Source organism: Castanea sativa, chromosome 2 (genome assembly GCF_040712315.1).
Source record: "Castanea sativa cultivar Marrone di Chiusa Pesio chromosome 2, ASM4071231v1".
NCBI lineage: Eukaryota > Viridiplantae > Streptophyta > Magnoliopsida > Fagales > Fagaceae > Castanea > Castanea sativa.
In genome coordinates, this window is record NC_134014.1 from 22,169,983 (window position 1) to 22,242,071 (window position 72,089).

The 72,089-nt window shown below is 35.7% G+C and overlaps 4 protein-coding genes across 15 annotated transcripts; all 4 read right to left on the reverse strand.

Moving 5' to 3' along the window:
* Positions 1–7,890: 7,890 nt before the first annotated feature.
* On the reverse strand, positions 7,891–10,696 carry LOC142624105 (transcription factor MYB46-like). Its single transcript, XM_075797610.1, has 2 exons — positions 10,255–10,696; positions 7,891–8,798 (listed from the first exon to the last, which is right to left on the reverse strand). Exons 1-2 carry the CDS (start codon positions 10,539–10,541, stop codon positions 8,126–8,128), a joined length of 960 nt encoding a protein of 319 aa, XP_075653725.1. The 5' UTR covers positions 10,542–10,696; the 3' UTR covers positions 7,891–8,125.
* A 15,961-nt stretch (positions 10,697–26,657) lies between these two features.
* On the reverse strand, positions 26,658–27,257 carry LOC142625069 (uncharacterized). Its single transcript, XM_075798778.1, has one exon. The coding sequence runs from the start codon at positions 27,255–27,257 to the stop codon at positions 26,658–26,660; it is 600 nt and encodes a 199-aa protein (XP_075654893.1).
* Positions 27,258–41,684: 14,427 nt separating this feature from the next.
* LOC142624726 (nucleolar GTP-binding protein 1-like) lies at positions 41,685–46,506 on the reverse strand. 11 transcript variants are annotated; one of them, XM_075798459.1, is made up of 6 exons: positions 46,435–46,506; positions 43,889–45,938; positions 42,856–42,898; positions 42,707–42,775; positions 42,186–42,228; positions 41,685–42,049 (listed from the first exon to the last, which is right to left on the reverse strand). In XM_075798459.1, the coding sequence occupies exon 2, from the start codon at positions 45,912–45,914 to the stop codon at positions 43,899–43,901; it is 2,016 nt and encodes a 671-aa protein (XP_075654574.1). In that variant the 5' UTR covers positions 45,915–45,938; positions 46,435–46,506; the 3' UTR covers positions 41,685–42,049; positions 42,186–42,228; positions 42,707–42,775; positions 42,856–42,898; positions 43,889–43,898. The 11 variants fall into 11 exon arrangements, with proteins under 11 accessions (XP_075654574.1, XP_075654572.1, XP_075654569.1 ...); XM_075798457.1 differs by having other exon boundaries at positions 42,856–42,907; XM_075798454.1 differs by adding an exon at positions 43,028–43,216 and having other exon boundaries at positions 42,707–42,907.
* An 18,578-nt stretch (positions 46,507–65,084) lies between these two features.
* Positions 65,085–70,873, reverse strand: LOC142626019 (uncharacterized). 2 transcript variants are annotated; one of them, XM_075799786.1, is made up of 7 exons: positions 70,045–70,873; positions 68,752–68,924; positions 68,459–68,543; positions 68,143–68,373; positions 66,043–66,215; positions 65,626–65,728; positions 65,335–65,470 (listed from the first exon to the last, which is right to left on the reverse strand). In XM_075799786.1, the coding sequence occupies exons 1-6, from the start codon at positions 70,852–70,854 to the stop codon at positions 65,656–65,658; spliced, it is 1,545 nt and encodes a 514-aa protein (XP_075655901.1). In that variant the 5' UTR covers positions 70,855–70,873; the 3' UTR covers positions 65,335–65,470; positions 65,626–65,655. The 2 variants fall into 2 exon arrangements, with proteins under 2 accessions (XP_075655900.1, XP_075655901.1); XM_075799785.1 differs by lacking the exon at positions 65,626–65,728 and having other exon boundaries at positions 65,085–65,470.
* Between the last annotated feature and the right edge of the window lie 1,216 nt (positions 70,874–72,089).

Genomic DNA, 72,089 nt, shown 5'->3' on the forward strand with positions numbered 1-72,089 from the left:
GAATAAACAAGTTTATAAAAATAATTTAATTTAATTGGTCAAGCCACTAATATCAAGTAAAAAAAAACAATTAACAAAAATCACTATGATCGAATTAAAATAAATTGCTATAATATTGACTAGAGAGTCTACTAATAGTTGCTTAGTTGGAAAGCACAAACTCAACAAAACAATAAAATAAATTAAACCTAGTCTAGTTTTATTTAGTGATAGCTTTAATTTCAAACCACACGATTTATCAACTGCATTTGTACTTTACTTAAGTGAAACGTCAACACTACTTACTCTTCGATCCCAAAAACTTGAAAGTATCTCAAATTTAAAGTTGCAGAAGCTTAAAAAAAAAAAAAAAAAAAAAAAAAACTTAAAGTTGCAGTTGCACAGAGAGAGAGAGAGAGAGACGTATGGCTCATCAGTCACCACACAAACTCGACTGGTTAGGAGACTCAGGACTTATGGCGTCAAAGACTTAAAGGGATCACTGATTGGAATCCCTCTTGAATCATTGCAAATGCAGCATATGGAAATTTTTTTTAAAAAAAATTCAAATTTTATTTTGGGAGTAAATGGTTGTGACTTGTGTAGTTGATGTTGTGATTTATGTGTATTTATTTAGATTTTTGAATCATAATTTAATTCAGATGGGTATCCTAATTAAGAAGGGATTTGGGTTTTTGTTTTTTAGTTATTGTAAATTCGTTAATGGGCTAAAGAATGGGCCATGTTTTTTAGGATTGGAATGGGCATATACATTTTTTTGTCAAAAATCTTAGGGGTGCTGGTGATTAAATTATTTCAATTTTTAAGATGATTTTTTCTTGAAGTACTAGTATTAAGGGAAATTTAATAAGTAATTATTTTCTAAGTAAAAACTCAAATTTATTTAATTAATCAATTATTAATTAATAATTGATCTAATTATTTACAATTATTTCAAATTAGATTCTATCCTAGAATTATATTAAATGAGTAAGATTCTGATCAAATTAGGTTATATTTCAAATATTAATAGCTATGTCGTTTTTGAAAAAATAATTTCATTAATTGATTCAAAACATTAGTTTCATGGTTGTATTTGTCGATACTTTCAAGTTTCAAATTTAAAGGTAAAGACAATTTTGATACTGGTTAGTGGTTATCCAATTACAATAGTGGCCCCATAGGCCTTCATTTTAGCGTATCTCTGACATTGTAAATCATGGTAAAATATTGGTTTGTTTAATCATTAATCATCAGGGGCTTTCAAGCATTTATTTAAAACTTTCATGATTCAAAAAAAAAAAAAAAACTTCCATGATTCCTTTCCAATATATATCCAAACATAATAATATATATATATATATATATATTTTTTTTTTAAATTTTAGAAATAAACACAGACACACACAAGGGAGAGGAAAATGGGTTCTAACACAAAGACATACCATAACTCCACTCAAAAACCATGGTAACCCATTTAAATCAATTGACTCTCACATCCAAATACTTAAATTATTTATAATAAATTCAAAAATAAAAACATTTACCCCATTAACGCATGACAAATAAATAGTAATAAATTGCTATAAATGTGCACGCGCGTGCCCACACACATATATAAAACAATGTTACACCACTTTCAATATTTTTTTTATTGAATATAAATTTTGACTAATTTGTCATTACTCATTAAATTACATTTTTTTCTTATGCCATCCATACTTAAAAATTTGAAGATGATTAGAGATGAATAACCATCTCATCTATGAAATATTTAAATTTCAAGTTTTATATTTTAAAATTAATATTCATAGTAAATAAATTTGATATGTATGTTAAGAACATAGTGAATATGTAATCTAGCAATAAATTTGTCAAAATTTATATCCAATTAAAAAAAAAATTTAAGTTGTGTAATACTTAAAAGTTATCCTGTAAATAACTCTTTTTTGAGAATGCATCACATGTCACTAACTTTAACTATTAGAGCTTCCTGCTGATGTTAGTTTTATATTTCATGATTTTTTTTTTCTTTTTGTTTGACTCAATGATTAAATTCATTGAATGAAAGGCACTAAAACAGAGCACCCAAAATACATCCACACTGAAAGCAAAATATACACTAGGAAACATCAGGACTGCAAGCATCGACAAAATTCAGGAAAATATGATGGAGGTAGGATCTCCAAAAAGTAAGGGTGGCAATTCGTGTTTATGGGTCAGGTTTGTGTTGTGTCGAGCCATAAGTATTTGACTATATAAATTGACTCGAGCATGACTTGTTTAGTACACGTGTCAAGAATCCTCAACTCGAACATGACATGTTTATTAAACAGGTTGACTCGACACGACATGTTTAACTTGTTTAATTAACAAATCATGTAAATGTCAATATAAATGACCCGTTTAATAACCTGTTTGATTAATAGGTAATACCTGACCTAAATAAACCTGTTATCAAATCTCATATATCTAAAATTAAAATACAATTACAACCATATACCCGACCTAAATAAACCTGTTATCAAATCTCATATATCTAAAATTAAAATACAATTACAACCATAAAATAGTAATAAACATATAATTACAAAAAATAAATAAAAAGTAATGATAAAAAAATAATAATAACAAAAACTAATACCTTTATAAGCTAAATGGGTCAAATAGGTTAGATGGGTTCGCATTTTGAACACGAACATGACTCATTTATTAAACAAGTGTCGGGGGTAAAAAAGTTTATACTCCCAACAAATGAGATTTATGTTGGGTTAGTGGTCTAAACCGAAACTTGACGATGGGCTCGAAGTACGGCCCAAAGGCTATCGTTGAAGATCCAAAGAATTCACCCAATTTTACGCCTTGGGTTTAGGGTGAGACTAACAAGGATGACCCATAAACAATTCCTACAGCAGACACGTCAACATGATTAAAGAGCATTCTGCAGAAAAATAGCCCAGCAGTTTTCTGTAGTAAAATATTCCAGCGGTAAACTGTTCTAGTGTTAAGTTGTTCCAGCGGTAACATAAGACAGGATAGAATAAATCTCAGCTGTTATATATTTCACAGATTAAGGAAAGTATCTACATTTTTAAACTCATCATCCATTGACTTTGAAAAATAGTCTTCTAATACAATAATATGAGAGAAAAATTCTATTGTAATAATTACATAATAACCTTCAATAGTAAATGAGTAAATAAATATTATGGGGTCCATTATAACAAATAATGAGGAAACTTTGTGTGTGTGTGTGTGTGAGAGAGAGAGAGAGAGAGAGAGAGAGAGAGAGAGCTAGTGCAGTAAGATCATTATGGTGCCAAGGTATGCTCATGGATATAGTATGTATAGTAAGTAATGAGGGAGATTTCAGGTAGTATGAGTGGTGAGAGAGTGTGTGTGGTGAAGCTGCTGAGACTTTCTGCTAGGGACAGGTAAAAGCTTATAAGTAGAGATGTGAGGAGTATTTGTGAGCTATTGGCTGAAGAGCTTAGTTTCTAAGTTTGAAAATAAGAACTCAGAAGCTCAGAACCTCACTAAGAGCTTTTAGAGAATTGAGGAGAGAGTAGAGAAGTTTTCAGAGAGTTCTTCCCTATTTTGTGTCTCTTAGTGTGTTGTTGGAGTATTGATGGGGAGCTTCCATTTATAGTTGAGTTTTAGGGGCTGATTAGCAAATAATCTCTGCTAAATCAGCCTTAATCTTCAGAAAATCCTTAGAGAATTGTTCCTAGGATTTGGACCAACAGTGGTAAGCTTAGCTTTTAGAATGTTCTTGTTGTTTTGGGTAATAACATTTGGGGTTCTGACTTGGTATTAAATACTGATTTGTCCTCAGCTAATGGGATTAAGGCATATGTTAGGCTAATGATCTTGGTCTTCCTGCTACTAGAATCAGTGTTCCCTAAGGCAAATTGTATCACCCTAAGTTAGGTGTCAATCTTGGAGTCCTTTGCTGGGAACTCTGCTGGGATCCCTTTGGTGCCCTCCAAACCACATTTCCTTAAGTTTCTCAATTTGGGTTCATGTGCTTGGTCCATGAATTAGAAAGTACACGTTTTTGGCAAGATAATGAGCCATTTTCAAGTTGTTGCAGGAGCCATCATGGTTTGGTTATGGCCGCCCTTAGCCCTTGACCGAATAGGTTGAAGAAGAAAGGAAATAGCTAGCTGATTGCTTCCCAGTTTTATGTCATGTCTCCTCAGCTTTGTGTCACATGAGAAATGATGGGAATCAGCTTGTCAAGGAAGGGTTTAACCCCTGCTGGACACGTGTCCTCTTCTGATCTGATTGGACAAGTTGGAACTGATGGCAATGGGCTTCAGCTGTCAGGTTGTGCTGAAATTTGGCTGGTCAGCTCACGTGAGCTTCAGCTGCTAGGATTTATATGTGAGCTGGGCTGGGTCAGTTGGGCTTTGTAATTGAGCTTCTTTGGGCCTAGTTATCCCTACAAAATGACTAGTTTTTCCATGGGTGATATACATGGGCTTTCATAAACTTTATAAGAGAAGTGTTTTTGAGAATGAGTAATTGTATTTCCCATGAGTTAGAGATTTTGCATGTGAAAATATGTTTTTACCAAGGAATAATTTTGGGCTTTAGGCATAAGGTGATTGTTTTTGCCAAAATAGTATTTGGGCTTTGTAAATATATGCCAAGAGAATATCAAGCTTTTGTAAGTAGGTGCCAAAGTAATATTGAACTTTTAGAAATATTTACCAAAATAGTATTAGGCTTTTAGAAATAGTTGCCAAAATAGTATTGGGCTTTTAGAAATAATTGTCAAAATAATATTTGAGCTTTGTAAAATAGATGCCAAAATAGTTTTTGGACTTTGTGAATAGTTGCCAAAATAGTATTGGGCTTTTAGAAATAGTTGCCAAAATAATATTTGGGCTTTGTAAAATAAATGTCAAAATAGTTTTTGGGCTTTGTAAGTAGTTGCCAAAATAATATTGGGTTTTTAGAAATAGTTGCCAAAATAATATTGGGCTTTTAGAAATAGTTACCAAAATAATATTGGGCTTTTAGAAATAGTTGCCAAAATAATATTTGGGCTTTGTAAAATAGATGCTAAAATAGTTTTTGGGCTTTGTAAGATAGATTGAGATTTTGTAAAAATATTGCCGTGTAGCAACGGACTTAGTAAGAGTGCTGTGTAGCAACAAACTTTGTAAAATAGTTTGAGATTTTGTAAAAATATTGCCGTGTAGCAACGGACTTAATAAGAGTGCCGTGTAACAACGAGCTTTGTAAAGGATGCCGTGTAGCAACGAGCTTTGTAAGAGTGTCGTGTAGCAATGGGCTTTGTAAGAGTGCAGTGTAGCAACGGGCTTTGTAAGAGTACCGTGTAGCAACGGGCTTTGTAAAGGTGCCGTGTATCAACTGGCTTTAGAGGTGCCATATTGCAACGAGCTTTGTAAAGGTGCCGTGTAACAACGAGCTTTGTAAAGGTGCCGTGTAGCAACGGACTTTAGAGGTGCCGTGTAGCAACAGGCTTTGTAAAGGTGCCGTGTAGTAACGGGCTTTATAAAGGTGCCGTGTAGCAACGGGCTTTAGAGGTGTCGTGTAGGAATGAGTTTTGTAAATGTGCCGTGTAGCAACGGGCTCTATAAAGGTGTTGTGTAGCAACGGGCTTTGTAAATGTGTAATGTAGCAATGGGCTTTAGAGGTGCCGTGTAACAACGGGTTTCATAAAGGTGTCATGTAGCAACGGGCTTTATAGAGAGTTTTGTTGGGCTTTTTGAGTTTTGCCTACAAGTTAAATGATTTTGAGCTTTTTTATGAAGGAAGTATAATTTTGTGGCCCAATTTTGGTAGTAATATGATGAGTATTTTTGTGAAAATCCAAATTGGATAATATGTGGGATATAATGGGTAATATTTGTGAGAGGGCCCAAGGTAATTTATGGGGCTTATATAAGGAATATTTGTGGGAGCCCAAGTTGTGCAATAATATAGAGAGCATTTGGGTAATATGTGAGAAATATTTATGTGACCTCAAAATGGTTTATGGGCCTGTGTGGGTATTTTTTTTAGGGAGTGGGCTAATGAAATTAGGTCCCGAAAATTTGTACCTCAACAATAAGTTAGCCGTGTTGACCCAAATATGACCCGAACTCGTATAACCTCAACTCATGATCTATTCATAAACAGGTTAATCGTGTCGAGTTTGTGGGTTATGTCAGATTTTGCCACCTGCCAAAAAGTGACTATGATTATGATTCGCTCCACTCGGCCAAGCAGTGAGCTGCCTTGTTAGAAGATCTAAGAACCCAGTTGAAGAAGCAACCAAGATCACTACTGCTACTTGCCAGGCATGCTCTGAGCATTGTTGATTTTGGGCTAGAACTTGAGCCTTTTGTTTGGCATGCATGCTTTACTAAGGGACCAAGACTAGTGCGCCGGCTCAAGTTCTTGTTCAAAGACTTTTTCAACTAGAGTTGGGTCGGCTTTAGGCTTACTGCATTGGCCCTAGAAGATGTCCAAATAGAGCATTTAGGCCCAAAACTACTTAAAGGTTCCAAAAAAAAAAAAAAAACAAAGAGACAATGAAAAACAACGAATCAAAAATGTTGGATCATTTATTATTATTATTATTTGTAATTAGATAGCCACAATTATGGGTAAGGAGAATTTAAACTCTAGATATTTTTGTTGAAAATATCAAAAAAATTGTAATTGAGTTACAACAATAATAACTAAAAAAATTGAATCATCTACCATAAAATTACATGCTTTGGTCGAACCAAGTCCAGTAAAGCTTGAAAAAACAAGCAATTGAAATGTCCAATCCAATACAGTTAAAGAATTGTCAATGCCATTACATGAAAGATCCATGTAATTAATTAATGATCAGCCAGTACATCGTTTTCGAAGAAAACAACCTTCCAATTTCCAAAATTAAAATAATTGATGCTTGCATATGTTAGTTATGGTCCTCGTGGAATCAAATTCTAAAGGGAAATGATTTGAATGACCACTTTCTTCATCCGTCATTCAAAGTGAAAATGGCCACCTTGTCCTCTTGCATAACTATATTATTCGAGGTCATTTTCCAAGATTGCTTTCTATTCACTTCTTGAATAAGTGGTTCATTAACATGACAAATTTCTCTTTGCACTGATTATCTTCATATAAATAATGACAGGTAACCCTATATATTTTGCTTTCTTCGGGCATAGCAATGAAAGACGAAAGAGTTATAATTAGTCCCAAAACCCACCCAATTGGGCTAACTAATCAATAAAATAATGGGGAATAAGTTTTACAATGAGAGCAAGCTGACTATGTACTCTTTATTGTGGACTTGAATTCCAAGTGGACATCCCAACTAAGTGATTAAACCCCATCAGAAGAAAAATGATCCACTTAGAAGAAAAGTGATCCATTCAGATTGGAGTATAGCCGAAGTTGTGTGCATGTCCTTGTGTGTCTATTTGATAACAGTTTTTTCCTTTTTAATAAAATCTCAAAATTTTCTAACTACAATTATATAGAACCCATTTCAATAAATAAACTTTCAACAAAAAGTACATGAGAGAGAGAGAGAGAGAGAGAGAGAGAGAGAGAGAGAGAGAGAGAGAGAGGGAATTTTCATAAATTCATCAATACATATATGTAGTACAATCTACTTTTAGTCCCACTAACAACATTAACTTTCATCCTTACATCATTTTGTACATCTCATATTATACTACAACTTATATTTACCAACCTTGGCCCAAAAAGGGAGAAAGAAAAAAGAACTTACATATACCAACTAAAACTAGATGTCCCTCTCTACTTTAACATGCATGAAGATAACTATACCTATCCGGATGCTCAAACAATTGACCAACTTGCTCTCTCTCTAGCTGCACAATAAGGTAAATGTACATTCAAGAATATCATGATGTCACCAATATATACCACCTTCAAATGTGACCTTTATTTCAGTCTCTTCCCATACAGTAAAGCACAAGAAACTCAGTCTTGAGGCTAACCAAAAGCCAGAGGGTAGTTTGTTATAAACAATGAATTTTTACTTTTTATGATGCCTATTATGACTAGGATATTGGTAGCTCTATGGAAAAAAAAATTCTGAGAAAAGTATATTGAAAGAGAAAAAAAAAAAAAGGAAAATATTATAAGGTCACAGATCAATTACTCAATTTGAAAAATCAAGTAAAGGAAAAGAGGGAACGTCCATCAACTCCTCGAAGTCCCATTCCCCCATTCTAAGCTCTTCTCCTTCCCAATAATTTCCAACTCGAGCTAAGTTTTCTGCTCTATTATTGTTGTTACTGCAGTTGCTGATGTTGCTCAGGTTATTTGAGGTGTTATTATTCATTGTCCTCTTATTATACATATTTTCAGTTTTATCATTTTCTTCAATGCTAATACTCTCTAAAGGAGGAACAAATAGTTCATTTTCTAAGCCCATATCAGCACCCCCAAAGACTCCATTTCCACCATAAAAACTATCTCCATTGACACCAATTTGAGTCATGTATTGTGGTGCTGCATTGAAGTATCCACTTGCATTATTGGACATGTTTAGGCCATGATGGATCATAGGCAATGGATCAATCATGTGGTTTAAGGTCATAGCCTGCATGGAATTTGTTGTTGACGATGATGAATCCAAGTACAAGGGCATGATGCCTTGTTCTTGCATGGAAATCAGCCCTCCCATGACATCTTTAGGTGATGATGAATCGCTTGTATTTGGTGAGGGTGTAGATGAAAAGTTCTTAAGCCTTTTCTTTATTGTTGAATTCCAAAAATTCTTGATTTCATTGTCAGTTCGTCCAGGCAAGCGTGCTGCAATTTGAGACCACCTTGAAATGAGAAACATAACAAAAGTGTCAGTTTCAACTAAAGTGTATTATGTATTATTTATTTTCTGAATGCATGATTTGCATGCTAAAACTAAAACTCAAAAAAAGGTAAGGAGTGTCTTTAACTTAAAGTGCAGATATCGACACCACGTTACCAGTTTTCTTTTGGGTCAACTTTGTCTTTCAAAAGAAGTATTTGAAAACCAAAATTATATGTTAGACTCTAAATTATGTAATATTTTATGCTTTTTACGTGTTTTTTTTTTTTCCCATGAAAGCTTAATTCATTAAACAAAAATAGGGTATGGAGTGTCTTCAACTCAAAGAGCAATTGTCCACATCAGAAGACCAATGTCCCTTTCAGCTCTAATCCTCCAAAAAGAGTGTTTCAAATATATAATATAACTAACCCTCGTGTACATAAGTCCAGATATATACTACACAGATGAATAAATACAAACACATAATTGTTTATTATGTGTGTGTAAATCTATATTATATGTATAAATTTTAAGGTTCATCAGAAGCAGGTAAAATTACAGGTCATATTTGACGGCTAAGACTAACATATTATATTGGTCAGGAGATTTGGATGAGATACGTAAAACATGGGCTGATTATGTGCTTGTTTGACTATTTGCACACACTTTGTGCTTTTCTTTCCTATATATATATATAGAGAGAGAGATTTATTATTATTATTTACTTTTTGGGTTCCAGGAGTTTCCACAATAAGTAAATTAGAAAACATAATTACTATATTTATACCACGTATCCTTTTTAAAATTTTATTTACTTTTTTTTTTATTTTTTATAAAAACTTATTTACTTATGTACAAATATTTTATTTTTTTAAGATACAATTTTTAACTTTCAACGAAAATCTTATGCTCCTTTAGATTCACCTTTTCGTTGAAATTTATTTGTTAAAATTTTATTACAATATAATTGTACCTGAAAAGGTGAAGTTATAAAAATTGTATATAAAATAAAAAAATCTAAATTACTAAAAGAAAAAACCGTTAGCAAAAGTTCATAATGCCATAATCACATTATGAATTTCTATCCTCTTCTTTTTACGTCATTCACATAAAAGAAAATGCTTATAAAATTGATTTAAATCTTAAATAAACAAAGTATAGAAAAAAAAAATATATCTTTTTTTTTTTTTTCCTAAAGGAAAATATTTTATCAAACACAAGAAAAATTAAACCGAAATAAAGTTGGGTACATCAAAGGAAGGCATTAACAAACTCAAGGAAACACTAAACCATTTATTTCCATACAAAAACCCCAATTACAGTTACTAAAAAAACCAGTTAGTGCGCACACACACAGATATATATATATATATATATCTCAGAAGTTCTAAATAAAGACATCAAAATACATTATGACAGTACAGAAAACACTTAAGTATGATGCAAATGATGATGACAGAGATGAATGGATGAACCTGTTGCCAAGAAGGGAGTGCAAATGGATGATATGAGCTTCTTCTTGAGGCGAGAAGGCGCCGCGCTTAAGGTCAGGCCTCAAGTAATTAATCCAACGAAGGCGACAGCTCTTTCCACACCTCTGCAAGCCAGCATTTCTTGCTACATCACTCCAGCAGCCTTGTCCATTGTTCATCATATAGTTCATGAGCTTGTCATCCTCTTCTGGTGACCACAAACCCTTTCTAAGCTTATTGTTGTTAACATGGTTGTTTTTCCCAACTGATGAGAGCTCAGGCTTCCTCATTATTTTTGAGAGACTAGCTAGCTTTGGATCCAATATTTGCTAGCTAGCTTATTGGTATATGAGTATTTTGATTTCTCTCCCAAATGAGTTGATGTAGATTGGTGAACACTTTATAGATAAAGAGCTAGCTTGAGAGAGAGAGAGAGAGAGAGAGGAGGCTTCATGAAGTGGGAAAAATGATCATGATTATATTGATGGTTGTGGGGTTTGCTTAGAATATAGGGAATAGAGAGAGAAAGAGAGAGAAGGGTTGGTTGATGGGTCTGAGTAGAAAACGGTTTGGAGGGGGACCTGTGTGTGTGTGTGAGAGAGAGAGAGAGAGAGAGAGAGAGAGAGAGAGGTCGTCTTGTCTTTGACTCCATGACTCCATAACCTTTGTCTTTTTCTATTACATATATCGATCTCTTCACTCACAAGGTAATCATCAAATATAAATCATAAAGAGCATGAAGAAAAATATATCAAAGTTTGTTTTATAACCAAGCCAATGTATTTGCTTCCACTTCACATAATCTCTCTCTCTCTCTCTCTGGCTTTCTCTCCTCCACACGTGTATCTGAAGGTAAAAAATAAAATAGTAAAAATTAAGTGATGATGATGATGCACGTGGGGCATGCTCAGTCGGTCCAAATCAAACGGTTTAGAATTTAATTAGTCAAGATTAAATATTAGTAACACAACTTTTTTTTTTTTTACCACATTTCTTACATCTCTGCTAAATTGGCAAATTATAATCTCGTGTTAACTGAAGAAATTACGTCAATTTTTTTTTCTTTATATTATATTTTTGACCAGTTTTATAGGTTATGGACCTAGTGGAACTAGCTTTTTAAATTCCATTTATCATTTCAGCATTTATACTAATTTTTAATTAATTGAAATTCACAATTATTCATCCTTAAATGATACTATATGGTGCTCATAAAAATTTCTCAAATATAATTGAAAAAATTCAACTTTAATCTAAATCCATCACTTACGTACTACTTTTATTTATGATCAATCACAATATACTATGTCAATAATAGTAAAAAAATATGTATTGTTCTACTCATTGTTTGGCTAAGATGCTCCCTTTAAAGTTACATAGAGAAATTGAGGAAAAGTATTTTTAGTCGTCGCTCTCCATAATATAGGAAAAAATGCCTATAAAAATTTTTCACTTGAGAGGTGGCAAAAGAAGAGATTTGGAACTTTCTCAGACACCTTGTTATTTGCAAACATAGATTTTTCAGTGAAAGTTGCACACCATCATCATGTTCTTCAGTTGACTACACAAAAACTTTATACCTAGGTGACTTATAACTATGCAAAAATCTCTGTGCATTTTTCATTTTTTTCCCATCGACATGCTCTCTCTCTCTCTCTTTCTCATCCAAAAACAGTGGGGACATAATTAATCTTCTAGAATGTAAAAATACCTAATCCACGACTGTGAATTGCTTTCCATGTGCCAAACAGACCTTGTAGCAGGTTCAAGTGGTAATATGAGAGTATAAAAACTTCTCAAAATTACTGGCAAAAGAACAAACAAGAGCCACCACACCCGGGGGTCCATAATTGGTTGTCATTACATGGGAATCTTCTAAACTGAGAAACATACACAACTAACAAATCACATAAAATCTTTTCCAGAGAAATAGACCCTAAAACAAGTGAAGATTAATGGCCACACCAAACAGAAATATATATTGCCATGACACATTACATATATATATATATATACTCTACATTATATTCTTCCTATGTTTCTGTCTCACTGCAATTTCTTTAGCAGCTACTCTATTGATGCCAAAAAAAAAAAAAAAAAGTTGAAAGGAAGTCTAGAAGTTTGAGGGCAGTGTAAAAGTAAACGAGTAATTGATATGATAAACTGTAAGAGTCCCCATTGGGACCAAAAAATGTAAACAACTCATCTCAAGTGGGTAAAAGAGGGAGGACCAAAGAGAGTCAATAATAAAATCTCGTACTTATTGAATCATTGTATGTGGCAATGTAAGATTTGTTTGGGATTAAATGGAGAAAAAAATATCAGTGTTCACAATTATGTCGTTAGTTGCACGTCATTGTGCCGACTTCATAGTAGTCTCATGATTAATCACAGTGAAAGCAAGCTATGCTAAAGAAAACAAAGATACAATGAGTGAACAATGTCGGCAATTAAACAGAATACTTGAGCAGACTTAAAAATACATCATCATCATATATTATCAAAGTAGACTAGACCAAACTTGCTTAAACTTGCCTCCAAATGCCTTTTTATTCACAAAAGAATCAGAACCCCAAAAATACATATGAAGTTGATAAATAATAAAAATACTAATGGAGAGTAACAAGTACAGGGAAACATTATAAGCATTCAAAATCTTCCATTTTTTCCATGCTTTCTCTTTACAATTCTCGAGACAAATTAAGAAGCTTTGATCTTGTTCCTTTACATATTGATTGCCTTGGTGATAGGCAAACATGGCTTTAGGTTGATAAGAATGGACTTAATAAAAAGAATGACCTTCCATTTCAGACCTAGTCAAGGAATAAGCAATTATATCATCAAGCCAGTCTATCTTCTAATGCAGGGGAGGGGCATACGTACTAGAAAGATTCCATTAGAATACATCACTCAATTAAAAGCAGCCGCAATAGAAACATTGTTGAAAAGGCAGGGATTTTAGCTATGAATATGAAATTATTTCCCCCAATAAATTTTTATTTTGAGGTAGAGAGTATCACCTTTTCAATGTGAAAAGAACATAAGAGCGTAAGAAGCGGCAGATAAATATGTTTTTGCAGCATCAACAACAGTTACGAAAGAAGTAGCATGAAAAGAAAGCGACCTATTGATTGGTTCAGCTTCTCTTTTGTAGGGCCTAAGCATTTATGAGTCCCCAAGAAAACTCTCTCTCTCTCTCTTCCAATCCTATCTTTCATTTCATGTATAATTGGCTTGCCTCTCCAAACAGGAATACGCAGAAAACTTGTATCTTACCCCCAAATTAAGCAGCTTAATCATAACCAAAATTTCTTTTTACATTATCAAAATTTTCAGTTTTGATTGTATTCTATGTATTGCCTCTACTTAGATTAAAAATGTAGGATATTTTTTGGACTTGACAATGTTTTGAAGATTATTACATTCAAAACTATTTGATATATTTGCTTTTGCTGTAAATAGATGGATAGATGAATAAAGATAGAGGTACCTCAAATACCATGGAATTATCTGTAGTCAGGACCAACATGCATGATAGCACACATAAAGTGTGATCAATGAAAAAAAAAAAAATGAACATTTGACAGATTGGGAAGGATTTGGCATTAGTAAATTAACGTTGACAGACAGGTCAAGGTAAGGAAAATTTCTAAAACTAGCTAAGTTCCAGTGTCCAAATTTGAATCGCTTGGAAAGAAGTTGAAAAAGGAACTCCTTCTAAAGTCGCACATTAGTGTTTTAACTTTTAATCAGTGAAAACTGAATACACATGGACCATAAGATAGCAAAGGGAATTGACATATGAATGTTCTACCTGGCATTAAAATGGTCACGAAATGCTAGTTGTACAGAAGCAAATTGCAGCTCAAAGCATTTCAATTGACTTTGAGGTCAGTAAAATATTAGAAAGCAAAAGCTTAAATTAAAAAAAAAAAAATTGTTATCTAACAAAAGCTGAACTCAATGTTTAAGTTTTTCAAGAGTCTAATCGAATCGCTTAACCCGGAAGCCTAAATCTGAACACTCGCACAGAATTTATGGCATTCGCTAAATATTCCTTATGTTAGAAAACACATACAAAAATTGTTGACTAGATGAAGTCCACAAAATAGAAAATACATGTTGCACTGTGGGGAACCAAGAATCACTATCTTATAGCTCACCAAACAAACATCTTCACAATGCAAAAACTTTAAGATCTACGAAGGTCAGAAGATTGAAGACACCTCTCCTTAATCTTCTGCATGCAAAAACTTGAGACCAAGCACATTCAGCTTTCATTTATTGCCCTCACAAATCACAAACAAGATAATTGACTGAAGTTTCAACACCATTTATGCAACATCCAAATATAATACTCCAAGATAGAATTATGACTGATGAATCAACACATACAAAATGGGTGATACGGACACAAGTGCAGTGTGAACTACTGATCCTCCGATGCTTAAAGTCAGTGATGACAGCTAATCTATTGTCACTGAAGCTTTATAATCTGACACTCTTTAAAAACCAAATATTGATAGCAACTTCTCCAATAAAAAAGTATATGCCAATATTGACTGACAACGCTCACTAAGAAACTACCTGTTAGTACGTCTGCATTAAAAACTTACTCTTGGTACTAGACTACTCAGACATACCATCAGTACTGAAACTAATTAGTTCTTTGAGACAGAAGCTCCATGAGCACGAAGCATAGTTCCACAGTTCAAAGTATCACAAACCCATGTGCAATATGGGACCAAATTAACCATTAGTGGGCTAAATGATTGGTAAAGATGCTGACAATTGTGGCCCCTCACGTCACACCAAAATTGTTCTTGTTAGATGCAAGGTGACTCAGATGCAAGTGTCTCTTCAGATGAGCAACACATGTATATCGATTATTAGCGCAAGGTTACATAACCTTTAATATGTCTACTAAACATAGAATTCAAGTAGCTAGATTATTTGTGAAAGATGAAAAGAAATGCATCTAGTTCACCTTAATTTTCACTTTCACATGCTAATAGTACTATAGGATAAGTTAGATTGAGAACTGCAAGGATACAGTGACAACTGTTAGGCCATAGTGTGTGTATACACACTGATGTGGCGTTTGGTATGAGATAATGTTTTAGGATTCTTAGAAATGTTTAAAGATTTCAATGTTTGGTTGCAAATTATGCTAGGAAATCAGATGCTAGAGAAATCTGGATTCTCCCTTTAAACCCCTCTTAGTAGGAATGTGGATTCCCTTTAAAACAGGTCAGTATTTAGATTCTCAAACTTAAAGGAAATTGTATTTCTTTTATAAATTGATAATTTTAACAATTTTTCCTTATCAATTAAGCAATTAAGATAAAATATAAAACAAATCATCAATATATTTTCCTTTGTCTTTATCTTTTCTCGTCAAAATAACATAAACAGGATAAACAACTTTGTTGATATATTCTTGTGGGCACCAAATCTAGCTAGGATGATGGTGTTTAGGCCCCCAATTAATTTGTAAGTAGGCTACTTTGCAATCCTACCAGTTGGGCTTTGAGCTTCGCCTAGACTTGCTTCGCTGAGCCTTAATTCCCAACCCTCACCAAGTTACCCTACAATCCCAGTGTTTCCCCTTCTGTACTTTCCTTTCCCCTTTCTTTTTTCAACCCCCTGATCTTTGTCCCCCTTCCCCTTTTATAGCCTCTTGCTAGTGGGGTCTTTATCATTACTTTCCCACTTCTCACTTATTCCCACACCCCTCAGAATCCCAAGGGACCCTCACAACTTTAGAGGATTCCCTTGGAACTTGTTCCAGTCACCAATGAGTATTCGGCAATGGACTTCCCTACATGCACAACCTGCCCTCGGTCTTCGACCCTACCATGTCTACGTCATGTGCTTGTGTTCCTTTTCACCCGACAATGTTTGGGCTGACCACCTGAAACTCCCTCGGCATGGTGTCTGTTTACTAGTTATCCTAACCTTAGGGTTGAGGCTGCGATTGTAGGGCTCGGGGTCAACTCCCTCCACGTGTATCACAGCAAGATGCCCCGATAGGCCCCCGACCCTACTTTGGGTTCCATTTAAGTGGGCTTGTCTGGGCCTTCTAGGCCCAATCGCCCACAATAGCCCCCCCAACCCTACTCTCGCTTCGTGACATTAGGGTCGGGGACTCCAAGCTCGATGGAGACTTCAGAGGAAACGATGGTTGCACCTCGGGAAGGAAAAATGTCACACCGCAATTACTTCAGATACGACAGCTTTCATCCCTCATACACGTGGCATTTATTTCACATATCCAACGGCCCTGATCAATGGATGCTTCGATTACCAAGGAGCACATGCGTTGTGACAGCGGTACACATTGTTCAAATGCTTTTCAGTTTACATTAAATGGCCTCACTCTCTATATATACTGCCTTTGCATCTCTCATAGTTTTCTTTACATCTTTTTCAAATTCGTAACTTCCCTCGCTCTCCCTTCTCGAGCCCTTAGAACTCTCCTGTGTCTCTCCCTCTCACCAAGAAGCTACTTTGTAAGTCTTCCTTCCTACTTCTTTCTCATTTTCAATCTTCCATAGTTATCTTAGTAGTCAAACATGGGTTTCTCTCATCTTTTAAAGTCAGATGCTAATGTAGTGTTATTTAGGACCAAGTTTAACATCCCTCGTGATGTGAACATATCATACTGTCATGAGGGTGATATTGAGGGTTGTTGAGGACTCTTTTTTCGGCCCACATGGCATTATTTCATTGGCAACCCATGCCACATCAACATATGGATTGGGCTCACACAATGAATCAAAACTCACGGCCCATATCACCTTTCTTACACTCATGGCAAGCGGCTTCTTCAACAAGAGCTCATATTTACACAACGTCACAATAAAACCCGAGGTACATCATCTCATCTTCGGCTTATGATCCAAGCTCATAAGTCTCTTTGGGGGAACTTTGGGAGTCGTGGTTTGGAGGGCCAAGAGGTATGTTTAGTAAAGCTCTAGCGGTTTTAAGTTGATAAAAGAAACATGTTGCTTGGCGTGTCTTCTTCAACTCCCTAAACTCTGACGAGTCCATGTGTGGTGGGTAACATATGGTAAGCATCTCTTATCGCATAGCACTTAAAATGATAAAATTCCCTATTGCTCTTTTCCTAAAGCTTAATATTCATCACATGACACATACTCAATATTTCCAGCCATCTAGCTGCTGGGAATATAACTGCTCATTCAATCCCCAGCTGTTGCTATACAAATTTGGAAAATTTCATTATATTATTCTACATAATCTCATTACTGCTCTTAGCTAAAATCCAACTCAAACACATGGCCTAATCTGATTGGCTATCTTTTATCTCCAACTATGTACAAAATATTCATTATATCTCTCATGCCCAGCTGCTGTCTGCCACAATCAGACCATATATTTCTCTGTCAACTGCCAGATCAGAGCATTAAAAACTCTTCTTGCTCACCAAGATTAAGTTACAACACAATGAGACCTCAACTAAATCTCTAAACCTTCATTACCTTTCAACCAATGCTTCTATTACTTGCTAGAAATGTGTTGTAATGGAACCTTACACCAAAAACACAAACACCTAAAAGGGGAAACATTTCTAGCAGACCCCCAACAGTGTATTCAGCACTTGACACCTGGCTGGGAGTGACATCAGCACCCATTTGATGCTGAAATCCCAGCTGCCAGCTGCTATGCCTAAAATAGCAAGATACCCTTGAAAGTGATCTTACCATTTTCAGCTAAAACCATAAAGTAAATGCTGAATGACCTCTCCAAGACTCTTCAATCACCATGCTGACCTCTTTTGCTTTTGCCCAAAGTGACAACTGCTCCTGATAGTTGGGACAGCTTTACCTGACAGCTGGGGATAGCTTTTTCAGGACAGATGTGACAGCTGTACAGCAGCCTGGGCATTACTTTTTTTTTTCCACATTTGGCTAAAACCAAAACCAAAACCAACTTTGTTACTATCTTTTCTCTTGCTGAAATACATTCCTTTTCTGTTACTTTTTTCCTAGCAGCTCTTACCCGAAAAAGCAAGAACATCTTGAAGCTAAATTTACCATTTTTGCCCAAATCTTAAGATGGATTTTCTGAAGATTCATTGCTATTTGGGACAGATTTTGACTAATATTATTTGCTAAAATACCCCCTCAAACTCAGCATTAAATGGGACCCCTCATCAACACCTTAAGGGTGGACATAAAAAGGGAGGAGAACTCTTTCGCAAACCTTTCTATTCTCTCTCCCTAAGCTCTAAATGAAGTTCTGAGTTTTTAGTTTCAAAATCAAGAACTAAACTCTTAAGCAGTTAGCTCACAAATGCCTTCATAAGCCCTCACCCACCCTCCAGCAGCAAATTCCAGCAACAAATCTCAACAGCTTTGCTAAACACACTACAGCCCTATTACCTCTCTTATACTGATTCTCTCACTCTTCATACTCTGAAAATAGACCTATCTTACTGCTCCCATCTCCAAATACTTATACATATCTTCATACTTTTCTCCTACAAAATCTTTCCTCTTGGAAACCAATCTCTACAACTTCTCCAACGGTTGTAATCTCATATTTTTACTATCTTCAACTGCCATATCTTTCATACTTTCATATATCATACATATTACAAAAAATACATTCCACAAAACATCTCTTTCTTCACTTCTCTTACACAATCTCATACATATTTACTACAACATTACATATAACACACTACACTCTTCTAAACTCCACTCTCGTACTCTCTCACTCTAAAGTTCTACTGTTTTGCTGCTCATAAACACATATCAATACTCTTCTCTATCTCCCTTATAAAAGCCCTTCTTATGGAAGGCATAAACTTTTAATGCTAAAGCCCTTCTCATGGAAGGCATAAACTTTTAATGCTAAAGCCCTTCTCCTAGAAGGCACCAAGATCTTTTATCAAAGTCCTTCTCATGGAAGGCACAAATCCATCTTACATAATGCCCTTCTCTTAGAAGGTATAAATACTCCATACAAAAGTCCTTCTCATGGAAGACAACACTATTCATAACTTCACAACAACTAAAAGAGCATTGTCAAGGGGAAAACTCATTTAAATGCATGATAAGAGGAGAAAGCTTAACCAGCCCCTACACACAGCTGGGCATACTCTCTCTCCCTCCAGTTGCACCCATGTTTCCCCCTCAATCTTGAAGTTGTCATGGCAAACTGCCTCTCTACCGCTGAGCCACTCTGCTGGGATATTATCAGCTCACGGAAGTTGTACAGCTGGGCTACAAACCATACAAAGATAAGTGATTTTGCTTCCTTATCTTTAAATTTATATTATCGAACACATGAATACTTCACATTTAAATATATTTTACTTTATTCCAACCACCATTACAACCATTAACCAAGGCTTAAACTCATTTAAATTGCATGATAAGAGGGTCAAGCTTAACTAGCCTCTACCATTGGCATTCTGCTATAATCCTATCAGCTCACTGATGCTACACGGCTAGGCTACAAATCATACAAAGGAGGGGCAAGCTTAACTAGCCTCTATCGCTGGCAGTCTACTGGAATCCTATTAGCTCACTGTTGCTACACGGCTGGGCTATAAACTATACGAAGATAAGTGACTTTGCTTCCTTATCTTTAAATTTACATTATTGAGTACATGATTGCTTTACCTCTAAATAAATACTACTTTATCTCAACCGTTGTTACAACTACTAATCAAACCTATTATATCAAGCACATGTTACATATTTATTCAACCATTATCGTGATTCTTAGACTTTGGCTTTAATGGTTTGGTAAGCATAAAAGGTACACCAGTAGCCGTTGGACCACGTGACCCAATGTTGAGTTCCGGGATGCAACTCCCCAAAAAGAACCTGGGCCTAGCAAGGTCACCCCTCCAAAGAACCACACGTGGCTGAGCAACCGAAAAAAGCCCCTGAACAAGGGTCAAAGGCTTCCCCACATTTTCTTTTTTCCTTTGATCTTTATATTAGAGGGTGGGGTTAGGTTTCCTGTGGATCTTCTCTTGCTTAGGACTTTAGGTTTTCATGAGCTCTTCCTCGACCAGTGTCTACCCAACTTTTACTAGGTAGTGAGTTGTGTCAAGCGCTTGAATCGACTATATAACCTTAACTTAACCCACCGTGATATTAACTTCCTTTACACCATTCGAGGGAGTCTAAAACACGATTACTACCTCCAAACCCAAAACACCACGGTTAGGCTGGTCTCATACATTCTTAATTCTAACAAGAACTCCGTAAGGGAGTTTGTTAGGGTGAGCAGGAACTGGCTCAATGGAGAGCTGACCTGCCCAACTTCTCCTTGTTAGATAGGTTGGTAATTCCATGATGCATAGATTTGCTTACAGCCTCCACTGTTACTGTTGCAGTCTATTTTGGTTTTTTTTTTTATTATTTATATAACTAACCTTTCTCCACTTTTGTTCACAGATTTCAAGAGGTTCCATCCCGACCTCAACGTTGTACATGTCGTGGAGTTGAACTTCGACCTCCGATCCAAAATTTTTGTTCACTACGACGGACAACTGGGGGCCTCCCATTTGATCCTCAGGTGCACCCCTTCCTATACAAGTTATTGAGACTCATCCGGTGCTCTCACGGTTTGGGGCCCACTTCTGCCATACTTAGACATGTGTCTACCAAGGTTCCTGCTACCCGGACTTATGAGTGGGGAGGCCAAACACCAAGGGCCCAAGATTGTCCGAGCAGGATCACTTGAACCAGTTCGGGATGGTTCGGGTGATACTATGTTCTAAGGTAGGGCCATGCATATCCCCATAGACAACCCAGTGGTGGACGAATTGAGCCCGTAGAATCCCCTTATCCCAATGGTTCAACGATGCAACATGGTCTTTGAGCACTGGTTCCCAACAGCACAGCCGGTCAGTGGACAATCGGTACCCCCGGCTACCTCTCAGCAGGCCGCTTCTACTACCGCAGTGCAACATAAACAAAAAAGAAAGAGGAAGAGGGAGGCTAAGAGCTGTCGTACTGAATCCAGCACCCCTCCCATAGACCAAACTCCGATTACCACTGTGATCACTACGCCGATTACCCCTACTGAGAAGGCACCCTGAGGGGCGAGCCCCGATCGGCAGCCAACTGTGATTGGCTCTCACGTGGCCTCCACATCTTCAGATGCCAAGTAGGAGTGTACCTTTCAGCTGGGAGACAAGGTCCTCCCGACCGATTCATTCGTTCATACCTGGTGGAATGGTCTCGGCGGAGAGGTCTCCGACAGCCTCATGAAGGCTTTACTGCTTCCTAATGATATGGACCACTACACTGGTTGCCGGGATGACGATCTCATCTCTAAGCTAAAGTGGCACACTATAGCAATAAGTGTCCTTACTCTCTGAGTTTTCTCCTTGCACTTAATTTCTTCTTTGTCTAGTTATGTTTCAATTTTTCTAAGTGTTAGCTTTCGGTTTGTGGTGGGCCTTTTTCACAACTACAGGTTGGGCTGCCTCCTGCCACGCTATGGCCTAATGGTTCTGGGTAGGAGAGTTAGGACCGGCTTAATTGCAACACACCCCAAGCCAGCTTGTGCACAAACTAAACCCCCTTTGCTGAAACCTTGGTCACATGCCCATAGTAGATGAAACTGTTACAAAAAAGTTATGACAGGCAGGTTTAGTATAGCAACGAACAAAAGGAATATGTTCACTGTCATCTAGAAAACAGAAAATACTAAGTTATGAGCTTAATAAAGGAAGAGGCAATGCAGTAATATAAATGCAACATAAATAAGATGATAACAATAAAGAAAAGAGAGCACACTAATGCTTAATCAATAAAATAAATGGGAGAATGGTTAGTCTGCCATGCTTGATTTCCCTACATAGTTAAATTTAGGAAGGGAATCACTCTTCAATGTGAGCAATCTCACAAGAGGATCCTGCCATAAAAATTACCCACTTTGAGAGAATGGGCCTAAATGGTTTATCCTCAAACCTCTTAATCCTTACTATAGGGTAGGCTTTTAGAGAGAGAGAAGAGAATAGCCTATTGGTGCATGCCCACTATCACACTCTTGTTTTGCTCTCTGTTTTTCTCTCTAATTATTTTCTTTTTCTTTCTAAGTTTTCTATTCTTTCACTCCCTTTCTTACTTTCTTTTCTCTCCGTTCTCTCCTACTCTGTGGTTATGTTGTTGTTCCACTATGCACAACTGAGACCCCTTTTATACTACCTTCTGTGACTGGATTTTTACTATTTTACCCCTTAACCATTTTTGTCTTGGTGTGGGTGTCCTTCCCAGACCACTCACTGGTCTGTCGGCTGCCCAACCATCACCACTTACCTGTGCTAGCCGTGACATAGCCCATTCTAGACAAAGAGTCTTATTGTTTTTGTTTGCTCACCGTGGTATTCCCATCCGGATAAGGGTGGGCATTCTCTCTCACTATCCTTTATGGCATGTACCTAGTGATTCCAACTCATTTTTCCATCTTTTGGGTGGTATGTCATCCCAGTAGGACATTTCCCCCAAAAGAGTTTGAGCTGGAACCCCAGAATAGGCTTATCTCTTCTCCTCACAGCCAAACCATACCATCTTTTACTTCTGATCCATGGCCCACCACTCCTGTATTGGCTGGGTACAAGTTAATGGTGCCTGAGCCTTGTGTGTGCTCCACTTTCATGTGTGTCTATGGCTTGTTTGTTGTTCAAGCATTTTCCATGACCTGATGGCTCGTCTGCACATTCTGCTGCTCATTCTTGACCTCTTATGGCGTGAATGAGTTTCTGAACTTTCATTCTTTATTTCTTACTTCTTTACCTGGGCTGGGCCTTGCTTGATTGTAGGCTTTTCCTTTTCTAATCCATCCTTCACTCTTTTTGCAAGTCAGCTAGCACTTCTGCCGTGCCATTCTGTTATTCCTATCATGCTATTATTTGACTCGTACTTGTTGGGCCCCTTTTGGGCTTGCTGTATGCTTTCCTTTTGCTCAATTCCAGTAGTACAGCATCATCATTAGGTTGATCATCATGCTGTTTTGGGCTCCCTTGGCCTGTTTCATTGCTTTCGGGCTTCCTTGGCCCATTTCATTCTTTTAGGCATCCTCGGCCCGTTCCATTTCCTTGGGCATCCTCGGCCTATTCCAATTCTTCATTCCCATGAGCTTTTGCTAAGTCTTTTGGACTTTCTCAGCCCAAATTACCATATCATATACCTTTGAGGTTTATGGGTTTTTCCACCAACTCCTTACTTACTTGATTCTTTACTTTGGGCCTCTTTGGCCCATTCTTGCTTACTTTCTATTTCTCATAGTGCCTATGAGTTTACTACTTCTTTCTCTGGGCTCCTTTGGGCCCGCTTGCTTTCTTTGAGGCCCTTTTACTATTTTTTTAGGCATATGGTCCATTATTCCTGTCATTCAGGCTTAATGGTTTTTTTTATTTATCAATTTACTAACTCTCTTTCTCCCATATTGTTGGGCTTCTTCCTGTTATTGGGCCTCCTTGCCAAAGTGGGCATCAACACGGTTTATACTGACTATCCTTATAAATCTTAATGCCTCAAGTTGCTCAACTGACCCACGTGGTGGAGGGTCGATACAAAGGGATGGTGGAGGAGGCTGACAAGGAGAAGGCTTGGAAGTAGGTGGAAGAAGCCAACTTGAGTGAGAAAACCTTGGAGCTAAGCTCACTATAGCGCCAAGTAACTATGGCTAAGAACAATCAAGAAGTTGCTGAGAAGACTGCCTTGCAACTACAGGTGAAGTTGGATGAGACTGGGGTTAAACTGGCAGAGGCATCTAGCGTAGTATTAGCCCGGGACAAGGAGCTTGCTGACCTCAAAGATACAATGAAGAACTCCGAGCAAGTCTTCTACAACATGGGCTTTAAAGAAGACGAGAACTCAGCTGGGCCTGTTATCTTCCAGTCCCAAAAATTCGAGTTTATGAAGGGCTGGATGGCCATAGTGAACGCTCTCGGTCTACCGGAGAACTCCCCCTTCAGGGATGCTAGCCAGGTCCCCTTATAGGAACCCCCCCCCCTGTGGACACTCAAGCAGATGATCAGAAGGAAGAAACTGATGATGAAGGAAATGAGAGCTTGAGTATGAGGGAGTTATCCGAACAGGTTGATTCCCATGTTGTAGTATTGGATGAGGAGATCCTAGGTGGTACCATCCCAACCGATGCCCAAAGTGCCCAACCTACAGACCCAAGCTCTACTATCTCGAACGCTGCCACTGCTCCCAAGACCATGACTACAGACCCCCAGACCTCGTCCAATTAGTTTACCTCTTTATTTTTGTTCTCTATTTACTTCTTCCTTCTTCTTTTCTCACTCGGTGTTTTGAGCGCTTTGTATCAGACTAAATTTGGTCCCCCTTTTGTAGTACACTGGAATTTTATTGATTGCTTTGTATGTTAGTGCTTTTTATTTCATTTATTTCTTCGCAAGACTTGCCGTATTCTTCTTGCTGTGATTGAATTTTCATTATTAAGAAATTTTTTTATCAAGGCTCTCTCTCTTCCTTTTTGTTTGTATGATTTAATAACCTGACACTAGATGGCGCTTCCATGCCAAAAAAAAAAACCAAGACCATGTTCCAGTCCTTAGAGTAAGTCGATTAAGGTTTCCACACAGTCAGTGACTGGGGTTAGTTCAAGACCATGTTTATGTTGTTAGAGTGAAATGATTAAGGTTTCCACATGGTCGATGACCGGGGTCAGGCCGAGACCATGTTTCTATCCTTAGAGTAAAAATAAAATCATTAAATCATGACAAGCATTTTGTATAACGATAGAGACTCTGAACTGATCATTCTACGCTTATTTACAAAGTTCAAGTACATTTTACAACAGTTACTTTCTTCACTATCACTTAGGGGTAGTACTTCTTGAGATTACACACGTTCTACTGTCGGGGTAGGGGTCGCTCTTCCATGTCTTCCAGATAATAAGCCCCCATCCTAGCTACAATTGTCACCCAGTACGGCCCTTCCCAGTTCGGAGCAAGCTTTCTCGCGCTCCAATCCTTCATGTTCCCCACGGCTTTCCGCAAGACTAAGTTGCCCGGCACGAACTTCCTGGACTTTACTTCTCGATTATACCCCTTAGCTAGCTTTTTTTGGTAATCTGCCAGCCGAACAGCTATCGCGTCTCGCCTTTCCTCTAATGTATCTAGTATTCTGATCATTCGGGCATCATTACCCTCTTAATTGTAGCCGTCAACCCTCATGCTCAACAAGTTTACCTCAATCGGTACACCAACTTCTGCCCGTAAGTCATGGAAAAGGGGGCTTCGCCCATTGATCTCCTCGATGTGGTCCTATACGCCAAGAGAACACTTGGTAACTCCTCGACTTAGTTTCCTTTTGCTCCTTCCAACCTTTTTTTGAGACCGTTCACGATGGATTTGCTCATTGCCTTTGCCTCTCCGTTGCTTTGAGGATATGCTGAGGATGAAAATATGTTAACTATCCCAAAGCTGACACAATACTCACGGAAGGCTTTGCTTTCAAATTGCAACCCGTTATCGAAGACAAAGGTGTGAGGCACCCCAAACCTTATTACAATATTTTTCCAAACAAACTTTTTCACATCCACATCTCGGATATTTTCCAGAGCCTCTGTTTCCACCCATTTTATGTATAATCAATGGCAACCACTACAAAACTTCTATTCCCGGTGGCCCGAGGGAATGACCCGATTATGTCCAAACCCCATTGTGCAAAGGGCCAATGACTGATGACTGAGTTCAGATTCCTTCTTGGCTGGTGAATGATCAGTTCGTGCTTTTGGCACCAATCACATTTTTTAACGTACTCAGTTGCGTCTCTTTGCATGCTCAGCCACCAAAAGCCCTGCATCATGGCTTGGTGTGCGAGGGATCTCCCCTCTTAATGTCCTCTGCATACACCCTTATGCAACTCAGCCAACAGCTTAGCGACTTTGTCTGGATGGATGCAACACAGATAGGGGCCCTCAAATTAGTGTTAATACAACTTACCATCTTGAGACAGCTAGAACTAAGAGGAGATCCTCCTAATCTTCTTCGACTTTGTAGGGTCATCAAGCAAAGGCCCATCTAACAAAAAGGGAGTGTAATAATCCATCCAACTCAGGTTCATCTCAGCTACCGACATAGCTACTACGGACTGCTCTATGCTTGGCTGTTCCAGCAACTCTACAGAGATCATTCAGGGTATGTTCTTGTCTGACGATGAGGCTAAGGTTGCCAACGAGTCGACATGGCTCTTCTGACTCCTCGGTATCCTGGCCATGCTTACTTTCTAGAAAGTTGCTTGTAAGGCTCTAAATGATTTCAAGTATTGCTACATGCAGGCATCCCTTGCTTCGAAGCTTCCCTCCACTTGGCTCACCACCAAATTTGAATTTGAGAACATCTCCACCTCTTCTGCCCCTAATTGATGGGCTGCTCAAAGACCAGAGATAAGGGCTTCACTTTCAACCTTGTTATTGGAGGCACAAAAACCCAGTCTCAACGACCTTTCCAACCGAACCCCTTCGGGTGATACCATTACTATTCTGATCCCCGATCCCCTTGTGTTTGAGGCTCCATCCACGTATATGCGCCACTTTCTAGTCATGACTTGGAATACTCCAATCGAGACCTTTGATTTGGGTGTGAAATTCATAATGAAGTCCGCTAGTGCTTGCCCTTTTATAGCATTCCTTGGTTTGTAGTGTATGTTGAACATCTCGAGCCTAGTTCCCCACTTGGCTATCCACCTAGTGAAGTCCAACCTCCTCAACAAAGACTGGAGTGGGTGTTCGGTAAGTACCCATACTATATGAGGCTGGAAGTAATGCGGCCGCTTCCTCGCAGTATGTACAAGTGCTAACACCGCTTTCTCTAGCAACAAATACCTGGTCTTGGAATCTACCAGGTAATACACTGGCCTTTGCACTCCATCATTCTGTCTTAACAAAACTGAACTTATGGCATGGTCAGATAACGCAAGGTACATGTAAAGATCCTCCTTAAGGTAGGGCCGAGACAGGACAAGAAGGCTCATCAAATACGCCTTCAACTCTTAGAACGTCAAGTCGCACTCCTCTATCCATTGAAAACTCTTCCACTTCTTCAAAAGTTGAAAGAAAGGTCTACACTTATTTGTTGACCTTGAAACAAACCTACTAAGGGCGGCGACCATCCCTGTGAGCCTCTGCACTTCCTTCAAGTTAATGGGGGGTTTGAGTTGTTGTATGGCCCTAATCTGAACGGGGTTGACTTCTATTCCTAGAGTAGTTATCATGTAGCCCAGAAACTTGCCTGACCCTATGCCGAAAGCACATTTATCCGCGTTAAGCCGCAACTTATGTTGCCTCAAAATCCCAAACACTTCTACCAAATTAGGGACATGCTCTTCTTTTTTCTGGCTCTTGACGACCATATCGTTAATGTAGATCTCCACTGTCTCACCAATCTGATCACGAAACATCTTGGTCATCATTCAATAGTATGTTACCCCTGCATTCTTTAATTCGAGCGGCATTACTGTATAATGGTAGTTGGCTTTGGGGGATATGAAGGCAGTCTTCTCATGATTCTCGGGCGCTAGGGTGATCTGATGGTAGCCCTGGAACACATCAAGAAAACTCATCCTCCTATGGCTGACTATTGCATCCACCAACTGATCTATCTTCAGTACAGAGAACAAATCCTTTGGGCACGCTCATTTAAGGTCGATGAAATCAACGCAAACCCTCCACTTCCCGTTCTTCTTTCTTACCACCACGGTGTTTGATAACCACTCGGAAAAAAAAATGCCTCTTTGATAGCCCCCGCTTGCTTCAGTTTCCTTACTTCCTCTATCACTACTTCCAAATGCGGTTTCATCGATTTTCTAAGTTTTTTTTTTCTTTGGAACGACAGAAGGACTAACGTTCAACCGATGTACAATAAATGCTAGATCCACACCGGGTACTTCATGCAGGCTCCAAATGAAAACATCCAAATTTTGCACCAACGCTAGCAAGATCTCCATTTGATTCTCCGCTTGCATATTTTTTCCTATTCGAAAGAACCAATAATCATACGGCAGGATACACACCCAAACCAATTCCTCTGCACTATTCACCCTTGATTGGCCCTCGACGTCTTGTAATTGCTATAAACACTCGGCCTTTACACGGTCTTTTTGCTTGATCTCGTGGTTTATGGCAGCTAGTAAGCATTGTCTTGCTACCTTCTAGTCGGTGTACACCACTGCCACCCCATTTTCAAACAGGAACTTGATCTTCTAGTGCAGTGTGAAAGGTACTGCTCCCATAATGTGAATCCATGGCCTCCCCAAGATCACGGTGTACGGTGAAAAGGCGTTCACCACTATGAAATTCACTTCAACTTCCTTCCCTTCGGTCACTACGAGAAGTTTTATCTGTCCCTTGGGTACCACTATCTTCCTGTCAAACCCCACCAAAGAGGTATCATACTTGGTCAAATCCTCTTACTTCAATCCCAACCCCTTATAGAGATTGAGATACATGATCTCTGCCCCATTGCCCTGATCTACCAAGACCCTCTTGATTAAAAATCCCCCAATCCTTGACGTCACCACCAAAGCATCGTCATGAGCTAAGACGTTCCCTCCAAGTCCTCTTCACTGAACATGATTGAGGTCAAGGTCTTTCTAAGCCTTTTCTCTGGCCGGTTTGCGTCGCCTACCTCCAGCGGAATCACGACGTTCAACACGCCTTTCCGAGGGCTCATGCTGACTCCCTTAGGAACCACATGAACGACTTCAATAATCCCCAGAGGCAGTGGGAGCATGTTGTTAGCCCGGCACCCTGAGCTCTAACCTGCATTCTGCCCCTCTTGACCGGCCAAGAATTCTTTCAAATGCCCTGCTTTCACAAGCTGATCCAAATGGTCATTCAGCACTCGACATTGCTCGGTAGTATGGCCTTTCTCCCTATGATAAATGCAAAAAAAACTCTGGTTCCTTCTGGCTGAATCCCCACCCATTTTTCCTTGGCCATCAAAAGTAAGGCTCGTTCTTAATGCGTTCCAATATCTTGTAAATAGGCTCTTTGAATGTAACGTTTATCCCTTCAAGATGCTGTGCCGATCCATCCCCGGGGCTTTCGACTCTCTTCTCGCCCTTGGCTGGAACTTTTCGATCTCTCTGTGGTATTGGGACGTGGCCAGGGCTTTTCCTTTGCCCTGCAACCAGTCATCCTCTAGTTTCTTGTACTCCTCAATCCTTCTCATCAACTGATGTACGTCCTCGGGGGGCCGCATGGTCAGGGAGTCCCTTAACTTTGACTCCTCGGGAAGTCTCCGATTTCGTTGTTTAACTCCCAATATCTGTTCTATAAGATCAAAGGGTCTCCCCGTTCCTCATTCTCATGGATAGCAGTGAACCAATCTGTTGGGGAACTTTGCTGCACATTATGAATCGGGCCTTAAATGCCTGCACTAATTCACTAAAGTTTTTAATGAAACCTTTCCTTAGACCGTTAAACCACCTCATGGCAGTGGGTCCAAGACTGGACGGGAAAACTTTGCACATCAAACCATCATTCTGCAAGTAGAGTGACATCATTTGTATGTAGTGACTGACGTGCTCAACTGGGTTAGTTTTCCCATCATAAATAATGAACGGTGGGCGATTGAACTGACTTGGCATTTCCGTGCGCTCTATCTCTTCAAAGAAGGGTGATCGGACTACTCTCCTTAGCGCTTGGCTCATGGCATCCAGTGCTGCATTATTATGGTCATGCCGACCATCACGGGGTGATTTTTCACGGTGCCCTATATTTTCGCGAGACCTGTCTATTGACCTTCATGAGATGGACCCTCAGGATGACTCTTCTGCATTGTAATCTGGATCATTAGAAGAATCTTCCTGGTCCCTTTTGCGGCATCTTCCATTTAGCTCAATTTCAAGGTCATTGACTTGGTTTTGCAGATTCTCCAGCTCTCGCAGTCGATCCCTGCATTGAGACTATTCGGGGATGTATGACATTGTCCATTCCCCTTGTGAAAACCCTTCTTCAAAATCAACTCTAGTCTCATGTCCATCCTTCATGGGTTGCTGTTCTCTCCTACGTTCCTTCTCCTGCCTCCTACGACCCCTTGAAGAGGCCCTTGACTAATTTCCCCCCACAGACCCTTCACCATCCTAAGGTCCTTCCATGACTAGATAGCACCAAACTTACTCAAAACCTTAAGTGAAGTAGGATCCCCACAGACGGCGCCAATTGTGAGCACCAAATCCAAATAAGATGATAGTGTCTGGGCCCTCAATTAATTTGTAAGTGGGCTATTTTGCAATCCTACTAGTTGGGCTTTGAGCTTTACCTGGGCTTTCTTCCCTGAGCCTTAATTCTTAACCCTCGCTAAGTTCCTTACAATCCCAGCGTTTCCCCTTCCGTACTTTCCTCTCCTCCTTTTTTCAACCCCCTGCTCTTTGTCCCCCTTCCCCTTTAATAGCCTTTTGCTAGTGGGGTCTTCATTATTACCTTCCCACTTCTCACTTATTCCCACACACCTCGGAATCCCAAGGAATCCTCACGACTTTCGAGGATTCCCTTGGAACTTGTTCCAAACACCAATGAGTACTCAGCAGTGGACTTCCCCACATGCACAGCCTGTTCTCTATTACCGACCCTACCATGTAAATGTCCTGTGCTTGCGTTCCTCTTCACCCGTCAATGTTTGGGCTGACCACCTGAAACTCCCTCGACATGGTTTCCGTTTACTGGTTATCCCGACCTTGGTGTTGGGCTTGCAATTGTAGGGCCTGGGGTCAACTCCCTCCACGTGTATCACAGCAAGCTGCCCCGATGGGCCCCAAGCCCTACTTTGGGTTCTGTTTAAGTGGGCTTGTCTCGGCCTTCTGGGCTCAATCCCCCACAATTCTTTAACAAAGTTCTATTTAGGTTTCACGTGTGGAAAAAAAAAGTTTGAAAGGGACCCTTCATTATTTTCCAAGTATTCACTTTTGCAGTTGGGTGTGTGTTGCTCAACAAATTATTAATAGTTTTTATTTTGTTTTTCATTTTTTATTTAAAGGAAGATTTTTTTAAAAGGACTTCGCAGTTCACATTCAAATCTAATGATAGAATGGGAAGAATAAATATTATCATCTCCAATAAAACCAAACATATGAATAACTACATTTTTAGACATCCAGATTGCAAGGAATCACATTCTTAGGAATCTGAATGTCAGGAGTAATGTGGATTCCCTCGTACCAAGTGTCACATGAATGTTCTGTTTGTTTATAAATTAGCCTATAAATCGAGAATGTTGTTTTTGTTTATCAAAATTGGCATCCCTCAAGGTCGAATAGTGGTATTGGGTTAAAGGATTGGATTAATTTTTTGCTTATATATGTTTACTTGCAAAAATTGGCAATAATATAATTTTAACTATATATATATATATATATATACATACACAGGGGCGGAGGCAAGAGGAGGCGAGAGGGGTATATATATATATATATATATATATATATACACACACAGGGGCGGAGGCAAGGGGAGGCGAGAGGGGGCAAGTGCCCCCCCTGACCTCCTAAAAAAAATCTAGAGTAGCAACCTAAATATTAGGTTATCAAGTATTTTGACCTTGACACAACCGTTCCACACCTAGAGGAGTCCAAATCTTCTGTCCCACTTTTCCTGCTCCACTCTATACTCCACCAATAAAAACTTGTCATGTGTTCACCTAATTAATTAAATACTACTATTAATTAATAACGGTAGCATTAATAAGTCAATAATAATCGTATTTAATTAATTAGGTAAACACGTGGCAAGTTTTTATTGGTGGAGTATAGAGTGGAGCAGGAAAAGTGGGACAGAAGATTTGGACTCCACCTAGAGACTAGAGAAGAAAGCAATATTAGGTGCAACTCTCTGTAACATTATTTTGTCTTTTTCCAAACAAAACAAAGTTTTGTGGGTCCTACTTAACACCCATGCTGTTTTTTCTTGCCACATGTTCTCAAGCACCGGAAGTTTTTTTTTCCTGGAGTGCTTTTTTTAGGGCAATTTGTTCCTCAAATAAGGTATTCCCACATAATCATAATAAAATATATATATATATATATATATATATATATATATATATATATATATATATATATATATATTTAGGTCCTTGTATATCAAACTAAAACCATAGTGCTCCCTAATCTTTTTCTCTTCTAGTTTAACTTTTTCATAATTTCAATTTTGAAACACTTCATTTTTACTATAGAACCAATTTTAACTACTTACTACTTAAAGAACAGAGTAAAAAATACTGAATTTTGCATAAATGAAAATACAACTTTATAATTCTTTTATATTGATTTATTTTTTCAATTTATTTTAAAGAATCAAATTACATGTTTAAATTCTATATATTTAGAATAATCTCTTAATTTGATTGTTATTAACTATGATTTTTTTTTGTTTTATTTATTTTAATAATATGAAATATATACTTATAATCAATTGAGATTATGGAGAAGCCAAATTATAATAATGATTTAGATTCAAATTCTAAACAAACTCATATCGAGGTGTATTTTACTAATCTTCCAATTGAACAAATTAAATTATGTATGGAAAAATAAATTAGAGTTTATATTATATTAGATTTTGTACAACAATTGCATTAATAGTATATAATTCTATATCTAATTTGTTATTAACATTGATTAATAATATTTAGATTAATTTTACTTTCAATCTTGTCTTTTAATTTTGCCCCCCTAAACTAAAATCCTGGCTCCACCACTGTGTGTATATATATATATAAAGTGAGTGTAATACAAAAGCAAACATAGTAAACCAAGCGCACTATCAACACTTAAAAGGCATTTATAGACTAGATAAGATGGTATTTGGGAGGGAAAAAAAAACTATATTATCTAGTGCTAGATGTTTTGCAATAAGCATTAATTGGATATGGCCAAACCAAGGCAATTAGGATCTCCATTCAGCGTTCTCAAGACACAGAAGCACTTATCATGCAACCAGAGCATTGCCAACGTTAAGCGTTTTTCTTGTGAGAAGTGCGACATCCAATAATTTGAGCTATACGTCCTAAATATCAATTTCCAACATATTCATACCAATTCTGAATTTCCCTGGCTTTGTCCCACTAGTCATCATTAAATTTCAAGTACCGTGAACTAATTCAACAACAACTGAATGGTCACTTTTGGCCATTCACGTTATTTTCTTGCTAGGCGTCACATACTCATCTCCTTACAAAACCAAAGAAACACATACACGCGCAAATAACACACTACCCCCCTTTATATGACCCCCAGTAATGTTAGATTGATACCAATAAGGCACAAACATGCATAACAGTATTGACCCCTAAACAATTAAAAAATTAGAATGATCATGTGAAAAATGCAAACTTGCGTACGTGATAACATTACAAAATGTTAACAAATGCTCAAAAAGTTCATAATTATATTATTACTAGTTAGGGGCAGGTGCTTGACGTGGAAAAAAAAAGTAGTAATTAAGATCAATTTTAAATTTTATTTGTATTACAAAAACAAAGATATGAATCATTTGATTTTTAAAGTTTATATATATTTACATTAATCAAAAGAGACATTAATTTTAAGAATTTTGATAATTATGTTGCAAAAAATTAATCTCATTCGCTTAAGAATTTTGATCAACCACAAAGTTAGGGTAGCTATTTAACATATAAATATTTATTTAACTATAATAGGTTTTTAGTACCTACTTGCTAAAGACAATATATCTACTCTCTAAAAACTTCTAAGAATGATAACGAATATTATCATCTTCGAACAATAAACAACTGAGTTTTGCTAAGAAATTAAAAAAAAAAAAAACAAAAAACAAAAAACAAAACAAAATGCATGTTTCATCGAATTTTTCATTAGATAAATTATGAGTTTTGAAAATTTAAATCTAGAAAATCAACGTTCTTTAGATAACAAATAAAACACCTAATATCATCATTCTAACTTTTTAAGAATTTTTATCATTTAAAACTCAAAATACGTAAAGAAAATTTTTAGGATGTTAAAATTTAGTGGGAGTAATTTAGAAATTACACAATAAAATATTTTAAGAATCATAAGCTTTCATTAGGGTTTAACTAAGAGAATAACAATATGACATATTGACACTTTTCCAAAATATTAAGGGAAAAATTGCTTGATTTTAAAGTTTAAGGAAGAATTGTAACACTACAACAAAATGTATTTTCAGTGACGAAAAAATTCGTCACTAAAAGTCCAGTTTTTCGTCACTAAGAACCTTTAGTGACGAAATCGGACTTTTAGTGACAAAATTCATTTTGTCGCTGAAACCCCGTCACTAAAAGTCCCGGTGACGAAAAATTTCGTCGCTAAAAGTCCGATTTGATTTTAAAAATAAAAAACTTTTAGAGACGAAAATGTTTCGTCACTAAATGTTTTCCTCACTAAAAACACCATTCAGTGACGAAAATATTTCGTTACTAAAAACACTTTAGTTTATTAAATCATATTTAGTGACGAATAATTTCGTCACTAAAACTATTTTCGGGTACATATAGTGATGAAAAAGTTCGTCACTAAAACTATTTTTAAGAAAATCCATGCACATATAGTGACGAAAATTTTCATCACTAAATCCATTTCTTACAAAATTTTGCTACATTTAGTGACGAAATATTTCATCACTAAAACTTATTTTCTGTTTTTATTTTTTTCATGGCTTTGATATTAACCTGTAACCTATTATTACATTACTAAAACCTCACATAAATAATACATTTATTTCAACAACACATTTATATAAAAAAAAAAAAAAAGATCCATACATTCCACAAGTAAAAAATAAAACAAGTATCCAATTCAAACTCCTTCCATACAATAATTGTTTGCAATACATACAATAACTCAAGATATTTTATAACAATACAAAAATGGTAGCATAATATAATTAAAACTAACGGAAGATGTCTTCATATGTCTTCAAGTAATGCCAAAAGTAAATCCCTTAAAAGCCACCAATAAGAAATCTGCACAAATATATAAACAATACTACATTAAAATCGTAAAGTAAAAACATTAACTATGTTATAAGAAACATTTCTAACAATGCATTAAGAGTAGCCACACCAATAAATTAAAATCACAACTCCTAATGTATAAGTTGTAGAAAGCAAATATAGATTTTCATGTGTAATATAATACAATTAGTTGACAACACTAGCTCTATTCCCCCATAGCTCTATTTTCATGTGCAAATATAGATTTTGGCTAAGCTTTGGTCTTTGACTTTCACAGATCTAAGCCTCTTTCTATTCCCCCACAGCAACCCAAACAATTACTAACCTTGTCATCACATTCAACCAAAAACCTTGTCACCAATACTAAAAAAAAAAAAAGCCCTCAGATTATGTCACCAATGGGCATTCATCAAAAGCCTTTACAAACTATATACAAAGAAAATTCAATTGATGGGTCTCCTATTAACCAAACCCATATAGCCAACAAACTAATAATATCAACAAAGTGCACAGAGAGATAAACTCCAAAAACAATTCATTTATGTCACCATGTCCATTCCTAAAGTATTAAGCATTAATTTGACTTACAAAGGTTCCTATCAGAAACACATTTCCTATAAAATGAAAAAAAAAAAAAAAAAGAAGAAGAAGAAGAAGAAGAAGAAAGCAGCCAGTTTAGCTCAAACATTAAAAAAATTTCAACATGCATATCGCCCAAGCAAGATGGAATCAATTTAATAAAAGCTCTTAATCATATATGACAATGAACACCCATGTGGGGGTATATGTATATTACCTAAATCTATAACTTTTCATTTATCTAGATAAATTTTAGACCGTAACCAAATCTCATAGTACCTTTCAATCAAGATGGAAAGGTCAAATTACACCTATTATGCATCAATTTTAAACTTTTATGTTAAGTACATATATACCAAAATCCTTAAACTTCTACCTTAAAGTGCATTGGCAGTATTTAAAGTAACATTAAAGTGCTTCTGTTTAAACTAACCAGTGCCATCATGATCCTCATCAATACTAGTGTTAAATTCTAATTCCACAAAACCATTCACTTCACTTGTAATGTCATTCATATATCTCTATAGTCTATATCCTCATTCTATGCTAATCCCAAAAGATTTGAATTTAATTTTATGATAATTGATAACAAAGGACCCCACCCCCCAAAAAAAACAACATTCATCAACCTGGGTTTAGAGACAATGCCATCCTAATATTCCTTTCTCAGATTGAACACTCATTTTGTCATCAAAATGGATGATAGAAAAAACTAGCAATTAGGGAAAAAAATCTCATCATTTGTCTTGCAAGAAATATTAATAGAGTAGCACAACGTATCTAAAACATAATCTAAAGAACAATCCCCCATTAAATCAAGTAAAATAACAATCAGAGGACACAATCCCATTGTGAAATCAGAGTATCATTACCTAAGCAATAATCAACACAAGAAAATTTAGAAGATGGGTAATCTCATTTTGAGTTCATACATTACACCTAATGTATAGGAACTTGTACACTACATATATCTAACACTGGTATCAATGTGGAAACCAAACCAAGAGAGTGAGGATCCAAAACTAGAATCATCCAAACAATAAGAACCATAGAAATAAAAAAGAATTATAGCAATTGATAAGTACGTATATAAGAAACTTTCTTCACAACCATTACACAGTAAATATCAAATACCCAAACTAAACAAAAATGCATATACCCATTACTATATCAAACAAAGAAATACCCAAAGGAACTAGAATCATTAAACAAAAAAATTAGCATCAAGCATTTAGAATCATTAAACAAAAATACCCAAAGGAACTAGAATCATTAAACAAAAATTAACAAAAAAATTAACTCAAAAGGGAAAAAAAAATACCCAGGCTTGGGGGTGGGAGGCGAAGGGTCGCCGGCTGGGTGGAAGGCGAAGGGTCGCCGGAAGCGTCGCGAACTGAAGCGTCGTCAGATGAAGCGTCGCCGGATGAAGGATGAAGCGTAGCGAACTGAAGCGTCGCCGGCGAGCTTCAGCGTCGCCAACGATTGGCGACCTGAAGCATCGCGATCGGCGACCTGAAGCGTCACGATCTGTGACCTGAAGTGTTGTCGATCGTGACGCTAAAGCATCGCAGATCGCGACGCTGAAGCATTGCAGATCGCGACACTGAAGCATTGCAGATCGCGACGCTGAAGCGTCGCCAACGATCGGCGACCTGAAGCGTCGCGATCTGCGACTTGCAGCGTCGCCGATCGCGTCGCTAAAGCATCGCCGATCGCTGGCGACCTGAAGCGTCTCCGTTGAGCTTAATCGGCGACGGTGGCTTCACATGCAGTTTGGGTTTTTTTTGTTTTTGACCGAAATGGCTCTTGGTTTTTTTTTTTTTTTTTTTGACCGAAATGGCTCTTGGGTATTGAAAATGTTTTGTGGTTTAGCTGGGTTTTGAAATTAGGCTTTTAAGGTTTTAGTGACGAATTTCAGTTTCGTCACTAAAGACCGGGCTTTGTTAAGATTTTTAGAGAGGAAATTCATATTTCGTCGTTAAATCATATTTTTAGTGACGAATTGTGATTTTGTCACTAAAAACATATAAGTGCAAAACTATTATTATTTTTAGTGACGAATATTTTTCGTCGCTAATTCTTCTTTATAGCGACGAAAAGATTTTCGTCACTAATACTATCCACAGCAATACCTACAGTGACGAAATATTTCGTCACTAAAAATTTCAACTTTTAGCGACGAAAAATATCGTCACTATAGACTAATTAAACTCGCGCCAAAGTTTCGCTTCACTAGCGCCCATTTTTCAGATCACAATAGCGATGAAATTCATTTTTCGTCGCTAAATGTTATAATTTTTTTCATTATTAGTGACGAAATTTATATTTCGTCACTAAAGCTATATTTTTAGCGACGAAAAATATTTCCTCACTAATTTTCGTCACTAAAAATACATTTTGTTGTAGCGTAAACTACCTCAAACATAAAGGATGGAAAATGTTTTTTTCTAAGTTTTTGTTTTTGTTTTTGTTTCTGTGTAAAACTATGCGCTTTTACTTAAAAAAGTGTGTAAAAAATATATATACAAAAAGTTAACCCAAGAAAATTTTGTGGAATAGTGAATTTTGGCTCAAAAAAGTTGATTAAACCAACAAAAAATTTCTAAAAACACAATAGAATGACACAACATTTTCATAATACTTTTATAATTTTGTTATATTTTATTTTAACTTGTAAAGAATTGATAACTCAACAGTTTTGAAAATATTGTGACGACATCAAGATGTCTTTAACATTTTTCACACAAAAAAATGTTATGTCCATGGCATTTTTACAACAAATCATAAGTAGTAGGTTACTACAAGTTGTTATTGGTGAGCAAAAAATTAGTTTCATTGGTAAGTTTAAATTAGAACCAATAACAATTTATCATATTTGATTTGTTATGAAAGTGTTGTGAAAATTATTGTAGATATAGCACTTCTTTTTCACAATATTTTTATTTTTAGTTGTAACTAGTTATAGTATGATATATTATTATTTTATTTTGACCTATAATGAATTAACATCTTAACAATTGTAAAAATATTGTGCCAATTTATGATGTTAATATTTTATTATAATGTGAAATAGCGTGAATTGGACAAACCAAAAATAATATAGCAAATATACTACAACTTTATGCATTCACAACAACAACAAAAAAAGCCAGCAAAACAGTGAAAGTTGAATAAACCAAAACTACTATAGCGAAATTACTGTACCTTTTCCCATTCACTTTTTATATATATATAGACACACATTGCACTTACAATGTAAATTTATATTGTAAACACATAAAAATTGGTAAATGTTGCACACAATTGCAAAATTTGTATAAATTTTTTTTTTTTCTTGTTTTACAAATGTATATAATATTTGCTACTTTTTGTATGTATACCATGTAAGCTTACATTACAAGTAGAAAGTAAACATATAAAGATCATTTAAAGAAAAGAAAAGAAAAAAAAAGTTCAAACCAAGTTGGTAAACTTGAAAAAATAAAAATAAAAATAAAAAAGGGAAAGAGGCAACTCACTAAACCAAAAATATTGTTAATAAAGTAAACATATAAAGATCCTTAAAAAAAAAAAAAAAGAAAGATGAACAATACATATTGAACAAACCAAAAGTACTATAACTTTTACACATTCACCCAACAAGTGTCACAATAATTTCACAAAACATTTATTTTCAATTGTGGTTGGTCATAATTTCATATTTTATTATTTTATTTTGACTTATAAAAAATTGACATCTCAATAATTGTAAAAATATTGTTAAATTTGTTGTGTCAGTATAACAATATATATGTGAGTTCTTATAAATATTTAAAAGGAAAAAAAAATTCATACGGAAGACAAAAAAAAAAAAAAACTGTAGCTACCATGGCACTTGAACAAACCAAAGTGGCACTGCAACTGTTCAAAAAAAAAAAAGGTTTACTAAACCACAAGGGCACTATAGAGGCATTGCCTCTTTTAATATTATGAAATTTTTTTTCTTGTTTTGCAAATGTATATAATATTTGCTACTTTTTGTATGTATACCATGTAAGCTTACATTACAGGTAGAAAGTAAACATATAAAGATCATTTAAAGAAAAAAAAAGAAAAAGTTCAAACCAAGTTGGTAAACTTGAAAAAATAAAAATAAAAATAAAAAAGGGAAAGAAGCAACTCACTAAACCAAAAATATTGTTAATAAAGTAAACATATAAAGATCCCTTAAAAAAAAAAAAAAAGATGAACAATACATATTGAACAAACCAAAAGTATTGTAACTTTTACACATTCACCCAACAAGTGCACAATAATTTCACAAAATATTTATTTTCAATTGTGGTTGGTCATAATTTCATATTTTATTATTTTATTTTGACTTATAAGAAATTGACATCTCAATAATTGTGAAAATATTGTTAAATTTGTTGTGTCAGTATAACAATATATATGTGAGTTCTTATAAATATTTAAAAGGAAAAAAAAATTCATACGGAAGACTAAAAAAAAAAAAAAAACTGTAGCTACCATGGCACTTGAACAAACCAAAGTGGCACTGCAACTGTTCAAAAAAAAAAAAAGGTTTACTAAACCACAAGGGCACTATAGAGGCATTGCCTCTTTTAATATTATGAAATTTTTTTTCTTGTTTTGCAAATGTATATAATATTTGCTACTTTTTGTATGTATACCATGTAAGCTTACGTTACAAGTAGAAAGTAAACATATAAAGATCATTTAAAGAAAAGAAAAAAAAAAAAAAAGTTCAAACCAAGTTGGTAAACTTGAAAAAATAAAAATAAAAAAGGGAAAGAGGCAACTCACTAAACCAAAAATATTGTTAATAAAGTAAACATATAAAGATCCTTAAAAAAAAATGAACAATACATATTGAACAAACCAAAAGTACGGTAACTTTTACACATTCACCAACAAGTGTCACAATAATTTCACAAAACATTTATTTTCAATTGTAGTTGGTCATAATTTCATATTTTATTATTTTATTTTGACTTATAAGAAATTGGCATCTCAATAATTGTGAAAATATTGTTAAATTTGTTGTGTCAGTATAACAATATATATGTGAGTTCTTATAAATATTTAAAAGGAAAAAAAAATTCATACGGAAGACTAAAAAAAAAAAAAAACTGTGGCTACCATGGCACTTGAACAAACCAAAGTGGCACTGCAACTGTTCAAAAAAAAAAAAAAGTTTACTAAACCACAAGGGCACTATAGAGGCATTGCCTCTTTTAATATTATGAAATTTGTTGTATCAGTATAACAATATATATGCGGGTTCTTATAAATATTTAAAAGGAAAAAAAAAGTACAAACGAAATTAAACAAAAAAAAAACTGTAACTATAGTGCCCCTTAACAAACCAAAGTGATACTGTAGCAACTGTTAAAAATAAAAAGGCTCACTAAACCAAAAGGCACCGTAGAGGCATTGCCACTTTTTATATAGTTAATAGAAATAGATATAGACAGGCATGGAGTAGTATCTGAATGGTAACATCATAGTTGTCATATATCTTGCTCATGTATAGGGGACCATTTCATTGTTGATTTTATGTATTACCTTACTCTGGACCCTCTTCTTTCTTAAAGAAATCCAAGATATGGCCTATTTAACCTGATAAAATCTTTGTACAATCTTCCATTCATTGCAAGGTAGGACACTTCGGGTGCTACCGTAACTCAATCAGAGAACTGTTACAAAATAGTAATAAATGAAAACATAATTTGATTTGGGTCTCAGAGTATCAAACAAACAGCAATTAAGCCAAATTCATCTGCCAACTCATACATATTTACAAGATTAAAGAGAAACAACCAAGAAAAGAATTTGACTGAATCAGAGAATTGTTTCAAAATGGTCATAGATGAAAACATAATTTGAATTGGGTCTTGGAGTATCTAACAAACAGCAATTAAGCCAAATTCATCTGTGAACTCATACACATTACAATATTAAGAGAAAAAGTCAAAAAACAAAGCAAAAAATTTAATATGAAGTCACATTCAAGATGCTTAGGAAAAATTATAATTTAAAGCGTTTCTCCAACCCAAAATTGCCTCAACATTATGCTAAAAGAAAGAAGATAACAAAAATCTGCTGATATGCTGCCATGGTCAATAAAGTGTGCAACCTACAGCCAAATCAAAGTATTAAAGGAACAAAATTCTTCTTGACTGCAAGTTAAACCAAGCAATGCTGTCTCCACGAACCATAAACCAACATGCCCTGTACAAAAAAGCATCTTGATTATTACTTTAAAGAAATCAAACCTCCCGAAGATTTTGAAAATTTTTGTCTCTAATATTGTAATATGATGTCAATTATAAAGCCTAGAATGGGAAAAGTAGTCAATAAACCTGACCTCTAAGCTCTTCCAATTGCCTTTCTTAAGGGTTTAACAGCCCCTGCAAGAATGTAAGCAGCATGAGATTATTCCACATGGCTAAAAAATATTCCAATGCAAGCACAATTTCTTATATTTAGCCATATCCAATAAAGGATAAATGCTGGTTTGCATGTGAGGAAAATAAAAGGGATCCTCTTTATTCCAAAAGAATTTTGGAGAAAGGAAGAAAACAAGTGCACCTAACACCTATCGATATGATATTCATATTAGCATTTAAGAAACTGAAGGTATTCAACATACCAAACTTTTCCATACAATGGATGCACGGCAAAGAGCTTAGTAAAAATTTACAAACACTGCACTTGATTCTCAAAAAAATATAATCAAGCATCAAGGGAACTTCCAAATATATACTTTACCTAGGAATCTCAGATAAAATAGGTTACATTGTCTGATGTTTTAGCAATTTTATGCATAAAATGATTTGATGACTAAAATGTCTCAAAGTAGAACCAAGTTACAAGAAAGGTGACTACCATCATCAATACATGTTCAATCAAGAACCAAATAATTGCTACTGACAGCTTTGGCATCCTTTTATTTACCTTCATCCGTATAATCTGAAAATCTTAAAACTGATACATCTGTTCCAAAAGCATGCAGGGGAGAAGGAAAAAAGATGCACCTGAAGCCTCAGATAACAGGCACGCAGCGAAACCATGAACATTCTGTTGTTCCTAAGAACAATAATTAATAAATAAATTGAATTTCATAACATTCAACATATCATATAAATGATTAAAATTCACATAAATTAGAATATACGATAAAATTAGAGAACAATTGAGAGATATTACCTCGATGATGCTTTAAATTAATCTAATAACATCAGAAGCAAATTACCGTCAATTCATAAATGTTTTTAGATGGCGGGGTTGAGGTGTGGACAATGTCACTGTCTTGAGATGATACACGAGTAGACTATATTATGCGTGCCGCCCCTACGATACAACAACCCAGCCACCTTGCTAACTATCTTTACAAGCCTACACAGCTTGCAGGAGAGGAAGTTCTCAACAGTATTTTTCTTCTACCCAAAAATATAGCATATACATAGATATATTATTTTCATGAAACTAGAATTTTTAACTCGGCAAAAATGTAGGGAGTTTTCTTTTTACATGAAAATGGTGCACATAAGAAAATTGATTTTCTCATCCCAAAACTGGACATGCTGGCTGCATCTTCATATAGGCTAAAGAAACGTTGAACTATATAAACAGAAATATCATAACTTGCTTTTAGTGGTCAAAACGTTTTAAAGCAATAACTTCAGCCAATAAGGAAACAATTGATAGCTTAAAGACTCCAACGTGTGGAATTATTTTTAAACTATTAGCATGAATTTGCCAACTAATGAAATGTATCTGAACCATCTATGATATATTATTATATTGATTGAATTATAAATATATAAAACTGATTTCATCATTCAATGAATGACCATTTAATCAAAATTATGATTTTTAAAAAAATATTCCAACACATTCAACATACAGTGTAAATACTAGTTATTATACAATGAAAAGATCTCTTAAATATCAATAAAAAAAATGCAATCTTAATATATATAGATAAGCAATGAGAAAAATCATAAGTGCGTTAAAATAAAAGGACAAGCTCAAGTGAAAATGAAAAGGCAATGCACATGGATTTACCTCTAGTAAATCAACGTCTATCAGTTTTTCCGGTAGACCGCTTCCCAGAGAACAAATGCTTTGGTTTCAAAGTAGGTATTACCCTATCTGCCTCACCACGACGTGAATCCTTGTTCCTCTTCTTGGAAGATCTCTTTGCAAGCTTTTGTGCCTTAACCTTTTGAGCAGAGTCCTTGAAGCCCTCTCCAGGGACAACTTCACCCGGTGGCCGTGAGACTGACCTTGATCGGGATCTAGACCTCATTCGCAGCTTCTTGTTAGGTGTGTCCACATCCATATCCATAGCATCACCACCATCATTATCAGGTGACCTCTCCCTCTTCCGACCCCTCGACCTACTACGGGCTCGGTCAATGGCCTTAGATGGATCCAGCCCCAAAGCAGATAGCTGCCTTCCCATTCTCCTGGTTGTGAACTGCTTGTCCTTGTCAAATTTTCTTGGTACAATAGGCCGGCTCTCTGCAGTGCTTTTCTTGATCCTGTGCTGTTGAATGAGTAAGCTTTTCTTTTTCCTAATCTCAGCCAATGCTTGTTGCTCTTCTGGAGTCAATTCCTTGCCATCCATCTCAAAATCATCATCAACTTCCTCTGCCTGCCTTAGCCCTTCTTCTTGTTCCAACTCCTCAAGCCTTTGCAAAATATCAGGATCAATGAAGTCATACACATTGTGCCCATCAAGAATTTCTGGCAATACATCTTCTTTCCATTCATCATTAGCTAAGATATAGTTCTTCTTCAAACTAGCAGAGTATACACCTGCACCACCATTCTCATTCTCCAAATCCTTCTCAGTTTTCCTCTTTTCCTTCTCTGCTGCTTGTTTTGCTTTAGCTTCCAAAACTGCCTGAGGTATACAAGGTGGTCTTTCCTTCTGGTCCCGTGGCTTTGGTATCGCAACATGAAAACGATTTAAGCAATCATTTATCTTTTTGGATTTCATCTTTATTTCAACCCTCTGATCCAATAACCTCTCACAAGCTGCATTTTTCACAGCAATTATCCCATCCTCAGTCAAAGTACTCATGGTCAGCAGCACCCCTTGGTCATCAGTAGGCTCGCCTCCTTGACCAATCACTGTCTTCATAGCTTCAGCTTTCATCTCCATGACCAACTTCATATCTTCCTCTGATATCCCTTCAAGTGGTTGCAAATCAGTCTTGTTGCATACAATAGTCAGAGGTTTGTTCATAAACAGAGACTTAATGCTGTGAAAAAGTGCAGCCTGTTGTGCAATGGTATATCCACAAGACCCCGAGATGTCTAAGAAGAACAACACTGCAGCTCGAAGATGTGCCAAAGCTGTGATACTGCACATCTCAATAATATTGCGATCCTCAAAAGGCCGGTCCAAAATACCAGGTGTATCAATGACTTGATACCTTAGGTATTTATAGTCTGTATGACCGACAAAGAGTGACTTTGTGGTGAAAGCATAGGGCTGGACATCCACATCAGCTCTAGTGATCTTGTTAATGAAGGAACTCTTGCCCACATTGGGATACCCGCAAATCAAGATCGTCCGAGTATTTGGGTCAATTGAAGGTAGCCTAGCCATATGCTGTCTGATCTGTTCTAAATAAGCCAAACTAGGAGCAACCCTTTTTATGACAGTGCACATGCGACCAAGAGCAGCAACCTTCAGACACTTGCATCGGTACAATGAATCACCATACTTCAACAACCTAACATAATCTTTAGCAATCTTACTAATCAGATTCCTTGCAGTATTGATTTGGCCAAGGGCAAGCTTGTAGTGATCTTTGTTGTAGAGCACATGAAGAAGATCTCCATAAAAAGGATGGATATCATCAAGCCGAGGAAACTCGTCGATGATGGTAGAGAGCTTGTCATAATAGTTCGTCTGGGTATACTTCACTTTACGCATATAAAATTGGCGGAGGCGAGAGATAGCATAGCCCTTGTGGACAACTGTCGGTGTTTGCCGTTGGGTACGAGACAGAATTATGTCGATGAAGTCCTTCCCATTTGGAACCACAGTAATGTTCTTAAAATTATACTGCACCATCTTGAAGGTTCAGCAGCTATCACCCTACAACAACAACAGCATCAAATTCCATTCTTAACTACACATAAACAATATCCACAACCCCATCTAATTTAATAGGATCAAAAACAACGGAGACAATTTAGCATCCATCCAATTTTCTTTACTGAAACAAAATTATTCAAAAACTCAAAAGGGTACTATTATTAATACAATAACCTTATTACATCAATGGGTATAACATGAACAAGCTATTTCCATCATAAAATTACTATAAAGCGTGAAGTAAACCCAATCTCTAGCGTCAACCAGAAAAAGAAAATCAAATCAAATCAAATCAGAAACCATTAAGACAATCACATATCCAGCTAAATAAGCAAATTCAAAATCCAAAAAACAAACACTAAGCATATTCTTACACATAAACAAAAGGAATAGTTTCGTAGAAGTAAAGGAAAAGATAACTGAAATTCGATTATTAACGAAGCAAATAGTGAAATACAGAGAGAGAGAGGCAGGGGTTAGGGTTTTAGAGAGGTACCTGGTGGTGGTGGATGGTGATAGAGACAGAGAGAGAGAGAGGAATTCGGGTCTTTTTGGAAGAGAGCCGAATTCGATACTAGTAGTTTTGTTGGGCCTTTAATTGAGCTTTTAAAAAAAATAATAATAATAATTTGGTCGGTCTTTCGTGGAATTTTTTTTCTATTTAGCTTTAATTTTCTAAGAATATTGTTAGCTGTCCTTTTGAAAAAGAAATTGAAAAACTAGCATCTCGAGTTTTAAAAACTCGAGTTCAATGGTAGAACTCGAGTTTTTAAAACTCGAGACTTAAGCAGTAGAGTCTGATGTGGAAAAAATTCCACGTAGAACTCAAGTTCCACAATTTTTCCCTTTCACGTAGAACTCAAGTTTGAGATACTCGAGTTCTACCATTTTTTCCTTTCAAATCATCCTTTGTCTTCTTGCACTTAATAAGTTCTTCTCAGTCAGACTCTGTACAGATCTGAATCGTCCAATCGGAGCTCCAGCGTCGTCCAATCGTTCAATCTGTTCTTCCTCTGTTCTTCGTCGTCAGATCGTTCCTCCTTCGTCGTCAAATCGTTCTTCCTGTTGTCAGATCGTTCTGGGTTTCTTCATCTTCCTGGGTTTCTTCTTCTTTTCTTCATCATCTTTGTTCCTAGGTTTCTTCTTTTCTTCTTCGTTCTGTTCTTCCTAGGTTAGGGCTTCATCTTCAACTGGGTTTCTCTCTTCTTCAACGAAGAACGTTCTGCTAGGTTCTCATGAAGAACTAGAAACTTCTTTAACGAAGAATGTTCTGCAATTCTCACGAAGTTCTGTTGGGTTCTCTTCGTTGTTTGTCTGTCTGGAAGGTTTTCCACTAAGAAAATCGAGTCTCTAACACTCAATTTTGATTTATTAGAACTATGTGGCGTTCCTGGCATTTGCTGTCCAAGTCATCAAGTCAAAGCGAGTCTTTGGGACTCGAGTTTTAAAATGAAACTCGAGATGTTATTTTGTTAATACGTTTCAAATGTGTGTTAACTTACTATATTACCCTCCCTCACACTGCTACTCTGAAAATTGCCTCGTCTTTCGAGATATAATCATGCCCAAATAAAAAATTATATATAAAAACAAAAAATCCTCTTGAATTAAGAGCTAAGAACTCGGCTATGGGTAAGCTACAAAATTGTGGGACGGTGGCTCAAAGCTTTCACCCTGGGTGTGTGTGTTTATTAGTTTATACTTTATACTAGTATAGTGTTTTGACAAAGAAATTAAATTCTATAAAGACGTGGTGTTTTGATAAAAAAAAATTAAATTTTATAAGGATGTGGTGTAAAATCTGTGTTTTACCCTTCTAATCCCAACATACCACATTATCTTATTACATTTCTAAAAATCTATCTATATATAATAATAATAATAATAATAGGTGAAGCTAATAGAAACTCAAATTAGAATTCCAAATTAGAGTTCCAATTTTGCGTCATATGTTCTAAATTATTTATTCTTAAAGAGTTTTATTTCTTAATTTTAGAATCAAATGTGAGACTACATCATAAATATTTATCCAAGTGAGTTATTAAGTACAAAAACAAAAGAGCTAGAATAAATGAATCGTAAAAAAAAAAAATGCTTCACAATAATTTTATAAAAAAAAAATGAACAATTTACATTTTATATCTAATAATATCCTTACAAATTTTTTTAAAGAATTAACAAAAATAAAAAATGACTATCAATAGTATTTAAATTATATATATATAGGAATTATATTATATATTTTATTGTATATCTTTAAGTGTATCCATGCATATGCATGGGGTTACAAGCTAATTTAAGAATAAGTATAATCACACCCAATCAATTCTAATACCTATATATAAATCTAACCAAATTAAAAGTTTATTATATGTTATTAAGTGTGATATGATGTAATGAATTTTAAATAAAATACTGATGTGTTGATCTCTTATTAGGTGGTGTAAAATATAAATTTTACACCCATCCTTGCCAAATTCAAACTCTTTGATAACTCTCTTTTACCGTGTGTGACTGCATAGTGTACTTGTGTAGTTTTTTTTTTTTTTTGAGAAGGTGTACTTGTGTAGTTAACTGGTTATTTAAAAAGTGTTTTGATGAGAAGCTTTTAAGTTTTGAGTTTTTATCTTTTTAACTTTTGAGTCTGTGACCGTCAATTTTTATGCGTGTTTATTGTTTTATTGTTTAAAGTGTTTTGATAAAAAAGTGGATCAGACAGTGGGAGCATTAAAACTAAAAAAACAATGAAATTATGAAACAATTGTTGATGCCCACTGCGAGAGATGGGGAAATTGCCTCTAACAAAAAAAGAGATTTTTAGAGTGCTTTTTAGGGCACCTTTCTTTTGGGGTAAGTGACATGGAGTCGCCACTTATTTTTTACGTTCAAAAAATAAGAAAAACTAAATACAAATTTACATGACTGAATGTTCCCTTCATTGATTGAATAATAAAAAATACAAGTTCGAAAATTTGAACTTACATGGTTTTGGGTCCTAGTTACAATCTACCAAAAATACATGGTCTTTTGTCCTAATTACATTCTACCCAAGATAAAAACAAAGATAAAGCTAGATCTACTTAACCAAAAATCTAAATTCGGAGGCTAGGTTACAGAATGGGAAAGTGTTAGGCATCCATTCCACCCAAACAGAGTCTGGTCTTCTAGACTCTTGTGACCAATGTACCAATTTATGCATGTCATGAATGATATGTTGAACATGTGAAATAAAATCAAATCATACAAATTTATTTACGAATGAAATCTCTTCTTTTGTTTTTTTGTTTTTTAATTCGGTTCTGTTTTTATTTAATAAAAACAAAGTCTTTTGGTTGGTTTAAAAAATCTAGATTTGTGAGAAAGAGATTAAAAAAAAAATGGTTTTAACTTTGTAATTCAAAAATGGTTTTTTGAAGAAAATTTCACTCATAATATGAATTTATGCAATCATGAATAAAAACAAACACAAACATAGTAGTACATGATCTCTTTCTTTATTTTAACAACTTGCATGTATTAAAAAATTAGACTTGTATCTTAAGAAAGATACAAATCAATTTTGATTTGAGAAAAATTTAGATTTACATCTCATAAAGATGCAAATCTCTTTTACATTGAGAAAAATTCAAATCTACATCTAGAAAGGATGCAGATCTATTTATGTTGAGAAAAATTCATATCTACATCTAGAAAAGATGCAGATCTGTTTTTATATTAAGAAAAATTCATATCTAAATCTAGAAAAGATGTAGATCTGTTTTATTTTAATAAAAAGAATTATTTACATGCAAATTATTGACATTGAAAAAAGAGATTATAACAATCACATAAAAAACAACAATCAATAATTCATATTATGACTATATGTGAAAGAAAGAGATATAACATGCATTATCACATCATAAGAAAAAGGGTTAAGAAACAACCTCTTGCATGAACACTCTTTGTTCTTGAGAGGATGTTTTAGGGTTCAAAGAAATTTATTCAATTCTCTTTGAAACCTAAAAACCCTAATTTAGGCAGCAACACTCAGAGAAGGGATCAAAAAAATATGGGTAATTTGAGAGCCTAAAACGTATGCCTCTCAGAGCGTAGCAAAAAGGTTGCTGAATTATGAGGTTCAGCCTCTATTTATAGAGGCCAAAGGACTCTAAAAAATAGGTACGGATGATTAGGGATTGAATCCGGACACATCCTTTTGCAAAAAAATCGAAAATGGTGTGTTTTATCGTCACCCTAAGGCCGCTCGGCCAAAGCCCAACAAGGTGAAATTCGGCACTTCTAGAGTGCCGTTCGGCACTCCAAAAGTGCTAAATTGGATCTTGGAGGCAAAATGCGCTATCGTGTTTGGGTGCCATTTGAACTCCTTTTCTAGGGTTTTTTACCGACCCTTGTATCTAAACATGTTTTCATTCTCCGTCCATGATTTTTTTTATCTCTTTTCTAGATAATTTAGGCTTTTTAAGAACAATTATCTTGAACAATTATCTTGACCCATTATCTTGTGGATAAATCCCTTAAAATAAATCCTGATAAAGTTCAAATTATCCACAATTTTATTGTCATCCAATCATCCCTTTTATTCCTATGCATGCATCCCTATCTTAAACATTAATTATCAACCAATCACAAAATTAGTTAATAAATTTTAATTGTTTGACCAATTAGAATTAATTTAAATTAATCGTGTGTGGTCGACTCTTCCTAGACACAATACACATGGACCATGCAAACTTGATCATGTGATATTATTCGATCCAATGATTCGATTTAGAAACTGGACACACCGTTGCGATCATTAGAATCTCAAGATCATTGTTATAATATGTAAAGAATGACATGATGCATGTAATGCAAAAATAAATTGATGCATGTGATGCAAAGACAAATGATGCATGTAATACAAGAATGATTTTTTTGGTACATGGATGGTCACTCGAGTCATCTTCCTTGATTAAATCATGGGTACAAAATCGAGTGTCTACACCCACTTTTGACAAAAGCTTAATAACAGAAGAAGCCCAACAGTATCAAGAAAGTGAGAAGAGAAAATAGTAAGTAAGCCCAGCAGGCCGAAATGGTAGGAATAATGGCTAATAGATCCACAAGAACAATAATAGGTAAAAAGGAAGTAAATGGGTCGAGGAAACCCAATGAATAAAGTAGTAAACCCATGGAAACAATAAGAAGTAAAGAGAAAGTAAATGGGCTGGGGAAGCCCAGGAAATGAATTAGTAAATTCATTGGGTTGGCTTAAAGGCCAGTAAGTCCAAAAAGTAATAAAAGGTAAAGATGTGGTAATTGGGCTGAGTAAGCCCAAAGGATTTAGCAAAAACCCATGGGAGTAAAAGAGGTAAAAAGGAAGAAAATGAGCCGAAAAAGCCTGAGGAATGGAATGGGCTGGCATAGCAGTTGGCCAATAAAGCCCAAAAAAGGTAAAGATGTGGAAAGTGAATTGGCACAACAGGAGCATCAGCCCGTAAGCCCATAAGTAACAAGAAATAGAAGAAAGATAATGATATAGTAGGAACAATGAAGTGGCATGGCAGGATCTCCAGCCAAGAGGCTCACGGACACAGGAAAGAAGAGAACTTGGGCTAGGCAAGAAGGAGATGGTCTTTACCTAAGCAATGTCCAGTCCAAAGAAGAGATGAAAGGCAGAGAACATGAGCTCAAAAGCCCAAATGTCTTTTACAGCGTAAGAGTTAAACACCCACCAGAACGTACATCATAATTTGACAAACACGGAGGCAATAGCAAAGGAGTGAAGGCTAGAAAAGTAACAGATTTAGACGGAAGTGGAGCATACACACAGGGTCCAAGCACCACCTACTTGTACCAAGCCAATACATGGGAGATAGGTAACGAGTCTAGGGTATTAGAGGGTGTGGTCTAGCGGTGGGGAGAAAGAGGGAATCTATTTTGGGGTTCCCGCACAAACTTCTTTGGGGAGAAATGTCCCGCTGGGGTGACATCTCACCCAAAAGAAGTAAGCATGAGCTGGATGCATGCCATAGAGGTAGGTAAGGGAGAGGTTTAACCCTTATCCAGATGAAAGTAGTGAAAATAGAAAGAGGTGAGAAATAAGACAAGCCATTTTTGTTTGGGAATGAGACGTGGGGCAACCAACACAGTACAATGGTAGTGGCTGAGCAGCTAGTAGGCCAGTGTGCAATCTTGGAAAGATGTCCACAACAAGCCAAAAGTGGTTAAAGGGTAAAAATGGTAAATCTTGTCATGGCATAAAGTATAAAATGTAGTAGCTGTCAATAGTGAAAGGGGATCAAGGATCACAGAAAGAAATAGATGTAGAACAAAGAAGAAAAGGAGAGAAAAGAAAAGAAAAACACAAAAATTAGAGAAAAGCATAAATGATAGAAATAGAGGCATGCATCAATAGGATACCCATTTCTCTCCCTCTTGACAAACCCATTTTCTGAGAAGTTAAGAGCTAAAGTTAAAGCCATCTAGGTCCTTTTTCCTATGGCAAAAGTCTTCTTTGAGGTTACTCTCATTGGAGATCGGCTCTTGTGTTTGCTGAAAAGCTGTTCGGGGGCCTTTTTTGGTTGCTCGGCCACGTGTGGTCCGTTGGAGGGATGACCTTTCTAGGCCCGGTTTCTGTTTGGGGAGTTGCGTCTGGAACTCAACATTGGGCCATGTGGTCCAATGGCTACCAGCGTATTTTTAAGCCTACCAAACCATTGAAGCCAAAGTCTAAGAATCATGATAATGGTCGAATAAATATACAATATGCGTTTGACATGATAGCTTTGATTAGTAGTTGTACGCTCCATTTGTTTTGATGGAAAACTTTGTGTAAAGATAGTTTTCCTTGTTTTCTAGTGTTTGGTAGCATAAAAAAAGATGAGTCAAAGGAAAACTATCTTTGGTCAATATAAAAAATATGACTTATTTTTAGAGATTGTTTTCCATTAATTTTTTTTTGGAAAACAACTATATCTCACAGCAAGCTAAATAAGGAAAGTTAGGAGGTTGTTTTTCAACTCATTTAAAGTTGTTACCAAAAATTAGAAAATGAGATAGTTTTATAGAAAATATTTCTTGGAAAATGACTCGTTTTCTAGAAAACGTCATTGTTGAAACAAACAGAGCGGTAATAATAGTTGAAATAAAGTAGTATTTATTTAGGGGTAGAGTAATCATGTACTCAATGATGTAAATTTAAAGATATGGAAGCAAAGTCACTTATCTTTGTACGGTTTATAGCTCTAGCTGTGTAACATCAGTGAGCTGATAGGATTCCAACAAAATGCCAGCGGTAGAGACTAGTTAAGCTTGCTCCTCTTATCATGCATTTAAATGAATTTAAGTCTTGGATAATAGTTGTAGTAGTTGGAATAAAGTAATTTGTATTTAAATGTGAAATAATCATGTACTAAATGATGTATATTTAAAGATATGGAAGCAAAATCACTTATCTTTGTATGGTTTGTAGCCCAACTGTACAATTTTTGTGAGTTAATGATATCTCAGCAGAGTGACCCCAACGGTAGAGATGCAGTTTGCCATGATAACTTCAAAATTGAGGGGGGAAAATGGGTACAACTAGAGAGAGAGAGAGTATGTCCAGCTGTGTGTAAGAGCTGGTTAAGCTTGCCCCTCTTATCATGCACTTAAATGAGTTTTCCCTTAACAATGCTCTTTTAATTATTGTGAACTTATGAATAGTGTTGCCTTCCATGAGAAGGGCTTTTGTATGGAGTATTTGTGTTTTCTAAGAGAAGGGCTTTATGTAAGATGGATTTATGCCTTCCATAAAAAGGGTTTTGATATAAGATCTTGGTGTCTTCTAGGAGAAGGGCTTTAGCATTAAAAGTTTATGCCTTCCATAAGAAGGGTTTTTATAAGAGAGATAGAGAAGAGTATTGATGTGTTTATGAGCAACAAAACAGTAGAACTTCAGAGTGAGAGAGTATGAGAGTGGAGTTTAGAAGAGTGTAGTGTGTTATATGTAATGGTATAGTAAATGTGTACGAGATTGTGTAAGAGAAGTAGAGAAAGAGATGTTTTGTAGGATGTAGTATTTGTAATATGTATGATATATGGAAGTATGAGAGATATGGAGGTTAAAGATAGTAAAAATATGAGATTATAACCACTGGAGAAATTGTAGAGAATGTTTTTCAAGAGGAAAGATTTGTAAGAGAAGAGCATGGAGATGTGTTTAAGTATTTGGAGATAGGAGTAATAAGATAGACATATTTTTTGAATATGGAGAGTGAGGGAATGAGCATAAGAGGGTAATGGTGTTGTAGTGTGTTTAGTAAAGCTGGTGGGAATTTACTGTTCAGATTTTTTTGCTAGAGGATGTATGAAGGCTTATGAAGGGCATTTATAAGCTAAGGACTGAAGAGTTTAGTTCCTAATTTAGAAACTAAAAACTTAGAACTTCATTAAAAGTTTCAGAAGATTATTAGAGAGAGAGAGAGAGAGAGAGAATAGAGAAGTTTTATGAGAGAGTTGTTCTTCCCTATTAGTTGTCCCCCTTGAGGAGTTGATGAAGGGTCCTTTTAGAGCTGAGTTTAAGGGGGTATTTTAGCAAATAATCTCAGCCAAAAACTGTTCCAAATAGTAATGAATCTTCAGAAAATCAATCTTAAAATCAATCTTAAAATTTGGGCAAAAATGGTATGTTTAGCTTTAAGGTATTCTTGCTATTTTGGGTAAGAGCTATTGGGGAAAGAGCAGCAGAAAAGGAAGGTATTTTGGCAAGAAAAAGATAGTTACTTTAGTTGGTTTTGGTTTTAGCCAAATGAGAAAAAATCAGTAATGTTAAGGTTGCTGGGTCAACTATAACATCTGTTCTGAAAATGCTATCCCAACTGTCAGGAAAAGCTGTGACAGCTATCATGAGACAGCTGTTACTTTGGGCAGAAGCATATGAGGTTAGCTGGGTGATTTCAAACTGCTGGAGAGGACATTCAACATTTATTTTATGGATTTGGCTAAAAATGGTAAGATCTCTTTCAAGGGTATCTTGCTATTTTGGGCATAGCAACTGGCAGCTAGAATTTCAGCATTAAATGACTGATGATATCACTTCCAGCCAGGTGTCAAGTGCTAAATACATTGCTATGGTTCTGCTGGAAATGTTTTCCTTTTAGGTGTTTGTGTTTTTAGTCTAAGGTTGTATTACAACACAATTCTAGTAAGTAATAGAAGGATTGGTTGAAAGTTAATGAAGCTTTAGAGATCTAGTTAAGGTCTTATTGTGTTGTGACATAATTTTGGTGAGCAAGAAGAGTATTTAATACTCTGCTCTGGCAGCTGGAAGAGAAATATATGGTCTGATTGTGGCAGACAGCAGCTGGGTATAAGAGATATCATGAATATTTTGTATATAGTTGGAGATTAAAGATAGCCAATTAGATTAGACCATGTGTTTGAGTTGGATTTTAGCTAAAGTAGTAATAAGATTTATGTAAAATAATATAATGAATTTTCTAAATTTGTGTAGCAACAGCTGGGGATTGAATGAACAGTTATTTTTTCAGCAGTTTGATGGCTGGAGATATTGAGTATTTGTCACATGATGAATATTAAGTTTAAGAAAAGAGCAATGGGAAATTTTATCATCTAAAGTGCTATGTGATAAGAGATGCTTACCATATGTTACCCGCTACACACGGACTCATTAGAGTTCAGGGAGTTGAAGAAGACACGCCAAGCAACATGTTTCTTTTTTCAACTTTAAACCGCTGGAGCTTTACTAAACATGTCTCTTGGCCCTCCAAACCATAACTCCCAAGGTTTCCCCAAAGAGACTTATGAGCTTGGATCATAAGCCGAAGATGAGATGACGTACCTCAAGTTTTATTGTCATTTTGTGTAAATATGGGCTCTTGTTGAAGAAGTCGCTTGCTATGAGTGTAAGAGAGGTAATATGGGCCGTGAGTTTTGATTCATTGCTTAAGCTCGATCCATATGTTGATGTTGCATGGGTTGCCAATGAAGTAGTGCCACGTAGGGCGAAAAAAGAGTCCTCAACAAAAGCTAAGCCTAATTTTTTGGCAAACGAGTTTTACTTTTTTGATTGATGAACAATTGGCATGTTACCTTATTACTAGAACTGCTTGTTGAAACTTTGTTATTTGTGGTTGTATTATTTGACCATAACCTCATTAGATTTCTTTTTCCTTTTATTTAGGCGTTAGCATTATCTGTCCAATGTTATAGCTATTTTGCCACATTGTATTCACAGCTGTAATGTCTGTAACAGCTGCTCTTGCCATGGGCAAGCTGTACACTCAAGATTCCTGCCAAGGTGTGTCTATACTAGGCATGGCAATTTGGGCCCGACCTGAGGTTCCTGGCTTAGCCCGACCCTAATGGGTCGGGTTTTACCCGACTTGTGAAGCAAATGGGGCGGGTCTGGGTTTTAATAAAAAAACCCGAAATGGGTTTGAGTCGGGTTCAAGTATCATGCAAACCCAACCCAAACCCGACCTGGTTACATATATAATATTAAAAAAAAAAAAATTAAAAACCTAACCCTAAGTATAAATATATTCTAAACTCATTTTTCATCTCTCATCTCTCTCACTCACACGGCCACCTCTCCCTCTTCATCTCTCAAGCCTCAGCTCTCTCACTCACACGGCCACAAGCAGTCAAGCACAGGCACAGCTCTCTACTCTCTTAACTCTATTTCGTCCTTGCCGTCGCCAATTTCGCACTGTCGCATAGCCCTCTGCCCCTCTCATCTCCCTCGACCATCTGCCATATCCCTCACCCATCTCGCACCCTGCCAGTCAGCCACCCTCTCACGGCCTCACTCAGCCGCCCCCCTCACAGCCTTGCTCCACCTCGTTCTCCATTTTTTTTTCTGGGTTTAGTTCGTCTCAATCATGTGAGTTTTTGTTTGAGTTTGTGATTTTGAAAGGAAAATTCATAAATCTAAAATTTGTGTTTGGTTTGTACTTTTGAAAGGGAAAATCATAAATCTGTGTTTATGTTTGTGTTTGTGTTTGTGTTTTTTATTTTAGGCCGAGAAATCATAAATCAAAATTTGTGTTTCTGATTTTGGGTTGGGTTGGGCATAAGGAGATGGGGTCCGCGGGGGCCCGACAGGGTAGGTTTGGGGTGAAAAAAACCCGTTTATTAAACGGGCCGGGTTCAGGTCACAGTAGCGGGCCCATGGGTCAGGTTCGGGCGTAGAAAAACCCGCCTCAAACCCTACCTGTTGCCATTCCTAGTCTATACTAGGATGGCCGAACTTGCGCGTAAATTGGCCTAAGGTGTGTTTTATTTAGGCTAGTCCCAACTCTCCTACTTCAAAATCACAGGCAAGTACAACAGAAAATATCAAAGTCCAACAACACAAGAGGCCCACCACAACAATTAAACAATTTAGTCACCTACTCGGTGGGGCCATGGGACATAAATTAAATTAAAAAATTGTAAAAAATATACTAAAAAATGTCTTATGAATTCAATAAAAGAATTGCAAAAAGTAAAAGATATAAATTGGTAAATTAAAGTGTTCTAAGCAATAATAATTAATACGATTTATTTATTTAGAAACACTAGATAATTTTCAAGATTTAATTTTAGTAATAATAATTGGTGTGTTTATTGTATTAGGTAAAAATTATGTAAAATGAATTTTATAGTTTATCCTTTTTCTTTCTTTTTTTGTTAGTACTATTGAAAAATTTGTAATAACAAATGGGAGATTTGTGGATGAATGATTGTTTGGCAATGTACATTGAAAAATATGTATCTAATAGGATTGGTAATAAAGTTATCGTGCAACGATTTCAAAATATGAAGAAAAAAAATTTAAAATATAAAAGGCAATTGTAAAACTTCCTGTATTTGAATACTTTATTTTTTTGGGTGATATTGTTATGTTCAACTTCTCTTTTGTTTTAGATTTTATATTGCTTATATTTTCTATTGATCCAATAACCCCCCTAAAAAAAAATCCTAGAGCCACCATTGCTCCTCGACAATAAGCACCTGAGTGTGCTCTTGGTTGTGTTTGCTTGATTCTTTTGAGAAAAAATAAATAGATATGAAGTGTGTAATAGTAAATTTGTATTTAATTCATTTTCCACTATTTGTTTTATATACTATCAAACACTCTAAATAAAATACACTAAATTACTTTCTATTCCATTCATTTTTGTTTTTGTTTTTTTTTTCTTTGTGCTTGTTCCATTTCAATCTCTTATAAATTTTCAATAAATTTATTGAATAAAATAACAATTATGTATCTCTTTTAAATTGGGAATAGTATAAAAAGAACTCATAAAATTTATAATGACAACATGCAAAATAAAAATGATATGCATTGTCCTATTGCCTTAAAAGTAAAACTTTAGAAATATTTAATATAATTTTTTATAAAAGCCAAGATTAATTATACATAACTATCATAAAGTATGGAGGCATTTGCATTTTACATCCTAAACTTTGAAAACATGTAATCAACACTTTGATTAATCCATAATTTAGTAAATGGTATTCTACTATTCAAATGAAAGTTAAAATTAATAGTCAAGTAACTAGTATGATGAAATTACCCTCGTAGCTAACTTATATTAAATATGTATCACATATAATTAGTTTTTAAAATCAATTTGACATCTAGTTTGTCAATTAAAAACAACTCCACTCGTTGTGATACTCATCGAAGTGAGCCAAACTAAAGAAAAAGAAAAAGAAAAAGAAAGCTTTTTAGTTTTCATTAGTTTCATTTATGGAACTAATAGTATGAAATATTAATCAAACTACCCATGCATGCTCAAGGATTATATTATTTTCAGTTTGTCTTATTTCTTGATGAAAAGCCATTGGGTCGTGTTCGTGGGTCATATCAAATATCGCCGCCCCTAATCCTCCCTTGGTTTGAGACAACTCTACCTCAAGTATTAAAGTATGAAACAATATTAATTCAAGAACTTAATACTTGCTCCTATGTTGGAATTCTTTTGATAGCACAGAGTAGTGGAGAAAAAATGGTAAGTTCATATGAAATTGATAGACCATGTCAAAATTGTGGCAAAAGCTATGACACAAATATTCGATTTCCTAAAATCTAAAAGGTTTGTTTTGGAGAGCCCGTCAATTGCACATACATCAAAATAATCCCCCCGAATAAGAAGATGGTATTTTTGTGTTTCGAATTCGTACTGCATCACACTCAGAATTCAGAACATAGGTTATTATTATTAATTTGTGTACAATGGAAATAATGCAACAAGGTCACTTATATAATAATAATAATATGATAATAATAATAATAATAATAATTATTATTATTATTATTATTATTATTATTATTATTATTATTATTATTATTATTATGCAACATGTTTATGTGAGAGTGATGTGGCAATGTATACAACAAAACCAAAATGGAGCTTGAATTGACAATGATATAATTGAGAAAATCTATGAACACAACTTTTGCTCCATGCTTGACATCATTTAATGTGAGTGATATAAAGAAAGTTGTGGATTCATATGAAACTAATAAGTATTCAGTAGTCACTAACAATTTGCCACAACAGAGCTATGACAAAAATAATCGCAGAAAACATTCCTAATTTCTAAATGTATTTTAGTTTCCTTGTGGGAGATCATGGAGATGGGAGTCTTTTTGATGAAGCTGCTAATATAGTTGTTGCTAATACCATCGCCTATGCTTTTCTGTCAATTATGAATTTATGATACAGATGAGCAATGAAGTACTGTTGGTGTTGTTCAAGGTGCGTTTGACTACGAGACAGTTGCCTTACATGCACTGGCGGCTCCACATGTAAGTCAGCCAGAGTTGTAAAAAAATTGTACACATACACTTGCCTAAAAAAATTATATGCTAAACTAACTTATTATGATCATTACCCCAATAACAATGTTGAACACCCTGACTTGAGACTTACAAAAATTTGGGTCAATAAAAATATGAGTAATGCTTCATTTACAACATTTTTCACAATAATTTCACAAAAAATTCAATGTAGTAAGTTGTTATTGATTCTAATTTGGTCCTAATACTAATATTATTTTTTAACCCACCAATAATAGCTTTTTGCATAAGATTTATTGTAAAAATGTTGTGGACGTATCACTCCAAAATTAATTCTACCCCTTGTTGAGAACTCTTTTTTCGGCCCACATGGCATTACTTCATTGGCAGCCCATGCCACATCAACATATTATTGATTTTTTGGATAAATCTCTTTAAAGCCTAAAATAAGCTCATATCTCATTCAACTACATGGATTGGGCTCACATGGCCCATGAGATCCTTACTTCAAGAGGCAGATTCATGGTCCACATTTCCTTTTCATCAATTGGGATCATAACCCTGCGACATCATCAACATCTACATATGGATCGAGTTTAAGCAATGAATCAAAGGTCATGGCCCATATTACCTCTCTTACACTCATCACAAGCGGCTTCTTCAACAAGAGCCCATATTTACACAAAAATGACAACAAAACTCGAGGTACATCATCTCATCTTCGGCTTATGATTCAAGCTCATAAGTCTCTTTGGAGAAACTTTGGGAGTTGTGGTTTGAAGGGCTAAGAGGTATGTTCAGTAAAACTCCAGCGGTTTAAAATTGATAAAAGAGACATGTTGCTTCTCCAACTCTCTGAACTCTGACGAGTCCGTGTGTAGCGGGTAACATATAGTAAGCATCTCTTATCACATAGCATTTTAGATGATAAAATTTCCCATTGTTCTTTTCCTAAAACTTATACTCAATATCCCCAGCCATCTAACTGCTGGGAAAATAATTGTTCATTCAATCCCCAGTTATTGCTATACAAATTTGGAAACTTCATTATATTATTCTACATAAATTTTAGTATTGCCTTCAGCTAAAATCCAACTCAAATACATGACCTATTCTGATTGGCTATATTTAATCTCCAACTACATGCAAAATATTCATGATATCTCTTATACCCAGCTGCTGTATGCCACAATCAGACTATATATTTATCTGCTAGCTGCCAGAGCAGAACATTAGATACTCTTTTTGCTCACCAAGATTATGTCACAACACAATGAGACTTTAACTAGATCTCTAAAGCTTCATTAACTTTCAACCAATCCTTTTATTACTTGCTAAAAATGTGTTGCAATGGAAATTTGCACCAAAAACACAAACACCTAAAAAGGGAAACATTTCTATCAGAACCCCAGCAGTGTATTCAGAACTTGACACCTGGCTGGAAGTGATATCATCAGTCATTTAATGCTGAAATCCCAGCTGCCAGTTGCTATACCCAAAATAGCAAGATACCCTTAAAAGAGATCTCACCATTTTCAGCCAAATTCAAAAAATAAATACTGAATGTCCTCTCTAGCAGTCTGAAATCATCCAGCTGACCTCATTTGCTTCTGCCCAAGTAACAGCTGTCTTATGACAACTGTGACAGCTGTCTCATGACAACTGTGACAGCTGTCTCATGATAGTTGTCACAGCTTTTCCTGACAGCTGGGACAGCTTTTTCAGAACAGCTATGACAGCTGATCTAGCAGCCTGAGCATTACTAATTTTTCCTCATTTGGCTAAAACCAAAACCAACCAAAGTAACTATCTTTTTCTTGCCAAAATACCTTCCTTTTCTGCTGCTCTTTCCCCAGCAACTCTTACCCAAAACAGCAAGAATACCTTAAAACTAAACATACATTTTTTGCCCAAATCTTAAGATGGATTTTCTGAAAATTCATTGCTATTTGAGACAAATTTTGGCTAAGATTCTATGCTAAAATACCCCATTAAACTTAGCTAAATAGAACCCCTCATCAACACCTCAAGGGAGGACACAAAAGGGGAGAGGAGCAACTCAATCATGAACTTATCTATTCTCTCTCCCTCTAATTATCTTCTGAAACTCTTAATGGAGTTCTGAGTTTTTAGTTTCAAAATCAGGAACTAAACTCTTCAGCCCTTAGCTCATAAATGCCCTTCAAAAGTCTTCATACACCCTCCCAGCAAAAAAACCCAACAATAAATTTCAGCAACCTTGCTAAACACACTGCAGCACTATTATCCCTCATATACTCATTATCTCATTCTCTATATTCAGAAAATACACCTATCTTACTGCTCTTATCTCCATATACTTAAACGCATCTCATACTCTTCTCTTACAAAACCTTTCCTCTTGGAAAGCAATCTCTACAACTTCTCCAACGGTTATAATCTCATATTTTTACTATCTTTAACCACCATACCACTCATACTTCCATATATCATACATGTTACAAATACTACATCCCACAAAACATTTCTTTTTCCACTTATCTTACACAATCTCATACACATTTACTACACCATTACATATAACACACTACACTCATTTAAACTCCACTCTCATACTCTCTCACTCTGAAGTTCTATTGTTTTGCTGCTCATAAACACATATCAATACTCTTCTCTCTCTCTCTTATAAAAGCCCTTCTTATGGAAGGCATGAACTTCTATTACTAAAACCCTTCTCCTAGAAGGTATCAAGATCTCATATCAAAGCCCTTCTCATGAAATGAACAAATCCATCTTACATAGAGCCCTTCTCTTAGAAGGCACAAATACTCCATACAAAAGTCCTTCTCATGGAAGGCAACACTAATTATAACTTCACAACAACTAAAAGAGCATTGTCAAGGAGAAAACTCATTTAAGTGTATGATAAAGAGGGACAAGCTTAACCAGCCCCTATACACAACTGGGCATACTCTCTCTCCCTCCAGTTGTACCCTTTTTTCCCCCTCAATCTTGAAGTTATCATGGCAAACTGTCTATCTACCGCTGGGGTCACTCTGCTAGGATATCATTAACTCACAGAAGCTGTACAGCTGAGCTACAAACCATACAAAGATAAAGGGGCAAACTTAACTAGCCTCTACCGCTGGCATTCTACTGGAATCCTATCAGCTCACTGATGCTACACACCTGGGCTACAAACCATATGAAGATAAGTGATTTTGCTTCCTTATCATTAAATTTACATTATTGAGTACATGATTACTTCATATTTAAATACATATTACTTTATTCCAACTACCATTACAACTATTAACTAAGGCTTAAACTCATTTAAATGCATGATAAGAGGGGCAAGCTTAACTAGCCTCTACCGCTGGCATTCTGCTGGAATCTTATCAGTTCACTGATGCTACACAGCTGGGCTACAAACCATATGAAGATAAGTGACTTTGCTTCCATATATTTAAATTTACATCATTGAGTACATGATTACTTTACTTCTAAATAAATACTACTTTATTTCAACTACTAATCAAAGTTATCATATCAAACACATATTCTATATTTATTTGACCATTATCATGATTTGGCTTTAATGGTTTGGTAGACTTAAAAGTACACCGGTAGTCGTTGGACCACGTGGCCCAATGTTGAGTTCTGGGACGCAACTCCCCAAATGAACCCAGGTCTAGCAAGGTCACCCCTCCAATGGACCACACGTGGCTGAGCAACCAAAGAAGGCCCCTGAACACCCCTTAAGCATAATCCTTAATCCCTTTTTTTAAAAGACTTAAATAACAATAATAAATATTAGCCCAAATAACAACAAACATAAACCAAACAAAAATAAGACAAGATCAAACAACAAGAAGTGAGCAAATTATTCAACAAAAAACCTATTATAAAAAAAAAAGATAAATATCGCTAATCATTTAAATTTGTAACTCATTTAAGCTATTCAATAAAAAATAGTTCATAATTTCATTTTTCCTAAAAAAATGGTACAAAGAAAAATATTGTGGATGTGAGTTCTCCTTAATGGTGACGATAGTTACAACAATTTTGCTCTGCTTACTCCTTATCAACTTGACTCGTAGTTGTAGCATATATTCTTCTCTCTCTCTCATCATTACAAAATTACTCTCATTTTAGCATTATCAGTTCCCACTTTATCTATTATTAGTCTTTTTTTTTCTCTCTCTCTTTGTTAGTAGAAAGAAATTTAATACTTTGTGTATTTATGTGGTTTTTTTTGTGACAGTAATATATTCAAGTTATTGCTTTATTATATTTTTATAATTAAAATTTCTTAGTGACCACTCTAAAAAAAAATTCCTAGAACCACCACTGCTTAGATGAAATTCAAGAGTGACGCAAAGTTTGTACCAGGGCGATATTGACGGCATTAAAAAGCCTTATAATTTTTAAGTGTTCAAGAATTTGCAATATTCAATTATTAGAAGGTAAATAATAAAAAGCATTTGTCATATACTATTAAATAAAATTATGTGCAAATGCATGGCGCTAGCCTAGAAGCTCTAGGGCATTTCCTCAAAAAAAAGGGAGAAAGATTAGTGCAAGAAACAAATTAATGGAAGCTCTGAAGCTTTTATTGACTCACAGGAGAAAGTGAGGCTCGATTTTATCCACAACGCTTATCACATCAGATTTAAATTAAAATGAAGCCTCAAACGTCTTTGCTTGTCTTATTGCATATGTTCCATGCTTTATTCAGCATATCTGAAACACCTTCCTTTCTTTTTTTTCTTTTTTTTTTGGGTAAATGGGGAATATCATAAAAAACTAACCAAGAACAAGAGTGTCAAGCAACGCCTGTTAATGTACAAACCAGAAGCATCAAAAGAAAAAAGGGAAACGCCTTCCTTTCATGTACTTTTCAAAAAGGAAAACATGAAAAAGGAAGAAAAAAAAAACCCTTTCATTTCTTTATTTATTTACTTTTTTGGGTGCATTATGTAGAATTATATCTCCTTAAAGAGAATTTTGTGGCCCACATATGAGTGAAGATGAAACTCATATCTTAAGTTATCTATTTGTGAAAGTTACATGTTAGATGTAACATCCTTTAGTAACTCTCAATTGGTACAACTTCCTTGGTTAATAAATGTTAGATTTATGGTTAAGTCATTAAATTCACCATTTCTTAATGGTTTAAACTTTTAGGACAATCAGTAATTTAATATTGTATCAAAGCAGAAAATTCTGAGTTCAATCTTTGGTTTTACTCTACCTCCCAGTTAAAAAGTTAAATTCCCACTTGTTGGGAGTCTTCTTTTATTCATAAACTTAAACTATGGCTAGAGTAATGTTTATTTTATTCCGCAACTCTAAATTTATCTTACAAATAATGCAACATCATATTTAAATTTGGTTGAAAGTTTTGTTTTATTTTACCAAAGTTGGGATCCCAAAATTTGGGGACTAAGGCATTTGTTGTTATTGTATGCGTGGAGTGAACCCCAAGTTTCAATTATAGCCCTATGAATACTATTGAACCATGGCTAAGTAAACAACCCCAACATTATTAAATAATTTTGTATCCTTAAGACATACAGGGCTTCTGCTTTTATGCTTTTGCACCTATTAAGCCTTAATTCTGACAACTGGTCTAGATCTGCAAAACAGTTAAGCATTTGCAGCATTCATAGTTTGTTCATGGAGAAGAGGTATCTGTATGCAGTCTTGCATTGGGTCACCTTCTTCCTCATCTTCCGTCTCCCACAGGAAACTAGCATATGCTGCAAGAACATGACTGAAAAACAAAAGAGCAAAACACGTAATGTCATATATATCTCATTCTTTAAATATATTTTTTTAACAAGTGAGGGAGGGGAGATTTGAACCCTGGTTCTCCTTCTAAGGAAAGCAAATAATACCATTGAGTTACAATGCTCTTAGCATAAATACCTTGTTGAGAACTGCCTATTGCTTTTGGAGTTAAAATAAGAACTTATATAGTTCCGACTCTATGGAGACTTTTATCATGTAATGGAAGCCTATCCACCAATGTCTGGAGAATAGGATTTGCACAAGAGAAGTGGGTTTGCGACAACTATTGGTAACGGTCCAAACTTTAAATATTCTAGATCCCTATTTTTCAATTTCTTTAGGAGCCTTTGAAGTGGCACCCAGGATTATCCAATCATAAATAACCTTCTAGATGGAGCTAATTGAGAGTTATCTCCTGCATGATCATGATACAAGTGCGGAATGCAAAGTGTGTGCATTAAGTGTGAAAGAACATGAGCATCTAACATGATGAGAATGTGGGAAAGCTTCTAAAGTTTAAATAGAGAAGCAAGGAATACTGCAGGAAAATTGTACCTATCTCCAGTAGTAGCCTCAACTGCTCTCTCAAAGTAGCACAATGCTTTATTTCTATCATGATGAAGTTCCCACACCAATTTAGCATACTGAGAAATGATTTCACCATCCCTAGGATCAGCTAGTATAGCACGCATGTAAAATTCCTCTGCTGCTGGGAGGTCATTCTTGGACTGTAGGTTGAACGTAATAATTACATAATTGATATTGGATCAACTTAATGCAGAGACACTGTTTTAATATACCACAAATAGGTCAATAATAGAACAAGCTAGTGAAATTAAGGGGAGCCGTGCATCATCTTCTCTACACCTGTTTTTCTTATCCCAATCAAGGTTCATGTGCTTTATGGTAAGTGATACATGTTTATAGAAAATGTTTAGATAGGTATTTCTACGCTGCCTTTAATTTGCACTCTAGGTCAAAATTTTATCTTAATTTCATAAAATGGGCTGCAGACCTGCAACAACTAAGATATATATATATATTCAAACATGTCATTTGGGCAAAGGTGCCCAGTAACTTGGATGGATATATTGTAACCGAAAAAATGCAGCTCCTATCATCAACCCTGTGGGGCACAATTTCTCTCTCAAATTATTTTGTGTTCATGGATTACTTTGATCTAAAACTTGAGACAATGGATTCATTCTGAAAAACGATTCGTAAGTGGTTATTAAAAGGAGCATTTAAATATTCTTTTAGTCCATTTACCTAAATTTTCATCTTCTTCTCAGTATTTTTCAGCAAAATCCAGCTAACTTCATGTGTAGTCATCTTGTTGACCTTTTTTGAGGTAGGTAGATAGTGGGGGAGGGGGATGTGGGGTTTAAGCTACAGACACAGGGCAACACAAAGGATGCAATTACCATTGGACTATCACTTGAAGGAACCTTGGTTATCTTGTGGACTAAGTATTGAATATAGATATGAAATTTTGTGAAAATTATAATCCAGCAATGGGGCAGTTAGTGGCTTTTAGTGTTCTCTCTTTGGGGCAACTGAGAGGGCCTATAATTTTTGAAAGCTTAAAATGCCAAAATAGCGACAAATATAAAGAGGCATAAGAAGTTTCTGATGTAGTCTCATGATTTCTTGACTTGGGCGAATTTGTCTTGGCTTAATCACTGAAAACCATGGAATGGTTGCCATCGATATCCAGACTACTTTAATCAATAACATCAGGAGCAAAATTGGTAGGATTTATTATATAGACATTACCTTTCAGTAGGAGTTAGTCACAGACATTTATATAACATGTTTGAATCTATTTTAATGAATTTAACTACATGTTGAAATCAAATTTTCAACCATGGGCATTAGGTGCTCATTTTGCTGAAAAATTAGTAGCAAGAGATATGTTTCTTTATGCCAAGATGTATTTACAACATTACAATTCTGTTGGTGCATAATTGTATTTGAAACATGTGTTGCTTGTGGAAAGGGTGTAAGCCAGGGTCGTGTAAAAAATTTGCTAAATGGCTCCTTATTAGACCCCCAACCCCCCCACGCCCTAGAAGGAAAAAGTAAACACACAAAACACACACACACACACACAAGCAGTTGTATCCACCTGTTACAACTCACAGTATATTTTAATCTGTAGTAAGAGCAAAAGGACTCTTAGCTGACATTAATCATAAGAACTTAATGAAAAGGCTAACTGAGAAATGGTATCTCAGTCCAGTAGGTGGGTAGAAATCAGATTATTCAGAAACTTTAGTCTCCAGAGCAAAATCATATGCTTTTCGTATAACTAAAAGCGTTAGAGCAGTGTTAGTCTTCCACAAAGCTGGATAATGAGTAGGCCACCTATGGGATATGCTATAGAACTGGGTTCCATACAGATGGTGATCTTAAAATCTGTTACCTGTATTGGAATCAATGAGCTCTAGCTCAAATGACACTTGCTCTTCCCACTAGAATGAGTGGATGGAGGTTGTGGGTTCAAAACTCACTAGTTGTGAGCCCAACTTACTAGTAATAATTAAAAAATATGTTATCTGTAATGGCCTCACATTCTTGTCAATAGTTGCTCAGTTAAATGAGATGACTATGAAGAGTTGAAACAAAATGGGGAACAGAATGTTCTTATCTTACCTGACACAGAAATTGAGCATAATTTCTTAGAAACAAGGGGTTGTTAGGGCTCCCATCAATCATCTTTTTATAATACTCCTCAACATTGCCAACGTTGCTGGATTCATCTGCAGTAGAATCAGCCACATCAATCCCAAGTGCTGCTTCAAGGTGTAGGGATGGACTAACTAGTTCAATTTCTTCTTTGGGGGTTGAGATTTCAATTTCTTTCTTATGTTCTTCCTCTTCAATCTGCACATAATCTGCAAGGCATTAGATCATTCCAACAATGTGAAACGTTTTCCAGAGTCATCAATTCCTCTGACGAAAGTAACACCTGAATGTGATCTTGAGGTGCTTCATTCTCTTCCCCTTCGCCCCCTATTTCCCAGAGGAAACTAGCATATGCTGCGAGAACATGGCTGGAAATCAGACTAAAAGGTTAGTTTTAAGACATGATAAACAATCAGGTTGCCAAGTTCAAACTAGGACATCTGGTTTCTGCAGGTCAGTGACAGGTTTTGCAAACAACTGAGGCTAGAATTTAATCCAAATCAATTTAGTAGAATCTCCAGCTGTTTGAAGTACTGTATTTCTTTTAGAAGCCAGATGGAGAAAGGAAGTACTCACCTATCTTGAGGAGCAGCTTGAGCAGCACGTTCAAAGTAACTCAAGGCTCGATCTTGGTCATTAAGGTTTTCCCACACAAATTTAGCATACTGAACCAAAATTTCACCATCTTCAGGATCTGCTAGTGTAGCACGAGAATAGTATTCCACCGCTCCTTGAAGATCTCCCTTAGACTATCGTATAAAAAAGAATAAGAAAAAGAAGTCCACTTCATGCATAAGGTGAGAAATCAACATCTAATTGCAAATGTACCGCATCCCTTCATTGAACATGATTTGAGCATTACTGGTTATTTTTCAATATTTTTGTTATTCCTATTAATTTCCTGTTTATCCATAATTGACATAAATATAATGCTTCTGCAATTGAGCAGTAGATCTTTTTAATAAACAAAGTTAAACTAAGTTTCCACATACACTAATTTCAGCTTTACCAATAAACTATTGGTTGGCAAGAGAAGATTTGTGAGAGACTATACAATTAGGAAGGAAGCATATCATGTCTCCAATGATGGTTTAATCGGTTAGTGGGGCATACATGTGTTAGCAATGGAAACACATCATAGACCTGCAATTTTGGTCTGCTCATCAATCCGATATTTCAGTTAATGTTCACATCTCTAATGATTTAACTAAAAATCCTGCTTCAAAATGAAGGTAATTCATTGAAAGTTTCGGTTGCACCACAGATGTGGACTCTTCACCCAAACCCAGACCAGTAATATGTCTACGTTCATGCATAAATTATGCTGTTGAGACCTCCTCCTCCTCATGACATGAACACACAATTGGCCTTAAAACCTAAGGGCATCAGAGCAGCCCCCCTCATGTCAAGGTTTCCCCTTGAGCCACTTTTGCTCAGGTATAGTGGTGATACATTTTGGAAAAGGGTCATTGGACGCACATAGTTTATGGTTAGGCCTAGCAATAGGACTATAGAAAAAGTAGCAACTGCAGCAGTAGCAGCACTGCCACTGCCGCCACCAACAACAATACTAGTACAGAAGCAAACTGCATAAAAGTATTCTCTGAGGTAAGGTCTATTTAGTGTGTAGCATAGCCTTTGATTTTTCCCACACTTGGATAATTAGAACAAGATTTTTAAAAAGCTTGGACCTTCTGCTCATAATCCCTATTATCAAGCAGATCTGATAAAACAGGGCCACAACAGGAGTTGAAAATAGGTATTTGATCAATCAATCAATCTAAGGGTGCACAATCAAAGGTCTTTGTGAAGCTCTAATAAGTTTATATATTGAGAAAGCAGAGAAAAGATGAGAAAAAGAAGACTAACCTGCAAAACCTGAGCATAGTTTCTCAGAAACAAAGGGTGGCAAGGATTCTGATCAACCATCTTCCTATAATACTCTTCAACATCACTGCTATCATCAAAGTTCGCAGGAGATAAAAAGTCCCCATCAAGCTCAACACCACCAATACTAAAACTGTCAATCCCAAGCCCAGCAGCAAGATACATGCGAGGACTAACAGGTTCATTTCCGACTTCAACACTCAGATTCTGAATCCTATTTAAACCGTCTTCCTCCTCATCCCCCTCCTCAATCAACCCCATACTCTTCTTATTAGCAAAACTGAATTCGCCACTACCCGTAGCTTCTATGCTCTCTCCTATTGTAGCAGTTCTCTCCAGTTCTTCTTTGTCGAGATCTTGCAGCCAATTATTATGCTCTTCATCTTGAAACTCATCAGTTGAAGTAAATATCGAGAAAGATGGTGATGTCTGCAACATGTTGGTCCCAGTTAATTTGCTATGTTTATGAAAAAACTCTCTTGGTTTACTTGAATTGCCAAAGTCTTCTATGTCACAATAAGAACCACTATAACTTAAGCCTTCCAAGTTTCCATCAGACCAGGCTCGTCGAAAGCCAGAGGATTCAGAGAAGTGGGAAGCACTGTTAGAGACTGGAGATGAGCTGCACGAAACTTGGGAGAAAGAAAGCTTTTTGGAATGGTGATCAAACGGTAGTGGTGGGTGTTTGTTGCATTTTTTGTTTGTAGTGTCTAAGTCTCTGTTGGGACTTTCTGAGAAAGGTAACCGATGGCTTCCAATATGTGGGGTTGAAGAGCTTCTTACTAGTAGCATTTTATTGAAGCTTTTTAGTAATTTGCTTGCTTAAGATTGCATTGCAAGGTCAAATTGCTTTCTGAGCTGTGGATAAGAAGAGTTTAAAATATCAATTCAAAATGTATAAAATAGAAGAGAACCCAAAAAAAAATACAATTATTAATGAAAAATAAATATAATAACATCAAACTCCTATCTATATATAATAATAATAGATAAAGCAATGATAAAAACCAATTAAATTTCAAATTAGAATTCAATTAAAATCTAATTTTAATCCAATTGTCTTGTCTAATCTAAATTTTAGAATTTTGTGCCAAATAAGTTAATTTAGTGTAAAAATTGAATTTTAATTAAAATTTAATTTTGCTCTACTTGTCTCATTTAATCAAATTTTTAAATTTTTGTTCCAAACTAGTTAATTTAGTGTAGAAAACGAGGAGTCCAATATAATAAACCATAAAAAACCTAATCATATGACTAAAAAAAATTCAAATTTTAATTTGAATTTCTCTCAACTTTACTTATTATTATTATATATATATAACTCAAATTAAAATTCTAAATTAGAGTTCCAATTTTGCGCCATGTGTCCTAAATTATTTGTTCATAAAAAGTTTTATTTTTTAATTTTAGAATCAAATGTGGGTACACATCATAAATATTCATCCAAGTGAGTTATTAAGTACAAAACTCAAAGAGTTTAGAGTAAATGAATTGTAAAAAAAAAATGCTTCACAATAATAAATAAATAAATAACATGGACAATTTATATTGTATACCTAATAATATCCTTACAAATTTTTTTAAAGAGTTAACAAAATATAAAAATGACTATCAATAGTATTTAAATTATATATATAAGAATTATATTATGCATTTTATTGTATATCTTTAAGCGTATCCATATATATGCATGGGGTTACAAGCTAGTTTACTATAATTTGAGTGATTAATGATTAATAATATTACTTAATTGTAATTAATTAGTACATGTTCGGTTGACTCATTTAATTACAATAAAATAAACGGGTTGTTTTGAAATGGTTTGGGATTCCAATAACACAAGTGTGGGATGAGATTTCTAAAGTTTAATTACTCTTGAGTTTAATACTAGAGAGACAAAAAGTCTCATAATTTTTGCTACAACTTGCCATGTAACGAGTTGTAAATAGTAAAGAGTAAATGGTAGATCCACACCTCTACTACTAACGACCGCCGTGACAAATTGTGAAAAAAAGTTATGAAACTTT

Bases quoted from the DNA above. Each gene is read 5' to 3' on its own strand.
- LOC142624105 (XM_075797610.1), bottom strand. From the start codon at position 10,541: ATGAGGAAGCCTGAGCTCTCATCAGTTGGGAAAAACAACCATGTTAAC. The intron at 8,799-10,254 runs GTTCATCCATTC...TCTCATTTCAAG, and splicing joins CACTCCCTTCTTGGCAACAG to GTGGTCTCAAATTGCAGCAC.
- LOC142625069 (XM_075798778.1), bottom strand. From the start codon at position 27,257: ATGAGCCTTCTTGTCCTGTCTCGGCCCTACCTTAAGGAGGATCTTTAC.
- LOC142624726 (XM_075798460.1), bottom strand. From the start codon at position 45,914: ATGGTGCAGTATAATTTTAAGAACATTACTGTGGTTCCAAATGGGAAG.
- LOC142626019 (XM_075799785.1), bottom strand. From the start codon at position 70,854: ATGCTACTAGTAAGAAGCTCTTCAACCCCACATATTGGAAGCCATCGG. The intron at 68,374-68,458 runs GTGTTACTTTCG...GATTATGTGCAG, and splicing joins CACCTCAAGATCACATTCAG to ATTGAAGAGGAAGAACATAA. The intron at 65,471-66,042 runs GTACAATTTTCC...TTTGTTTTTCAG, and splicing joins GAGGCTACTACTGGAGATAG to TCATGTTCTTGCAGCATATG.